The 66,037-nt window shown below is 37.3% G+C and overlaps 1 protein-coding gene across 2 annotated transcripts; it reads right to left on the bottom strand.

Annotated features, from left to right (window-relative positions):
• Positions 1 to 25,067: 25,067 nt before the first annotated feature.
• Positions 25,068 to 64,886, bottom strand: LOC139758963 (uncharacterized). Of its 2 annotated transcripts, none has more exons than XM_071680793.1 (11): positions 63,912 to 64,886; positions 62,430 to 62,495; positions 55,330 to 56,065; positions 54,088 to 54,258; positions 50,327 to 50,536; positions 47,266 to 47,414; positions 46,791 to 46,980; positions 46,054 to 46,235; positions 41,880 to 42,024; positions 40,803 to 40,923; positions 25,068 to 38,909 (listed from the first exon to the last, which is right to left on the bottom strand). In XM_071680793.1, the coding sequence occupies exons 3-11, from the start codon at positions 55,393 to 55,395 to the stop codon at positions 35,998 to 36,000; spliced, it is 4,146 nt and encodes a 1,381-aa protein (XP_071536894.1). In that variant the 5' UTR covers positions 55,396 to 56,065; positions 62,430 to 62,495; positions 63,912 to 64,886; the 3' UTR covers positions 25,068 to 35,997. The 2 variants fall into 2 exon arrangements, with proteins under 2 accessions (XP_071536894.1, XP_071536895.1); XM_071680794.1 differs by lacking the exon at positions 63,912 to 64,886 and adding an exon at positions 63,629 to 63,806.
• Between the last annotated feature and the right edge of the window lie 1,151 nt (positions 64,887 to 66,037).

Genomic DNA, 66,037 nt, shown 5'->3' with positions numbered 1-66,037 from the left:
TTTTACTTTGGGTATATTCATACACCATAACTTGGTGTATATGTTTCATATATCCTAGGGTATATATGACAAGACTATGTCACTATCCTCCCATTGAGTATCATAATTGGAAAAATGCAGTTTAAGTTTTAAAATGTTAGTCACAAATATACTTGGCATATATCAGAGAGTATATCGGGAATGAGGCATACTTGGAATATATGAGACAACGTTTATAATGATTATTTCCTCAGTGATTGGTACGTGCGAGGCAATCATGTTACACAGATTCTCGGTAATGAAGTATTTAGTGAAGACCTGTGTGTAGCCTGTCTTAATGATGTCTGAACAGGTCATTAGATCTACATATGGCAATCATTGTTAGTTTGTTTATGACTAACTAATGATGAGTAGCAGTCATGGTGAACATCTTTATCATCATGATGATAATCTCACCTGAACAATAAATCAATTATGTCATTAATTTTTCCTGTGTTAGCTCCTCTGACCAGACTACCTCCAGACCTCCTATGTTAACTACAACAAGAAATCTACCCCCTCCCCGACCTCCAATTAGTCTACCCAACAACCTTCTATGTTATCTATGATACCTAGTCTACCCCCATACCTCCTGTTTTAGCTATACGAGCTAAGTAACCAACATAGCCAGCTTACCATGCTATGATTTTAAGCGATATATCGTGAGCTGTGTTAAGTTAGCCGGGATGAATCAATGTAGCTAAGCTTTGAGAGGAATTTATTGGTGATTCTGATGTGTGTGTGTGTGTGTGTGTGTGTGTGTGTGTGTGTGTGTGTGTGTGTGTGTGTGTGTGTGTGTGTGTGTGTGTGTGTGTGTGTGTGTGTGTGTGTATGTGTGTGTGTGTGTGTGTGTATGTGTGTGTGTGTGTGTGTGTGTGTGTGTGTGTGTGTGTGTATGTGTGTGTGTATGTGTGTGTGTGTGTGTGTGTGTGTGTGTGTGTGTGTGTGTGTGTGTGTGTATGTGTGTGTGTGTGTGTGTGTGTGTGTGTGTGTGTGTATGTGTGTGTGTGTGTGTATGTGTGTGTGTGTGTGTGTGTGTGTGTGTGTGTGTGTGTGTATGTGTGTGTGTATGTGTGTGTGTGTGTGTGTGTATGTGTGTGTGTGTGTGTGTATGTGTGTGTGTGTGTGTGTGTATGTGTGTGTGTGTGTGTGTGTGTGTGTGTGTGTATGTGTGTGTGTGTGTGTGTGTGTGTGTGTGTGTGTGTGTGTGTGTGTATGTGTGTGTGTGTGTGTGTGTGTGTGTGTGTGTGTGTGTGTGTGTGTGTGTGTATGTGTGTGTGTGTGTGTGTGTGTGTATGTGTGTGTGTGTGTGTGTGTGTGTGTGTGTGTGTGTGTGTATGTGTGTGTGTGTGTGTGTGTGTGTGTGTGTGTGTGTGTGTGTGTGTGTGTGTATGTGTGTGTGTGTGTGTGTGTGTGTGTGTGTGTGTGTGTGTGTGTGTGTGTGTGTGTGTGTGTGTGTATGTGTGTGTGTGTGTGTGTGTGTGTGTGTGTGTGTGTGTATGTCTGTGTGTGTGTGTGTGTGTGTGTGTGTGTGTGTGTGTGTGTATGTGTGTGTTTTGGCGGTTACATATTTGACCAGTAACGGGAGGGAGTTTCACAGATGTGTGGTCTAATCTCTTAAACTTTTCTTACCTTCAGTCAACTTCTTAAACTCGTTTAGAAACTTTAAGGCTGTGATCAGGTCATCAGGTCATCGTCATCAGGTCATCAGGTCATCTTTTCTCCTTAACAGTGGGTAACTTAACTATTTCCAGCTTCTCTTTGCAGCTCATCTTCCATACATCAGGTATCATATTCATTGCTCTCCTTTGCACTCTGTGATTGGATCTTTGTTCTTCTTTAAGTGGGGTGACCAAATATGAGATGGATATTCTAGTTTTGGTCTGATGTATATTGTCAGTGGCTTGCCGGACATTTATTCATCCATTTATTTAACCACTTCTGTTCAAAATGGAGCTCACTCTCTCGTAGAAATCTAATTTGTTACATATGACCCCCTTTCCCTGAGCCCCTGTCATCGCTCGTTTCTGTAGTTTCATCGGCGTGATGGATCAACCATTTGCTATTTGATTGTCTTTTCCAATATTTCTCCGACCACACCCACCAAAGAGATGGTCTATGATTCAGTGCAATGTCTCAGTCTCCTTTGTTAAAGATAGGCACGACTTTTGCCCCCCCACCCCCTTTCCACCCCCTTGCCACTACTTGACCCAGCACAACATTGCGTGCTGCCTATCGAGTGTGCCAAAAGATTTCTTCAATACCTGTAGAAAGACGACATGGTGACCATGAGCCTTTTATGTTATTTTCCCACAAAGCTGAGATCGTGAACTGATAATATTATTCATCCAGTTTCACTCGTTTCCATCTCTCACTCACTGAATAAGAAACATGATTGGTGCAAATCACTGGTAATTCACGATGCCCGCTGTGCCTCTGTATATCTTGCCTTAGCTTATGTTATTTTGCCACTTGGTCTGTATGATATACACACAGCCATCCCCCTTATCATACACGTCTGCATACCTTACTAATCATACTTCTATGGTGGTTATCAAAGGCGTTACGGGGAGCAGGGGAGGGGGAAGCCCAGAACCCCTAATTACCCATTTTCCTTCTCCCTATTTTCAGATGATATGATGGAATGTGAACTATATATATTCATCTGTCTATATCAACTGTCATCTTCCCACTTATAAAGCAAAGACGTCATTGTAAGATCCTCTCCCAGACGCCATCATTACAAGTGTAAGACATGATAAACAAACTGAAGGATCAATACAGTTGTATACCACTAACATGGAAGACATTAATCTTCAGGATGTCTGGTGCAAGTTAGGAACACGTCTGACATGCCAGAAAATCCACCTTTTCCTCCCTTGAAAAAAGAAATAACATTAACCTCCCCGTCTCTCCATGTTCTTCCCAGGCTTCCCCCTCCACATTCCCGAAGTCTGAATCCTGTATCGAACATGGCGAGTGGGGTTTGAACCCTCGGTGTTTGATCAGAGATTCCATTATGCACCGGTGCGCCAACATGACCCATAAAAGTGAAGCAGTATTGATTAATGGAGCCACGCTGGCTCGATCCTTAATTACAAGGCTCTACGTGTAGCTTTGGCTGAGGTAGAGAGTACGTGGTCATTTCAACCTGGGAACACGAGTTCGAACCCTTGTCACTGTATGTATCCTTCCGACCCGTTGTTGAGGTGAAGCTATGAGAGATATTCAACACCAGATGCCATCATTTCTGACCACAGACGATGAAGAATTTCTAGATCTTAGGTTTGGCTAAGGTTCGTAGAGACAGGCTTCGGTCCGTAGAGAGAGACTTCGGTCCGTAGAGAGAGACTTCGGTCCGTAGAGAGAGGCTCCGGTCCGTAAAGAGAGGCTTCGGTCCGTAGAGAGAGGCTTCGGTCCGTAGAGAGAGACTTCGGTTCGTAGAGAGAGACTTCGGTCCGTAGAAAGAGACTTCGGTTCGTAGAGAGAGACTTCGGTCCGTAGAGAGAGACTTCGGTTCGTAGAGAGAGGCTTCGGTCCGTAGAGAGAGACTTCGGTCCGTAGAGAGAGACTTCGGTCCGTAGAGAGAGACTTCGGTTCGTAGAGAGAGACTTCGGTCCGTAGAGAGAGACTTCGGTTCGTAGAGAGAGACTTCGGTCCCCATGTTCGTGAAGGATGTTGTTAAAACTATCCTTCACATTTCATGTTACGTTATATGTTTACTTTCATATCATGACCTTTCGGTTGATATCTACCAGGTCAGTATATCTATATATAATTATTTTCTTTTGTCATGAGAATGTTCACTCCATCTTGAAGTTATCAATCGCCTGACACTTCTCTGTCACTCAGATGGATTGACTTGCAGATGATAACAACTTGTTATGCTATTTTACGTTCAAGTTTTTATTAACCAACTTTTATCGTTTAGTAAACTGTTCCTATCTACATAGAATAGGATATTAGGGTATTAGTACTGTCCTACAGTGCACATTGTTATTGACCATAAGCCCTTCTGTTAACTGCTCATCCCATGTACATTTGCTGATGGTCTGGTGTTTGTATTAGTTGTATGTTCATCATACCAGTCACTTCTGACTGGTGCATTCAGTTACAGGTCAATGGCCTCCAACATCCAGTCATTCTCTGCAACGCCTTCTGTTAACTGCTCATCCCATGTACATTTGCTGATGGTCTGGTGTTTGTATTAGTTGTATGTTCATCATACCAGTCACTTCTGACTGGTGCATCCAGTTACAGGTCAATGGCCTCTAACATCCAGTCATCCTCTGCAACGCCTCGAGTCTCATCTTCTCTGGGTAGCATGTGATTCGAAGCGCTTCAGTCATCAGTCATGAGTTTGCATCTGACACACACACACACACACACACACACACACACACCTCTCCTCCGCGCTCGATGGATAAATGTCATTCATGAGTGTGGACCAGAGATGTGAACAACCAGTTCTCTCTCCAGCTGGTTAAGAAATGAATACTTCAAAAATGTCTCGCTGAATTCCTGACTGGTTATCGCCAGTGTCGTCAGAGAAGACCGAGGCTTCGAACCCGGGTACTGAGACCACTGAAAACGAACCTACCGAAGCCTCGTTCACTCTGTTACTCGTTAATGGAATCCAATATGGAAAATCCTGGATGTCTCATCAGAGTTTCTGCACTAAACTTAGATGATCTAATCGTGTCAGAAGATGGCGGCTTCAGGTACAGGAGAAAGTTGAAACGGTAAAAGAAAAAAGAATCAAGTCGCAGAGAGAGAGAGAGAGAGAGAGAGAGAGAGAGAGAGAGAGAGAGAGAGCTGAGGAATTTATTACCAAACTGTGACTTCATGGAATGTTACCTCAGGCCTGACGGAACTTCCAGGAATTCCATGACTCCAGAGAGAGAGAGAGAGAAGGTCATGAGGTTGCCTGATGCTCCTCCCCGAGCATGACTAAACATGAGAGAGAGAGAGAGAGAGAGAGAGAGAGAGAGAGAGAGAGAGAGAGAGAGAGAGAGAGAGAGTGTTCATATGGTCGTCACGTGACACGTCAATTAATATCTGAAGCAGTGGAAGTCCTCCTCCTCCAGATATTCGCATCAATGGATCCTGAATGTTGAAAACTCTACCTTCGTCAGGGTAGGTGCGTGGAGTCGCCCTGTTGTGACGCACTCAGACAGGGTAGGTGCGTGGAGTCGCCCTGTTGTGACGCACTCAGACAGGGTAGGTGCGTGGAGTCGCCCTTTTGTGACGCACTCAGACAGGGTAGGTGCGTGGAGTCGCCCTTTTGTGACGCACTCAGACAGGGTAGGTGCGTGGAGTCGCCCTTTTGTGACGCACTCAGACAGGGTAGGTGCGTGGAGTCGCCCTGTTGTGACGCACTCAGACAGGGTAGGTGCGTGGAGTCGCCCTTTTGTGACGTACTCAGACAGGGTAGGTGCGTGGAGTCGCCCTTTTGTGACGCACTCAGACAGGGTAGGTGCGTGGAGTCGCCCTGTTGTGACGCACTCAGACAGGGTAGGTGCGTGGAGTCACCCTGTTGTGACGCACTCAGACAGGGTAGGTGCGTGGCGTCGTCCTGTTGTGACGCACTCAGACAGGGTAGGTGCGTGGAGTCGCCCTGTTGTGACACACTCAGACAGGGTAGGTGCGTGGAGTCACCCTGTTGTGACGCACTCAGACAGGGTAGGTGCGTGGCGTCGTCCTGTTGTGACGCACTCAGACAGGGTAGGTGCGTGGAGTCACCCTGTTGTGACGCACTCAGACAGGGTAGGTGCGTGGAGTCGCCCTGTTGTGACGCACTCAGACAGGGTAGGTGCGTGGAGTCACCCTTTTGTGACGCACTCAGATAATGCTATACGAAATATGAGTTATCAAGTTGCGTGAAGTCGATACAATGGTTACTCCAATCCCTCAGTACCTGTGTAGCGTAGCTCATAGGCTTCTGTCGCACGTCACCAGAACTGATGATAGTTGAAGGATTTGTCAACAACGGATTCTGTGTTTATGAAGTCTGGTCTTACTTTAATGTGCTTTATATACCATTCATGAACATCACTGGAATGCTATTTAAGAGTACTAATTGTCAAGAGAAAAAGTATTGCATTTCTTCCTCATGGAGTAATCTCTCAAAGTATAGATATTCAGAGTTTGTGTTTCGTGTAACCTTTATAGTTTTAATGTCACTTCCTCCTCCACCAGCGGATATATGAGGAAGTACTGATACCTAAACTAATTTGTATACTGGGCAACACGGTGACCATAGCTGCTCTTACTCATACGCTGCCACCTTGTCCAAAACGAAACATTATAGATGAGTTATGAAGACGAAATAAAACAATGTGCTTAAAAGATTTATTGTGGATGTTGATATATCATTACCGACTGTTGACTTATCTTTGATGAAAATATTGTAGCATCACTGGTTTTGAGCGTGGCTCGTTGCTTCAGTGTGGTCAATGGAAGTATGACAATAAGTGTGTATGTCTTTGCAAACGAACAATGTTGAGAATACGTAAAAGAGGCTGTTCTACACATGCGATAACTTAACTGAGCCTAGTTAGAGCCTGAGTTCTAGAATAACTCAGTTTCCGAGCAGCTCAAAGTATTCATTTCATCTCTATTCATTATTTTCATCTTGAGAATATCATCATCCAGCTACAATGCTGAACATCTGAATTATACAAGACGTTCCATACATGCTTGCTTGTAAGTGAGGTCTGTGTCAAACCTCGTCCCTCCTGGTGTAGGTTACTTATAAGCTCTTTAAAATGTAAGTGTCTTGACCCATTACCCTCTACACCACACCACTGATCTTGGTCTGCGTTCACAGCGGGATGAACGCTTCATTCTCTAGCTTCCGTGTCACAAGGTGGAGGCCTCAGATCACTGATCAATCACAGAATGTTTACCTTACTGACCAGGTGACATCGGTTGGTCTGTTGGTATATATAAGTCTCTTACGAGCGTCTGCTTCTGACAGGTCTTCCTGGGGTTCGTGACGCAATAGTGAGGCGTGTGTGTGTGTGTGTGTGTGTGTGTGTGTGTGTCCTGGTAGGAGAATCCGAAGCTTCGAACTTAAACTATCATTATATCACTATATTTTCATGTTAGTGTTAACATTATCTTATCAGTTGTATATCATATCTCGTATTGTATGTTTGTCCTGTGATGCTGGAGGTGAAGTCCCTTGTTAGTCTATAGTGTGAAGCAATATGTTCTTGGGTTCCGAACCAGCGATGGTTCGACTAGATTGTGTCGAGCAGGAAGGATGTGGTGGCGGTCTATGGTTCAGGCTGGGAGGTGGAGATCGACCTGTTGTTAAGTGTTTTCCCTCCTTATAGGTTTGGTAATAAACGCTTTGTTTAACATTTTAGTCTATATTTTCCAAACACGTTTTCTTCCCTATGTTCTTGTGTACATAATGTGTATTCTTGTATAGATAATGTATATAGTTTGTTTCAAGTTTTAGTGTTGGTTGGGTTATTGATATTAGAATATTTACTTTTTGTTTTATTTCAAGAATTCATTGTTTGATCTACTGTGGTGATTCATCCCCTTTAATGAAGCAGGTTAACAGTATATAATTATTTGATAGATCTGTGGGTTTTGTTGAAATTATCATTAGCCTCTGAAGTCGTAACATTGCCAAGTACTTCATCAATCTTATTTCCAATTTACCAGTCAGCTGGATTTATAGTTTCTGACTGGAGAACTTTTGCAATTAACAAATCTCATGCATAAATCGATTCTGAGAGAAAAAATGAATTAATTTTACGTTTGCAGTTCACTTGGGTCTCGTATGGCAGCTCCTGCCCGTCGCCATCTTGAAGTCTCGGGCAAAATGTTGGGTTAACAGTTGACTCGATCGATCTTCGCCAGCCTCTACCACACCTAGGAGGCCCTCACTCTCAGCCCTAGCCTGCCAGAATATAACCCAAGTATGGCATAAGGTAAGACAGACCAGCTGGCAAAGTGTTTGACATACCGGGGACTGACGAGTCGACAAAGTAACGTCTTATTTCAATTTATTTTCGCTTCTTAATCTCAAGGTTCATTCTAGGTACAATGATGGTATTGTATCCTCAATAAACGTCTGTCAACAGGTGATGCTGGTTGTGGGTTATGTCCCCCAGCATAATGAAGGACACCTGGTGGCACTGTATCCATACAGTCTCTCACATAACAACACTCAACTCACACAGCTCAGTCGTCGTAGCTCTAGATTTTCCTGCGGTGAGCACTATGCGCTAGTCTTACCTTTTAGCAAAATGGTAAAGCAATAGTTAGTAGTAGGTAGGAACATCATACAGGAGCGTGAGGTAGGAACATCATACAGGAGCGTGAGGTAGGAATATCAAGTAGTTGTAGCAGTAGGCAGGAATATCAGGTGGGTGTGTCAGATAGTAACACAGGAGTAGGTCTTAACATTACGCAGGAATATTAGGTAGACACATTAGGTAGGAGTAGTCAGTAGGGTAAATCAGGCAGGAGCATCTGCAACCATTGTGCTAGAGTTGTCCTCAGCCAGTGTCCTGTTAAGGGTGAGGAACTGAAGGATAAGGGGTGGCAGTGGAGTTTAACATATATGCAGACCCTTTTTGCCAGGGTCACCCAATGGAACAGGCGTCAGAGATATAGATAATACATACTCTAGTTATGGTACTATGTACAGAACTGTGTACAGAACTTTGTACAGCAGTGCACCTGCTGAAACGGTGCTAAATAATGTCGGGCGACATCACTGAGTTTAATGGGAAGTGAATGACATAAACACTCCTTACGCCCCCACCCGCCTAGTCCTGTCATTTGATGTTGCTTGGATTCGGAGCTTCCTTATCATACACTGTTGCCACAAGGTTCTGACGCACCGAATCACATGTATGTGTACGAATGATGGCCAGCACACATACTCCACTATGTAACAAGATACAGTAGACAAACATGTGTATAGTGTATTCTTATATATTGGATTATACTTTGATAAGCTTTGACGGCACTGTAGGTGAAATTTTCATGGGTTTTGAAATTTCTAGAGGTGCTTTTTATCTAAATAAACTCCACGATTTCCCTGATCTTCTTAGCCCTTACCACTATCGGTTTTATCCGGATGGTAAACTCTTCCGTTCCATAGGAGGTTCTGTTAGATTCCACAGTTAGAGAACAGAGCACCTGTCTATGTCTCTGACGCCCGTTCCCTCTGGGAGCTCCCATCATGGGGTGGCCACAGCAAAAGTCTCCACTTATCCCTGACCTTACATGCCTCCCTCACATATACCATTCCACGCATTCTTCCTCAATTTCTCTCCCTCCATCATTCTTCCACTGTTTCCTCATGTTACAGATGGTCCCCTCTTAATCCAACATCTTTAATTGTACTATCATACACTCTCCTTGTAAACTTCCAGTCCTGCATTCTTTCTACATTCCCAAACCACCTCAGAGTACTACATTTCACCCACTCTATTACCCAACAAGTCATTCACTTTGCATTCCCTGCCTTAGCACATGTACACCACTTCATTTCTCTCATTTCCTTCTAGTCATACCACATGCTCTTCTCAAATAGCTCATTTCCACAGCCTGGACTCTTGACCTATGTAACATCCCATCTTCAAGTTTCGGCTGCATAGGTCAGGTTGGGAGGACTATGCTGCTCCTTCATCCTCCCTTCATTTCCGTACTTACATCTCTACCCTTCATTATTCTATTAAGTGCCCCAATGACTCTTCTATCCTGTACTGCTGTCTCCCTTATCTCTCCCTCCATATCACCACACTTACCCGAGACTATTCCTAAACTGTTAATTTTCTCACCTCTTATTCTTTCTCCCTCTATATTCAGAACCATTTCCTACACCGTTTACTACCTTACTTTCACTTTCGTTTACCTTCAGTTGCCTCCACTCACACACATCATAGAACACACTTACAACCCTCTGCACTCCTCATCACTTTCGAAAAACACAGTACCATCCGCAAACAGGCTTGCCACTGGCAACTGTACTGAGCTCAACCCAACACTCCATCTCTGCATCATCTTTCCTAGTTTTGCATTTATTTCTCTTATCACACCATCCATGTATATGTTTATGTATTTTCGTCAATTCTTTCATAATTATCTGGTTAATGATAGGATGGGCTTTAAGATTCCCTGGGGACAAGCCAAAGTTCTTAGTATTAGCAATTGAGACAGATTCAATGACGTTACGTGTGGCATAATCAGCAGAGGGGTATAGAATAACGGGATTTTTAAGGTCAACAGACTGAGCTTTTCCATGACGGTGTTTAGCGACCGCATTTTTGTGGTACTGCAGAGATAACCAGATTTGTTTTCAGAATGAAAAATACTTCTTATAATGAGTCTTTAAAGGAAATATTTTTGAGACAAAAATGCCAAAAATTGAAGGTAATAGTTCAGAGTATTTGCTAGCTCAAAAAACTTTTCGTTTCAAAATAGAAAGATAAAGTATTCGAACACGTCTATACTTGAAATAATCATAGAAAATATATCATAATGCTCTCAGTTACCGATACATATCCAGTAAATACGATGCAAAGGAACAGAAAATATTTTGAAATTGGCTTTATTTAACACTTTAACTGAATGTCATAAGGACAACGAAGCGATATTTTAACACCAGATTTGAATTCAGCATGAAAAATACTTCTTATAATGAAAATTTAAAGGAAATCTATTCTACAGACAAAATTGTCAAAAATTGAAGGTAATAGTTCAGGGTATTTTTTACCTAAAAACCTTTTGTTTTCAAATTGAAAGATAACATATTCAAACACTTCTATACTTGAAATAATCATGGAAAACATATCATAATGCTCTTAGTCATCGATATTATATCCAGTGAATACAATGCAAGGGATCAAAACGTATTTAAAATTGAATTCATTTAACAGCTAAATTGAATGTCATAGAAATGACTAAACGATATCTTAACACCAGATTTTTATTCAGCATACAACATATTTCTCATAATCAGTTTTTAAAGGAAATCTATTTTTTTGAGAAAAATGCCAAAAAATTCAGGGTACTTTTGGCTCAAACCGCGTTTTGTTTCAAAATTGAATGACAAAATATTAATCACTTCTATACTTGACATAATCATGGAAAATATATCATAATGCACTCAGTTACCGATGCATATCCAGTAAATACGATGCATTTCGAGTCAAATGACTGGATTTCGCATTATTAATGCCTTTAATTACTCCCATATTAATTATAATTAAATTAGTATGCTAATAACTCGACTAATTGCACGAATTTTTGGGTTTTGACAACAGATTCGTATTCAGCATACCTAAAAGCATCTATCCTCAAATTCTCAAGAAAATCCATTTTTTTGCTCAGATTTTCAAGTTCTTCAGATTTTAATGATAATCTGGGTATAGATATTATTTTACATGCTGATTAGGTATTTCGAGTCAAATGACTGCATTTCGCAATATCAATGCCTTTAATTACCCCTCATATTAATCATAATAAAATTAGTATGCTAATTACTCGACTAATTGCACGAATTTTTGGGTTTTGACCACATATTCGTATTCAGGCATACCTAAAAGCATCCATCCTGAAATTTTCAAGAAAATCCATTCTTGAAAAAATCATGAAAAATCCAAGGATATAACCTGGCATTTTGCTCAGATTTTCAGCTTCTTCAGATTTTAATGATAATCAAGGGTATAGACGTTATTTTACATGCTGAGTAAGGATTTTGAGTCAAATGAGTGCATTTCGCAATATTAATGCCTTCAATTACCCCTTAGATTAATCGCAATAAAATTAGTATGCTAATTACTCGTGTAATTACCCGAATTTTTGAGTTTTGATCAAAAATTCTTATTTAGCATCCCTAAAAACATCTATCCTGAAATTCTCAGGTAAATCCATTATTTGAAAAAAAAAAAATCAAGAAAAACCTTGCATTTTGCTCAGATTTTCAACTTCTTCAGATTTTAATGATAATCTGGGTATAGATGTTATTTTACATGCTGATTGAGTATTTCGAGTCAAATGACTGCATTTCGCATTATTAATGCCTTTAATTACTCCTTATATTAATTATAATAGAATTAGTATGCTAATTACTCGACTAATTACACGAATTTTTGGGTTTTGACCACAGATTTGTATTCAGCATACCTAAAAACATCTATCCTGTAATTCTCAAGTAAATCCATTTTTTGAAAAAAATCAAGAAAAATCCAAGGCTATAGCCTTGCATTTTGCTCAGATTTTCATCTTCTTCAGATTTTAATGATAATCTGGGTATAGATGTTATTTTACATGCTGATTAAGGATTTCGTGTCAAATGAGTGCATTTCGCATTATTAATGCCTTTAATTACCCCTTATATTAATCATACTAAAATTAATATGCTAAATACTCGACTAATTACACGAATTTTCTGGTTTTGACAGTAGATTCTTATTCAACATACCAAAAAGCATCTATCCTGAGATTCTCAAGTAAATCCATTTTTGAAAAAAATCATGAAAAATCCCCAGGCTATAGCCTTGCATTTTGCTCAGATTTTCATCTTCTTCAGATTTTAATGATAATCTGGGTATAGATGTTATTTTACATGCTGATTAAGGATTTCGTGTCAAATGAGTGCATTTCGCATTATTAATGCTTTTAATTACCCCTTATATTAATCATACTAAAATTAATATGCTAAATACTCGACTAATTACACGAATTTTCTGGTTTTGACAGTAGATTCTTATTCAACATACCAAAAAGCATCTATCCTGAGATTCTCAAGTAAATCCATTTTTGAAAAAAATCATGAAAAATCCCCAGGCTATAGCCTTGCATTTTGCTCATATTTTCAACTTCTTCAGATTTTGATGAAAATCTGGATATAGATGTTATTTTACATGCTGAGTAAGGATTTTGAGTCAAATGAATGCATTTCGCAATATTAATGCCTTTAATTACACCTTAGATTAATCTTAATAAAATTAGTATGCTAATTACTCGAGTAATTACACGAATTTTTGGGTTTTGACCACAGATTTGTATTCAGCATACCTAAAAACACCTATCCTGTAATTCTCAAGTAAATCCATTTTTTGAAAAAAATCAAGAAAAATCCAAGGCTATAGCCTTGCATTTTGCTCAGATTTTCAACTTCTTCAGATTTTAATGATAATCTGGTATAGATGTTATTTTACATGCTGAGTAAGGATTTCGTGTCAAATGAGTGCATTTCGCATTATTAATGCCTTTAATTACCCCCTTAGATTAATCATTATAGAATTAGTATGCTAATTACTCGAGCTAGTTACACGAATTTTTGGGTTTTGACCACAGATTCGTATTCAGCATACCTATAAACATCTATCCTGTAATTCTCAAGTAAATCCATTTTTGAAAAAAATCAAGAAAAATCCCAGGCTATAGCCTTGCATTTTGCTCAGATTTTCAACTTCTTCAGATTTTAATGATAATCTGGGTATAGATCTTATTTTACATGCTGATTACGTATTTCGAGTCAAATGAAGGCATTTCTCATTATTAATGCCTTTAATTACCCCTTAGATTAATCATAATAAAATTAGTATGCTAATTACTCGAGTAATTACACGAATTTTCTGGTTTTGACAATAGATTCTTATTCAACATACCAAAAAGCATCTATCCTGAGATTCTCAAGTAAATCCATTTTTGAAAAAAATCATGAAAAATCCCAGCCTTGCATTTTGCTCAAATTTTCAACTTCTTCAGATTTTGATGAAAATCTGGATATAGATGTTATTTTACATGCTGAGTAAGGATTTTGAGTCAAATGAATGCATTTCGCAATATTAATGCCTTTAATTACACCTTAGATTAATCTTAATAAAATTAGTATGCTAATTACTCGAGTAATTACACGAATTTTTGGGTTTTGACCACAGATTTGTATTCAGCATACCTAAAAACACCTATCCTGTAATTCTCAAGTAAATCCATTTTTTGAAAAAAATCAAGAAAAATCCAAGGCTATAGCCTTGCATTTTGCTCAGATTTTCATCTTCTTCAGATTTTAATGATAATCTGGGTATAGATGTTATTTTACATGCTGATTAAGGATTTCGTGTCAAATGAATGCATTTCGCATTATTAATGCCTTTAATTACCCCTTATATTAATCATAATAAAATTAATATGCTAAATACTCGACTAATTACACGAATTTTCTGGTTTTGACAATAGATTCTTATTCAACATACCAAAAAGCATCTATCCTGAGATTCTCAAGAAAATCCATTTTTGAAAAAAATCAAGAAAAATCCTAGGCTATAGCCTTGCATTTTGCTCAGATTTTCATCTTCTTCAGATTTTGATGAAAATCTGGATATAGATGTTATTTTACATGCTGAGTAAGGATTTCGAGTCAAATGAATGCATTTCGCAATATTAATGCCTTTAATTACCCCTTAGATTAATCTTAATAAAATTAGTATGCTAATTACTGAAGTAATTACACGAATTTTTTGGTTTTGACCACAGATTTGTATTCAGCATACCTAAAAACATCTATCCTGTAATTCTCAAGTAAATCCATTATTGGAAAAAAAAATCAAGAAAAATCCCAAGGCTATAGCCTTGCATTTTGCTCAGATTTTCATCTTCTTCAGATTTTAATGATAATCTTGGTATAGATGTTATTTTACATGCTGAGTAAGGATTTCGAGTCAAATGAATGCATTTCGCAATATTAATGCCTTTAATTACACCTTAGATTAATCTTAATAAAATTAGTATGCTAATTACTCGAGTAATTACACGAATTTTTGGGTTTTGACCACAGATTTGTATTCAACATAACTAAAAACACCTATCTTGTAATTCTCAAGTAAATCCATTTTTTGAAAAAAATCAAGAAAAATCCAAGGCTATAGCCTTGCATTTTGCTCAGATTTTCATCTTCTTCAGATTTTAATGATAATCTGGGTATAGATGTTATTTTACATGCTGATTAAGGATTTCGTGTCAAATGAGTGCATTTCGCATTATTAATGCCTTTAATTACCCCTTATATTAATCATAATAAAATTAATATGCTAAATACTCGACTAATTACACGAATTTTCTGGTTTTGACAGTAGATTCTTATTCAACATACCAAAAAGCATCTATCCTGAGATTCTCAAGTAAATCCATTTTTGAAAAAAATCATGAAAAATCCCAGGCTATAGCCTTGCATTTTGCTCAGATTTTCAACTTCTTCAGATTTTGATGAAAATCTGGATATAGATGTTATTTTACATGCTGAGTAAGGATTTTGAGTCAAATGAATGCATTTCGCAATATTAATGCCTTTAATTACACCTTAGATTAATCTTAATAAAATTAGTATGCTAATTACTCGAGTAATTACACGAATTTTTGGGTTTTGACCACAGATTTGTATTCAGCATACCTAAAAACACCTATCCTGTAATTCTCAAGTAAATCCATTTTTTGAAAAAAATCAAGAAAAATCCAAGGCTATAGCCTTGCATTTTGCTCAGATTTTCATCTTCTTCAGATTTTAATGATAATCTGGGTATAGATGTTATTTTACATGCTGATTAAGGATTTCGTGTCAAATGAGTGCATTTCGCATTATTAATGCCTTTAATTACCCCTTATATTAATCATAATAAAATTAATATGCTAAATACTCGACTAATTACACGAATTTTCTGGTTTTGACAGTAGATTCTTATTCAACATACCAAAAAGCATCTATCCTGAGATTCTCAAGTAAATCCATTTTTGAAAAAAATCATGAAAAATCCCCAGGCTATAGCCTTGCATTTTGCTCAGATTTTCAACTTCTTCAGATTTTGATGAAAATCTGGATATAGATGTTATTTTACATGCTGAGTAAGGATTTTGAGTCAAATGAATGCATTTCGCAATATTAATGCCTTTAATTACACCTTAGATTAATCTTAATAAAATTAGTATGCTAATTACTCGAGTAATTACACGAATTTTTGGGTTTTGACCACAGATTTGTATTCAACATAACTAAAAACACCTATCCTGTAATTCTCAAGTAAATCCATTTTTTGAAAAAAATCAAGAAAAATCCAAGGCTATAGCCTTGCATTTTGCTCAGATTTTCATCTTCTTCAGATTTTAATGATAATCTGGGTATAGATGTTATTTTACATGCTGAGTAAGGATTTCGTGTCAAATGAGTGCATTTCGCATTATTAATAGCTTTAATTACCCCTTGATATTAATCATAATAAAATTAATATGCTAAATACTCGACTAATTACACGAATTTTCTGGTTTTGACAGTAGATTCTTATTCAACATACCTAAAAAGCATCTATCCTGAGATTCTCAAGTAAATCCATTTTTGAAAAAAATCATGAAAAATCCCAGGCTATAGCCTTGCATTTTGCTCAAATTTTCAACTTCTTCAGATTTTGATGAAAATCTGGATATAGATGTTATTTTACATGCTGAGTAAGGATTTTGAGTCAAATGAATGCATTTCGCAATATTAATGCCTTTAATTACACCTTAGATTAATCTTAATAAATTAGTATGCTAATTACTCGAGTAGTTACACGAATTTTTGGGTTTTGACCACAGATTCGTATTCAGCATACCTAAAAACACCTATCCTGTAATTCTCAAGTAAATCCATTTTTGAAAAAAATCAAGAAAAATCCCAGGCTATAGCCTTGCATTTTGCTCAGATTTTCATCTTCTTCAGATTTGATGATAATCTGGATATAGATGTTATTTTACATGCTGAGTAAGGATTTGAGTCAAATGAAGTGCATTTCGCAATATTAATGCCTTTAATTACACCTTAGATTAATCTTAATAAAATTAGTATGCTAATTACTCGAGTAATTACACGAATTTTTGGGTTTTGACCACAGATTTGTATTCAGCATACCTAAAAACACCTATCCTGTAATTCTCAAGTAAATCCATTTTTTGAAAAAAATCAAGAAAAATCCAAGGCTATAGCCTTGCATTTTGCTCAGATTTTCATCTTCTTCAGATTTTAATGATAATCTGGGTATAGATGTTATTTTACATGCTGATTAAGGATTTCGTGTCAAATGAGTGCATTTCGCATTATTAATGCCTTTAATTACCCCTTATATTAATCATAATAAAATTAATATGCTAAATACTCGACTAATTACACGAATTTTCTGGTTTTGACATAGATTCTTATTCAACATACCAAAAAGCATCTATCCTGAGATTCTCAAGTAAATCCATTTTTGAAAAAAATCATGAAAAATCCCCAGGCTATAGCCTTGCATTTTGCTCAGATTTTCATCTTCTTCAGATTTTAATGATAATCTGGGTATAGATCTTATTTTACATGGTGATTAAGGATTTCGTGTCAAATGAGTGCATTTCGCATTATTAATGCTTTTAATTACCCTTATATTAATCATAATAAATTAATATGCTAAATACTCGACTAATTACACGGATTTTCTGGTTTTGACAGTAGATTCTTATTCAACATACCAAAAAGCATCTATCCTGAGATTCTCAAGTAAATCCATTTTTGAAAAAAATCATGAAAAATCCCCAGGCATTTTTGCATTTTGCTCAAATTTTCAACTTCTTCAGATTTTGATGAAAATCTGGATATAGATGTTATTTTACATGCTGAGTAAGGATTTTGAGTCAAATGAATGCATTTCGCAATATTAATGCCTTTAATTACACCTTAGATTAATCTTAATAAAATTAGTATGCTAATTACTCGAGTAATTACACGAATTTTTGGGTTTTGACCACAGATTTGTATTCAGCATACCTAAAAACACCTATCCTGTAATTCTCAAGTAAATCCATTTTTTGAAAAAAATCAAGAAAAATCCAAGGCTATAGCCTTGCATTTTGCTCAGATTTTCATCTTCTTCAGATTTTAATGATAATCTGGGTATAGATGTTATTTTACATGCTGAGTAAGGATTTCGTGTCAAATGAGTGCATTTCGCATTATTAATGCTTTTAATTACCCCTTATATTAATCATACTAAAATTAATATGCTAAATACTCGACTAATTACACGAATTTTCTGGTTTTGACAGTAGATTCTTATTCAACATACCAAAAAGCATCTATCCTGAGATTCTCAAGTAAATCCATTTTTGAAAAAAATCATGAAAAATCCCCAGGCTATAGCCTTGCATTTTGCTCAGATTTTCAACTTCTTCAGATTTTGATGAAAATCTGGATATAGATGTTATTTTACATGCTGAGTAAGGATTTTGAGTCAAATGAATGCATTTCGCAATATTAATGCCTTTAATTACACTTTAGATTAATCTTAATAAAATTAGTATGCTAATTACTCGAGTACTTACACGAATTTTTGGGTTTTGACCACAGATTTGTATTCAGCATATCTAAAAACACCTATCCTGTAATTCTCAAGTAAATCCATTTTTGGAAAAAAATCAAGAAAAATCCTAGGCTACAACCTTGCATTTTGCTCAGATTTTCAACTTCTTCAGATTTTGATGAAAATCTGGATATCGATGTTATTTTACATGCTGAGTAAGGATTTTGAGTCAAATAAATGCATTTCGCAATAGTAATGCCTTTAATTACACCTTAGATTAATCTTAATAAAATTAGTATGCTAATTACTCGAGTACTTACACGAATTTTTGGGTTTTGACCACAGATTTGTATTCAGCAGGCCTAAAAACACGTATCCTGTAATTCTCAAGTAAATCCATTTCTTGAAATAAATCAAGAAAAATCCAAGGCTATGGCCTTGCATTTTGCTCAGATTTTCAACTTCTTCAGATTTTGATGAAAATCTGGATATCGATGTTATTTTACATGCTGAGTAAGGATTTTGAGTCAAATGAATGCATTTCGCAATATTAATGCCTTTAATTACACCTTAGATTAATCTTAATAAAATTAGTATGCTAATTACTCGAGTAATTACACGAATTTTTGGGTTTTGACCACAGATTTGTATTCAGCATACCTAAAAACACCTATCCTGTAATTCTCAAGTAAATCCATTTTTTGAAAAAAATCAAGAAAAATCCAAGGCTATAGCCTTGCATTTTGCTCAGATTTTCATCTTCTTCAGATTTTAATGATAATCTGGGTATAGATGTTATTTTACATGCTGATTAAGGATTTCGTGTCAAATGAGTGCATTTCGCATTATTAATGCCTTTAATTACCCCTTATATTAATCATAATAAATTAATATGCTAAATACTCGACTAATTACACGAATTTTCTGGTTTTGACAGTAGATTCTTATTCAACATACCAAAAAGCATCTATCCTGAGATTCTCAAGTAAATCCATTTTTGAAAAAAATCATGAAAAATCCCCAGGCTATAGCCTTGCATTTTGCTCAGATTTTCATCTTCTTCAGATTTTAATGATAATCTGGGTATTGATGTTATTTTACATGCTGATTAAGTATTTCGTGTCAAATGAGTGCATTTCGCATTATTAATGCTTTTAATTACCCCTTATATTAATCATAATAAATTAATATGCTAAATACTCGACTAATTACACGAATTTTCTGGTTTTGACAGTAGATTCTTATTCAACATACCAAAAAGCATCTATCCTGAGATTCTCAAGTAAATCCATTTTTGAAAAAAATCATGAAAAATCCCAGGCTATAGCTTGCATTTTGCTCAAATTTTCAACTTCTTCAGATTTTGATGAAAATCTGGATATAGATGTTATTTTACATGCTGAGTAAGGATTTTGAGTCAAATGAATGCATTTCGCAATATTAATGCCTTTAATTACACCTTAGATTAATCTTAATAAAATTAGTATGCTAATTACTCGAGTAATTACACGAATTTTTGGGTTTTGACCACAGATTTGTATTCAGCATACCTAAAAACACCTATCCTGTAATTCTCAAGTAAATCCATTTTTTGAAAAAAATCAAGAAAAATCCAAGGCTATAGCCTTGCATTTTGCTCAGATTTTCATCTTCTTCAGATTTTAATGATAATCTGGGTATAGATGTTATTTTACATGCTGATTAAGTGTTTCGAGTGAAATGACTGCATTTCGCATTACTAATGCCTTTAATTACCCCTTAGAGTAATTATGATAAAATTAGTATGCTAATTACTCGACTAATTACATGAATTTTTGGGTCTTGACCACAGATTCATATTCAGCATACTTTAAGCATCTATCCTGAAATTCTCAAGAAAATCCATTATTTGAAAAACTCAAGAAAATCCAAGGCTATAATTACATTTGCTCAGATTTTAAAGAAAATCTGGTCTTAAATATCATTATACAGCTGATTAAGTAATTCCAGTCAAATAACTGCATTTCGCATTATTAATGCCTTAAATTACTCCTTGGATTGATTATGATAATATTAATATGCTAATTACTCCACTACTTACACGAATTTTCAGGTTTTGACCACAGATGCGTATTCAGCATATCAAAAAGCACCTATCCTGAAATTCTCAAGAAAATCCATTTCTTGAAAAAATGCATTCTGCTCATATTTTTGACTATATCAGATTTTAATGAAAATCTGGGTATCTATGCTATTTTACATGCTAATTAATTATTTTGAGTTAAATGACTGCAGTTCGCATTATTAATGCCTGTAATCACCCCTTTGATTAATTATAATAAAATTAATATGCTAATTACTTGACTAATCACACGAATTTTTGGGTTTTGACCAGAGATTCGTATTCAGCATACCAAAAAGCATTTATCCTGAAATTCTGAAGAAAATCCATTTTTTGAAAAAATCAAGAAAATCCAAGGTTATATAGCCTTGCATTTTGCTCAGATTTTCAACTTCTTCAAATGCCAAAAATTCATAGTATTTTCTTAAAAAACTTTTTGTTTCAAAATTGAAAGATAAGATACTCAAACACTTCTTTACTTGAAATAATCATGAAAAATATATCATAATGCTCTCAGTTATTGATACATACTGAGTAAATACAATGCAAAGGAGCAGAAATATTTTGAAATTGACTTTATTTAACAGCTTAGTTAGGTGTCATTAAACAACTAAACGTTATTTTAACACCAGATTTGCATTCAGCATGAAAAATGCTTCTTGTAATGAGTTTCTAAAGGAAATCTTATTTTCTAAGAAAATACCAAAAATTGCAAGTAATGATTACAGTGGTGTATCTAGGGTATGGTAGGTACGGCAGGTGACCTGGGCGCCACTTGAAGGGGGGGGGGCACTCAATTGGTTTGGACCCTATTGACATTTCTAATGGTTTTGTTTTGCGAGATAAAAAAGAAACTCACCTACTTTTCAACCATAGTATCATTTTGCTATTATCAGTTGCATTACCGCTTCTACATTATAATTTTGATCAAATGAATCTTTAAGTCTTCAAGAGTTTATATAAATTTAAGTTTGGCCTCGCTCTTCAACACTATAATTGCACTGTATATATTTTTATATACACCCACTGTATGTACATTTTTAATCAAGCCAGGGTGCAATTTCAGTGCTTACCATAGGTGCTCTTTCCCCTAGATATGCCCCTAGTTGATATACTGGGAAGAGATGAAGCTAAGAAGCCATTGGTAAGCAAGTGTTACCGGATGGCGGTGGTAACGCTGGTTTACCAATGGCATCTCAGCTATGTCTCTTCCTGTATATCAACTGACTGTTCTGTCTTGTCTCATTCTTGTATCTCCCCTGACGATGTGGTCATCATACGAAAGTGCACTTGGGAACTTATTGTGTTCCATTTTCCACATGGTTATCAGCATATACATGCATATATACAAATACATACACATTTTTTTTTTTTTTTTTTTTTTTTTATACCTCGTCGCTGTCTCCCGCGGTTGCGAGGTAGCGCAAGGAAACAGACGAAAGAAATGGCCCAACCCCCCCCATACACATGTACATACACATGTCCACACACGCAAATATACATACCTACACAGCTTTCCATGGTTTACCCCGGACGCTTCACATGCCTTGATTCAATCCACTGACAGCACGTCAACCCCTGTATACCACATCGCTCCAATTCACTCTATTCCTTGCCCTCCTTTCACCCTCCTGCATGTTCAGGCCCCGATCACACAAAATCCTTTTCACTCCATCTTTCCACCTCCAATTTGGTCTCCCTCTTCTCCTCGTTCCCTCCACCTCCGACACATATATCCTCTTGGTCAATCTTTCCTCACTCATTCTCTCCATGTGCCCAAACCATTTCAAAACACCCTCTTCTGCTCTCTCAACCACGCTCTTTTTATTTCCACACATCTCTCTTACCCTTACGTTACTTACTCGATCAAACCACCTCACACCACACATTGTCCTCAAACATCTCATTTCCAGCACATCCATCCTCCTGCGCACAACTCTATCCATAGCCCACGCCTCGCAACCATGCAACATTGTTGGAACCACTATTCCTTCAAACATACCCATTTTTGCTTTCCGAGATAATGTTCTCGACTTCCACACACTTTTCAAGGCTCCCAAAATTTTCGCCCCCTCCCCCACCCTATGATCCACTTCCGCTTCCATGGTTCCATCCGCTGACAGATCCACTCCCAGATATCTAAAACACTTCACTTCCTCCAGTTTTTCTCCATTCAAACTCACCTCCCAATTGACTTGACCCTCAACCCTACTGTACCTAATAACCTTGCTCTTATTCACATTTACTCTTAACTTTCTTCTTCCACACACTTTACCAAACTCCGTCACCAGCTTCTGCAGTTTCTCACATGAATCCGCCACCAGCGCTGTATCATCAGCGAACAACAACTGACTCACTTCCCAAGCTCTCACATCCCCAACAGACTTCATACTTGCCCCTCTTTCCAAGACTCTTGCATTTACCTCCCTAACAACCCCATCCATAAACAAATTAAACAACCATGGAGACATCACACACCCCTGCCGCAAACCTACATTCACTGAGAACCAATCACTTTCCTCTCTTCCTACACGTACACATGCCTTACATCCTCGATAAAAACTTTTCACTGCTTCTAACAACTTGCCTCCCACACCATATATTCTTAATACCTTCCACAGAGCATCTCTATCAACTCTATCATATGCCTTCTCCAGATCCATAAATGCTACATACAAATCCATTTGCTTTTCTAAGTATTTCTCACATACATTCTTCAAAGCAAACACCTGATCCACACATCCTCTACCACTTCTGAAACCACACTGCTCTTCCCCAATCTGATGCTCTGTACCTGCCTTCACCCTCTCAATCAATACCCTCCCATATAAATTACCAGGAATACTCAACAAACTTATACCTCTGTAATTTGAGCACTCACTCTTATCCCCTTTGCCTTTGTACAATGGCACTATGCATGCATTCCGCCAATCCTCAGGCACCTCACCATGAGTCATACATACATTAAATAACCTTACCAACCAGTCAACAATACAGTCACCCCCTTTTTTAATAAATTCCACTGCAATACCATCCAAACCTGCTGCCTTGCCGGCTTTCATCTTTCATACACATACATACACAAATATATGCATATAGCCACATGCACATGTTCATACTTGCTTGCCTTTATCCATTCCTGGCACCACCCTGCCCACAGGAAACGGCATTACCTCCTCTTGCATCAGCATGGTAGCACCAGGAACATAAGAGAAAGACATTTGCTCACATCCATTCTCTCGCTGTCAGGTGTAATGCCTGAAACCACAGTGACATCATACAACCCTGCCTCATATCCACATGTATGTCGAAACTTTCACTCAGCTCCCCATCCACTCTTATGCATGCAATTGCTCCTCTATAGAAGGCTTTCAAACTATCCAATGGTTGTACCCCTACTCTATATATGCTTAGAACATTCCATAAACCATTCCACACGACTCTTGTTGTACGCTTCCTCTAGATCCATAAAAGCTACATACAACTTCTTACCTTTTGCTAAACACTTTTCCACAGTCCTCTTCACCAGAAAAATCTGATCCACACATCTATCTTTCCTCAAAGCCCCCTTGCTTCTCACATATTCTGCATTCAGTTTCAATACTCTAATCAGTTTTGCATACTTTTCTTTGTATACTTAACAGGCTTATCCCCTTATAATTGTTACATACATCCTTGGCACCTTTTCCTTTGAATAAATGAACACTGAATAGCTTTCACTAAGTCCTCATACATGACCTGTTTCCATGCTAAATTGCATATTGGATGCATCCACTTCATCACACTTTCTCCTTCATATTTCACCATTTCAGTCATAATTCCATACCCTCCAGGTGCCTTTCCTACCTTCAGCCTCATTATTACCTTTTTTATCTCCATTTTTTGTTAAAGGCCCTTGCACTTGTACCCTCATCTTTCCATCCTCCATACCCATGCATGTAACAACTGCTGCTTCGCCTTCTTCCACATTCAACAGTTCTTCAAAATACTCTCAATCTTCCTTTCTCCTTTTGAATTTCTTGCTTCCCCAACTTTTCATTCTACTTTCTTCCAAAATCTTCATCTACTCTCTCTTTGCTCTCCTCTATCAGCTTAACATTTCAATTACACATATAATATTCTTCCCTCCTCCTTTGCTGAACTTCCACTGGTACATTCCCTTTACACAATCTAACATATGCCCTTTTCTTCTCTGCCACAGCATTTCAAATCGTGTCTGCATACCATGCATTTCCTTTTTATTCCCATATTTCACGACTTTGTATCCAACTACTAATTCCACAACCTTTGTCATTTTCTAAATATTTTAAATGCCTCATTCACACATGCCTGCATCCCAACATTCATTACACTTCCATTCAAGCTTTCAGTTACCTTCCCTTTTTACTCCTCCTGACATCTTCTTCGATTCATCTTGTTACTTTCCAACACTTTTACCTCTCCATTCTTCCCCACAAGAAACTGCAAAATGGTCAGAGCCTCCAACCCCGGTTACATGTCCCCTTTTTTTAACATTTTCGAAGCCTGTTCTTCCTTAATACTTTTCTGGCTTCTTCCTGAATACTTTTTTTCAGATAAAGGAAAAGGTTCATTACAAAATGAAACAAATATTCAGTAAATTCTGTATTTATTTACTTTTTGAATCCGATAAACTCAAAACATTCCCTTCACATATGAGTTACAAAACTGCTTCTTAATATCTATAAAGCAGCTTAAATAAAGCCTGAGAGAATTAGAGTATAACAATAGAAAATTATCTGGTGCTTCTAACACAGTCACTGGTCAACCAACAAAATATAATGCCATTAATAACAAAAATTGGCAAAAAAATAAATATTTTGAACATACACAAGTAGCTAGCTGCTATCTCTTGGGTAAAACACAAGGCCCATTGATAGTGGTCTGTAAGTACTACAAGACTGAATTTGAGAATAAGGAGGACTAAAGGAAGACTATTTATAGAACTTGTTGGATGACTTCTCTATAATGAGCATTTTATTTAAAGTAGGATGCCTTGGGGGAAAAAATAATGCCCATCAGAAATATCACTGATATTTGAAAAACATTTGTATTCATTATGTGGACATTTGCACTCTTCTATCAACAAATATAAAAAAGAAATTGTACAGATGATATAAAGTCACTTAAATTATTCCTAGTTATCATTTGCATTAACTACATTAACAAAATACCAATTAAGTTCTGAACAATCCCATTACATTGGCAAGAATCATTCCACCTTTGATCTGAAATAATTCTGAGCAGTGTTACTCCTTGGTTAAAATAACTTTTGTTCCAGAACTTGTTCTATGATGGTCAGCACAGTAAAAAATAAATCTGACTTTCTTGGTCTAATGTAAAAGATGGAGATGACTGATAGTATGGTGGAGGGGATGATTTGTGCTCATATGGGTAAAATATAAGCAATTCCTAAAAGCATTGCTTAAAGGTTCTTGTGCAACCCTCCTTAGGACATGCTAAATAGCAATATACAGAATCAGGTAGCAAGGTCTAAGATATGTCTTCAGGTACTATTTTATCAGTTCTACACTGCATGCTTCTCCTCTCATCCATAAAATGGTACAAGCATTAATTTTAGACATTTCAACTAGCTTCCCATTATACAGCTTTCATGTCAAGTACACAAAAGAATGTTACATAAATATGCTAAGAAATCTGCGAATTGGTTTGACTACACATTACAGATGTCACTTGACTTAGTAACATGAAAAGAATCAAGGTTTTCCAAGATGTAAATACACACAAAAGTAGAAGCTGGGAAGATTATAAAGATGAAAGTGTATAAAGTGGTAACTGGCAAAAATACTGAAGGGTTTGAAAAAGTGTTAAACACTACCATGGACGGTTTTATCAGATAAGCATTGAAAGCAGGAAATACCAACAGTTTCTTTTGTTTTGGTCAAATGTTTGATAGGGAGCTGATAGCAAAAAGAATAATGTTCTTATTTTTGGCAGATATGGACAGTTTGTGTCATGTTAACTCGTATGCTGAATTATGGTATAGATAGATAGATTCATTGTACAGTTCCAGTGTAATATTAATTTGTGTGATAAACTATGATAAGGGATAAACAGTTTAATGTAATGTTAACCTCTAATGCTGAATAATGGTGGAGATAGATAGTTTGTTTAATGTCATTTAGTAAACCAAACTATGATAAAGCTGGACATTTACAGGATAATGTTAGCTAATATGTTGAACTTAGGTGAAGATGGACAGTTCCATTGTAATGTTAACTTGTATATTCAACCATGGTGGAGATGGATGTGATCAGTGTAATGTTAACTTGTATGCTGACCTAATGTAGAGATGGACAGTTCCAGTGTAATGTTAACTTGTATTTTCAACTAAGGTGGAGATGGACACTTCCAATGCGATAGCAACTTGTCAACTAAGGAGATGGACTCTTCCAATGTGATATCAACTTGTATGTTCAAACAGACTTGAGTGAGATTAGCTATTTTGGAAATATGTTTAAAAGAATATTAATGGAAAGCAAAAAGAAAGTATCCAATGCTCTTAAGAGCCTTTTGTAAATAGTATAACAGTGAAACTCATTCAGAGGGGAATTTAATATCCCTATAGCCATAAAATTTCCTGATCAAAGACTTTGTATTGGTGATCTTGAATAGGCATAAAAAGTAGATAGTAGAGTTTGATCAGTTGTTCAGTGATGTGCGAATAAGGACCATCTAAATTTGAGTAAATGAAGAAACTGTGTTTGTAAGGAAATCCTTAAAAGTTATATGAATGCCTTTTGTGATGACAGGACCAAGTATTGTAGAGTGGTTGGTAAAGATTTATAACAGTATGGTTGAGAGTACAGCAAAAAAGAGGTACATTGTGTCTGAATAGGGTGTTGTTGGTGAATTAAGTGCTTGAAGCCACATGTATTCCAGGAAAGCATTCACGGGCTACCCAGGGTCAAGCACATAGGTTCAAATCCTGCTTGCGGCAGTTGGTCCACAGTCAACCCAGCTGTTAATCTACCCCTTGGGGTTAGTCGATAAAACGGGTACCTGGCTCAGGCTAGGGTACACACACATATATATATATATATATATATATATATATATATATATATATATATATCAGGCTAGGGTACACACATATATATATATATATATATATATATATGTATATATATATATATATATATATATATATATATATACATATATATATATATATATATATATATATATTATCCCTGGGGATAGGGGATTAAGAATACTTCCCACGTATTCCCTGCGTGTCGTAGAAGGCGACTAAAAGGGGAGGGAGCGGGGGGCTGGAAATCCTCCCCTCTCGGTTTTTTTTTAATTTTCCAAAAGAAGGAACAGAGGGGGCCAGGTGAGGATATTCCAAAAAAGGCCCAGTCCTCTGTTCTTAACGCTACCTCGCTAACGCGGGAAATGGCGAATAGTTTGAAAAAAAAAAATATATATATATATATATATATATATATATATATTTCATTTTATTTATATTTATTTTGCTTTGTCGCTGTCTCCCGCGTTTGCAAGGTAGCGCAAGGAAACAGACGAAAGAAATGGCCCAACCCACCCCCATACACATGTATATACATACATGTCCACACACGCAAATATACATACCTATACATCTCAACGTATACATATATATACACACACAGACATATACATATATACACATGTACATAATTCATACTGTCTGCCTTTATTCATTCCCATCGCCACCTCACCACACATGAAATAACAACCCCCTCCTCCCTCATGTGTGCGAGGTAGCGCTAGGAAAAGACAACAAAGGCCACATTCGTTCACTCAGTATCTAGCTGCCATGTAATAATGCACCAAAACCACAGCTCCCTTTCCACACCCAGGCCCCACAGAACTTTCCATGGTTTACCCCAGACACTCCACATGCCCTGGTTCAATCCAATGACAGCACGTTGACCCCGGTATACCACATCGTTCCAATTCACTCTATTCCTTGCATGCCTTTAACCCTCCTGCATGTTCAGGCCCCAATCACTCAAAATCTTTTTCACTTCATCTTTCCACCTCCAATTTGGTCTCCCACTTCTTGTTCCCTTCACCTCTGACACATATATCCTATTGTATGTTCAGACCTTGATCACTCAAAATCTCTTTCACTCCATCCTTCCACTCGTTTCCTGCATCAATGAGGTAGTGTCATGAAACAGATGAAGAATGGCCCATCTACTCAGATAAAGGTATATATACATTAATGCCCATATACATATCAACATATACATATGCATACACAGACATATACATATATACACATATACATATTCATGCTTGCCTTCATCTATTCTTGTCGCTACACTACCCCACGGGAAACAACATCGCTTCCCCCACTTCAAAAAGGTAGCACTAGGAAAACAGACAATGAAGGCCACATTCTTTCACACTGTCTCTAGCTGTCATGTGTAATGCACCAAAACCACAGCTCCCTATCCAAGTCCAGCCCCCACAGGCCTTTCCATGGTTTACCCCAGTCGCTTCACATGCCTTGGTTCAGTCCATTGACAACACATCGACCACAGTATTATTTTCATTATCATTATTATTATACTTTGTTGCTGTCTCCCGCATTAGCGAGGTAGTGCAAGGAAACAGATGAAAGAATGGCCCAACCCACCCACATATGCGTCCACACGCACATATACACACCTATACATTTCAACATATACATATATATACACACGCGGACATATACATTTATACACATGTACATAATTCATACTTGCTGCCTTTATTCATTCTCATCGCCACCCCACCACACATGAAATGACAACCCCCCCCCCCGCGTGTGTGCGATAGGTATATATAATGCGCTCTAACAAGAGGATGAGTGTGGGTTAGGTAGGAGCAAGGAGGTACCTCCTTCCCGTGAAAACTGTGAAATAAATTAGGGAGAGATATGCAAAACATTTTTTTAGGGGTGTACTTTATGTATTTTTTACATGACTGTAAATAATGAGAGCATATTTGAAATCTCAGTTTTCAAATATCAGGAAACATTCTTTATTCTCCCCCCTCAAAAAAAGTTCGACGTTATTTGATTAGATTAGAATGATGTGATGTTTATGAAATTTCTTTCTTGTTCTCCATAATTCAAAGCATATTTCAATTAGTTTAAAAGGATGCCATCCCCTTATTTAGATATCCTGGGGATAATAATTTGGAGTTTACAAGGGGATGCTATCATCCCTCACTTATTTATTATACTTTGTCGCTGTCTCCCGCGTTAGCGAGGTAGCGCAAGGAAACAGACAAAAGAATGGCCCAACCCACCCACATACACATGTACATACATACACGTCCACACATGCACATACACATACCTATATATCTCAACGTATACATATATATACATTTACAGACATATACATATATACACATGTACATAATTCATACTGTCTGCCCTTATTTATTCCCGTCCTCACCCTGCCACACATGAAATGACAACCCCCTCCCCCCGCATGTGCGAGAGGTAGTGCTAGGAAAAGACAACAAAGGCCAAATTCGTTCACACTCAGTCTCTAGCTGTCATGTATAATACACCGAAACCACAGCTCCCCTTCCACATCCAGGCCCCACAAAACTTTCCATGGTTTACCCTGGTTCAATCCATTGACAGCACATCGATCCCGGTATACCACATCGTTCCAATTCACTCTATTCCTTGCATGCCTTTCATCCTCCTGCATGTTCAGGCCCCGATCACTCAAAATCTTTTTCACTCCATCTTTCCACCTCCAATTTGGTCTCCCATTTCTTGTTCCCTCCACCTCTGAGACATATATCCTCTTTGTCAATCTTTCCTCACTCATTCTCTCCATGTGACCAAACCATTTCAAAACACCCTCTTCTGCTCTCTCAACCACACTCTTTTTATTACCACACATCTCTCTTACCCTTTCATTACTTACTCGATCAAACCACCTCACACCACATATTGTCCTCAAACATCTCACTTCCAGCACATCCACCCTCCTCTGCAAAACTCTATCTATAGCCCTTGCCTCACAACCATATAACATTGTTGGAACCACTATTCCTTCAAACATACCCATTTTTGCTTTCCAAGATAACGTTCTTGACTTCCACACATTTTCAACACTCCCAGAACTTTCACCCCCTCCCCCACCCTATGATTCACTTCCGCTTCCATGGTTCCATCCGCTGCCAAATCCACACACAGATATCTAAATCACTTCACTTCCTCCAGTTTTTCTCCATTCAAACTTACCTCCCAGTTGACTTGTCCCTCAACCCTACTGTACCTAATAACCTTGCTCTTATTCACATTCACTCTCAGCTTTCTTCTTTCATACACTTTACCAAACTCAGTCACCAGCTTCTGCAGTTTCTCACCTGAATCAGCCACCAGTGCAGTATCATCAGTGAACAACAACTGACTCACTTCCCAAGCTCTCTTATCCACAACAGACTGCATACTTGCCCCTCTTTCCAAAACTCTTGCATTCACCTCCCTAACATCCCCATCCATAAACAAATTAAACAACCATGGAGACATCATGCACCCCTGCCACAAACCAACATTCACTGAGAACCAGTCACTTTCCTCTCTTCCTACTCGTACACATGCCTTACATCCTCGATAAAAACTTTTCACTGCTTCTAACAACTTGCCTCCCACACCATATTTTCTTAATACCTTCCACAAAGCATCTCTGTCAACTCTATCGTATCTTCTCCAGATCCATAAATGCTACATACAAATCCATTTGCTTTTCTAAGGACTTCTCACATACATTCTTCAAAGCAAACACCTGATCCACACATCCTGTACCACTGCTCTTCCCCAATCTGATGCTCTGTACATGCCTTCACCCTCTCAATCAATACCCTCCCATATAATTTCCCAGGAATACTCAACAAACTTATACCTCTGTAATTTGAGCACTCACTTTTATCCCCTTTGCCTTTGTACAATGGCACTATGCAAGCATTCTGCCAATCCTCAGGCACCTCACCATGAGTCATACATATATCAAATAACCTTACCAACCAGTCAACAATACAGTCATCCCCCTTTTTTAATAAATTCCACTGCAATACCATCCAAACCCACTGCCTTGCCGGCTTTCATATTCCGCAAAGCTTTTACTACCTCTTCTCTGTTTACCAAATCATTCTCCCGAACCCTCTCACTTTGCACACCACCTCGACCAAAACACCCTATATCTGCCACTCTGTCATCAAACACACGCCTCTCACCCTCCTGTATGTTCAGGCCCCGATCACTCAAAATCTTTCTCACTCCATCCTTCCACCTCAAATTTGGTCTCCCACTTCTCCTTGTTCCCTCCACCTCTGACACATATATCCTCTTTGTCAATGTTTCCTCACTCAATTCTCTCATGCCCATGCTGTCTCAGCTAACATAAAAAAAATACAGTATAAACTCTTGTCTATTAATTCTGGATCAAATCATGATGGATTAGCCTATGCAGGTGGAAGACATTACTCATTCGACACTGAACGCAAAACAAGTAGGGAATACATATTGATGTTCCATATGGCCAAGGTGTATTCATCCCATGTATTTTGGATGGTCACAGATAGACAGAACAGTGATGAGAAAACCAAAGGTAGAGGATATGCTGTGTATTTTGTTGTCATGGAAGTACTAACTTGAAAAAAAAATCTATTCTTTGGCTACACTCAATATATCCTCTTTCTTAGTTTACCATAAATTTTCAAATTAAACTATCCTTCAAGTATTATTATTCTACATTTTGATATCCACTACTATTTCCTCCTCCTGCATTTGCCTGTGTTCTTATTCCTAGTTTCTTTTTGTACTGACAATACTAAGAAAATCATCATTCTTTTCATGTTAAGGTTAGTACTACTAAGTCTTAACTGGTTTACTATTTGGAAGCCAAACAGGCTGAACCTTTCTAAAAATGTTTCGGTTATTGCCGGGTCTTACAATTCATGTGGAACGGGTTAGTGACAAAGCTATTTTTAAGATTCTACACATAATTCCTTTTGAAAGAAGTTAAAGTCAATGTGAAAGATAATCAAGATGTTAGTTATCTAAGCATAGTTCATCGGTGATTACAAAGCTTGCCTTTGAGGTGAGATGTAGGTCAGGGGGACTTAATAATTAGATGTATACTGATGCATTTATAATATGCAACTGCACATGAAGTTACATGGCTGTAGATCTACTAGTGGCTGAGGACTAAACTTTGATGTAAAACTTAACCCTGGCTGTGTCTGCAGAGGACAGTTGAATACTAATTCCTTTATTTTGTACTGGCAAACTGAAAACGAAGACTGACCAGTGCATTACAAATTTTAAGGTAACTATATATCATAGGGCTGAAAAGTAGTAGCAAAACCTTTGAAATTTTACCTGAAAAATTCAAGTCCTGGACAAGACTATTCTACTTCTCCTAGAAAGACACCCTAATCTGCAGTGCAATAAAAGACATCTTAATATCTTATTGATACACCTAATCACAGTATGTAATTTACATTAATTATATACACATATGCATAAAATCTGTTAACTCTAAATGCATTCTGGGCTAGGCACTTTTATGTATGTTTTTTTTTCGTTTACAATCAAATCATTTAGAATCTTTGATATCCTTTACAATTATTTTGCTTCATCGGTATAATTTAACAAACTTTATGCTTTCTTGTTGTTTTTGTACAAAGTCAGTTTTGTAAAACAATAAAAACTGAAATCTCACCAAATAAGAGGATTTGAATATTCAAAATTGTCAAAATGAGAGGATATTTCAGACCGCATAAGAATCTGTGAACCATCAGTTGCATTTGGGCAAAATGCCAAATCTTTTCCAATTCATGAAATTAATATACAAAGTATGTCTTCATTATATTCATAAAAGCAGTACCTTAACAAAAAAATATTTTTCATTTGTATGTTACACAAAACCTGCATATACTCTAAAGCTAGAAAAATAGATATGGAAAGACAGTGGAGGTCTTGTATCTTAATTGCATATCAAACAAAATTACCAGAATAGAGAAGATTCCACATATGCTACCAGGCTTTGACATCACTGAAACCAACATTGTAGAAAAATATGTCTTGGCTGAAGCTGCTTGATTTATCACAATTATACATAGAAGAAATATGGACAGTAAGATCGTCTTTCAAATAAATATATAAATAAACAACAAGTACCTAACCACATTCTGGCTACATTAATGAGCCATCAACAGGTCAAGCTACACAATGGATGGCTGACTACTCATCTGCTCTCAACAAAAAGGTAGTGCCAATGAAAAGAGCCATTTTTGTGAGAAAAAAATTACAGTTTTATACCATGTATTGCACCAATGCTTAGCACCTTAACCAAATTCATTGGTGTTACACTTGTCATAAAATTTGGTTAATATTTCTGCACTTTCTCAAAAAGTTCAATATTTCTGTTAACTCTTTATGATTATTTTGAATACCTATACAGAGGAGTGCAGAGTGCAATTACAATGAGGAGCTTCCTAATTTGATGTACTTTGTGTTACTATCAGTCTACAAAAATATACCTTGAATATTAGGAAACCATAAACAATCTTGAAAACTTCAATGGTAAATATACATACATTGTGTGTGTATATATATATATATATATCTTTCACTTAACTGCCATCTCCCGCGTTAGCGAGGTAGAGCAAGGAAGCAGACGAGGAATGGCCCAACCCACCCACATACACATGTATATACATAAATGCCTACACACGCACATATACATTTCAATGTATACATATATATACCTACACAGACATATACATATATACACATGTTCATATCCATACTTGCTGACTTCATAAAATAGCCAAAATAGACAAAAAAAGGCCACATTTCTTCAAACTCAGTCTCTAGCTGTCATGTGTAATGCATCAAAACCACAGCTCCCTTTCCACATCCAGGCCCCACAAAACTTTCCATGGTTTACCCCAGACTTTTCACATGCCCTGGTTCAATCCATTGACAGCAATTCAACCCCGATATACCACATTGTTCCAATTCATCCTATTCCTTGCACACCTTTCCCCCTCCTGTATGTTCAGGCCCCGATCACTCAAAATTTGTCAAGCATGATGCCTAATATAGTTGAAAGTTAGTTGAGTGAGTGTGGTTGTATTAATATTTGTCTGGGGTTAAAAGGGAGATGATAGGTTCTGTAGAGATAGAGATATTCTAATTCTGAATATGCCACTGTTCTAGTTGAGTGATGAGGTGTTGCATGTTTGTTCTTTCTTGGGTAATGTTACAGTGCCATAATGCGATTATGAGGTCCCCTATATAAAGCAGGCCTTTCACACTGTGATGTGTAAGAGGTGACGTAAGGTCACATAGAAAGACACTGAAGTGGGACTGAAAAAGAACTATTCCTTGGGAACCCCACTGTAAAGCCCTAGGCTTTCATACAATTCCAGAACCCCTTTTATGGGGGCTGCTGTTGGTTTGAGGCTTCACTCCATGCAAGAGGAGAGAGATGATGGGCTTCACTGGGTGTGAGTTTACCATATGAACAAAAAGCTAATGAGCACTACAAAAAGGTGAAATGTGAGTTATCAGTAATGCCCTGAACTTCATGCCCTAACATGTAACCAAACTTCAGACGTGATATATGGAACTATGAACTGAAGTGATGTTTGATGGAGTAGAGGAATAGCAATGAAGGCTTTGCAACTGGAAAACTGGAACGAGAAAATAAGAAAAACAACAAATGACAAAAGATGCAATCAAGGGATTTGAAAAAAAAAAGGAAGATATATGAAAATGAAAATGATGAGGTCAGAAAGAGAAAATAGAAACCAGAGACATGAGTAAAACTAAAGGTAAGGTACAAGCACAAAGGTACTGAAAGAAAGGGAGAGAGAGCAAAGAATAAACTTCACAAGTCTAAATTTCCCTTTTTCATGACAAAAGCCAATTGGAATAACAAATAGGAATGACAAAATGGAAATGAAAAGAATTGATGCATTAAAGAAAACTGGTTGAGATATGCCTAAATTTGGATTTGGTGAGGATAATGAACATGAGTGCAAAGTGATGTAAGTGGAAAAGAGCCATTCCTTTTCACAAGTAAACCAATAATTCTGATCAATTGCATCTTTTAACTCTTTGATATATAAAACATACCAGAAAAACTCCTTTTTACATACATTAGGTTGATGAAGTTTTCAATCACAATTTGTCAAGCATAGGCCAGATATTTAATTGTTATAAAAGACAGTCATAATGATGATAACACTTACCATAGATAGATATCTACTACTGACAGTCGAAGTGATGATAGCACACTTACTGTAGATAGAAACCTACTATTCTTTAAAATATAAGCACAGTTATGTCAAAATATATACAACGCTGACTGCATCAGTTAGTAGTATTGCATTACAGGTGAGTTATCCATGCATTTCCTGAAAATCATTGATAATCTACAACATTTGCACACTCACTAATAAGCTGCCACATGTGAATAATTACCTCTACTTACAAGTCCTTTCCTCAACACCACCATCAGCAGGTACAAATGATTTGTAAGATACACTAACTGAGGGTGAAGAGAAACACTTTGTTGATCTTTCTACAAAAGGGTAAATAGGTCGAGAAAGAACTGCCTGGCTGATACGCCATACATGAGAAACCTCTTTTGCCTTAATTGAAGGCATGGATTTCCTGTCTAGGTTGATAATATCTTTATTGGGGCTTGATTGATTACTTAAGTCTGCTGGTGCAATTTCATCAGATCTTACAGTCACTGAGTGGGCCTTTTTCTGATCACCAAGAATATTACCTAAGCATTCATCTAAATTAACATTTTTTTGTACATAATCTTCGTTAAATTCCAGATGCCTCTTTTTGTCCTGACAATGACTCACACTATCATCTTCTTGCAATACCTGAGAAACTATGCCTTTCTGGGCATTGGGCAAGACTACAGTTTCATCTTGCCCTTCACAATCATTTTTTGTACAGCTTGTCAGGTTATTCTTAACTTCACAGCCACTCCTACAGAACAACTCCTCATACTTCCCCTCTGAATCAGAGCTGTTATCATAAACATCATCCTCATGAACACTCTTTCTTATAGAGTTATCTTTACGGTGCATCCCACAACTGTCACTATCAACTTCTTGAGCTCTTTCCTCAAATTCATCATTCCTTAAAGAGGTTATGACATTTTTTCCCTTTTGGTTTCTTGAGGAAGAGCAGTCTTTATCAGTACTAAAAGAAGACCTTTCCATTTTACCCGTTTTGCTTAAGTCCATCTTCCGGATCAAATGCAATTTTAATGGGATGATTTTGGGATGTACCTCATGTCTCTCGATGTCACTTGAAATTTTTAGGTGATTAGATGTTTTTCTTGATGAGCCACGTTTGGGGTATTTCTTATGGACATCAGCAATATTTACCCCTGTGTGGCTGGGCATGGCTGAATCAGATGCTTCCTGATGATGCTTCTTTTGCATTCCAGTGCGGCTTAGATCAAGACAAATATCAGTACTCTCTATACAAGACTTACTATTTAGGTAATCTTTAGATATGCCAAGAGTCACTTTCTCTGAACATGAAATCTTGTCTAATTCACAGAAGTAATTCTGAGGCTGTAAATCAGCCTTTTGAGTAGAATCCGGTACGGACCCATTTCTACAACATGCTCCAGAGGACCTGCCATGTAGGAGGCTGGGTGATTCTGATGAAATTATTTTCTCATTCATATTAACATTAGGATTAGTAACAAGAGTCTCGGTATTAGCCTCTGTCAGAATAATACTATGAGAATCATTCAAATGAGTTTCTCCTTTATATACAGAGTTAACAGTACCAGATTCAACTGGTAAAATACTAGACACAGAGGTAATAAATTTCTGATCACATAATCTAGTCATTTCAGAACCACTAAAACTAGCATTCAAACTTTTATCAACAGTGAAACTAATATTTCTGGAAGAAGTAAAGACTGGACTTTGAGACATACTAATGCTTTTAGTAGACTTACTAATATCCACATCAACATTATCAGTATCACTGTCTGATAACCTAACTGGATTCCTGATATTTGAGTTACGGTGAATCCTGAGATCAAGACCAACATCCCCAGCACCATTCTCTGGTAGATCTTCATTGCTCACATCATCATTCATAATGACCTGGAGACATTGCTCTACTAACTGATCTCCAAGAGTTGGTTTGGGTGTAGCAACCTCTGATTGCCTACAGTGAGATTCCATGATGTGCTGCAACAGCCGAGTCAGTACAACAACTGGCTCTTCATGTATTCCACTAGGCACACTAACAACAAGGTTGTTATCACCCTTTGACATTTCATTACACTTTTGCTTTTTCACAGGAACATCTTCAATGTTACCCTGTTGTCTTTTTACCTTTTTGTCCTCCCTTGCCTTATTGTGCATATCCTTCTCTAAACCACTTTGTATTCTTTCTGCATCTTCTGCCTTCCTTTTATTACTGATTTTTCCACAACTATTAGTACATTCTTTCTGAAAGGTTTCACCATATCTGATACCAATATCTTTTAAGTTATTACCTTCATCTTCTGACTCTGGAAGGTCCACATATTTTGTTTTACGAGGCAGTACCTCCACTGTAATGTATGGTGTAATTCCTTCAATTAGTATCTTTTTCTTCTTCTCTTCTTTCTTAAATCTTTTATTTAGCTGTTCATTGGTTCTATCATTCAAAGTATCAATGACAACAATTGGTTCATATGCAGGACCCATCCTTTCTGTAAACTTATTGAAATACTGGATGCTATCTTTTCTCCCTTTTTCCTTGTTTGATCTTGAGCTAAAAAAATCCTTTGCTTGAGAAGCCTCACCATATACCTTCTGTGGTTTTATATCCACATCTGTATATTCAAATTCAGTATTTTCACTGTCTCTATTCATTTCATTCTTGCATATCATATCTATCTTCTCTGTGAGATCATAGTTTTGATTAACCATAATAAAGCCACTTCTTTCTCTTTCATCTATATCCATGTGATCCGTTTTTCTTGACCGATGATGTTCACTATTCTGTACTGTAGTATATGCCAAATTGTGCAAAGCTTTGAGAGCCAGCTGGGGACAATTTTCTGCATGAGAAACAATCCCCATGCTGAGCAATACTTGGACAAGTGCCTGCTGATGAGTCTCCACATGTTTTTTTAGGGCATAGGAGTTCGTCGTTGGTTTGGTGCAGAGAGGACAGTGCAGAAGACCTTCACCAGTATGTTTTCGCATGTGATAGTTGAGTTTCTGCCTTTTAGAAAAAGATGCACCACACAGGTGACATTTGCAACGTTCAGCACCTGTGTGGACACGAATGTGACTGTTACATGCCGACTTGTCTCCAAAACGTTTATTGCAGAAGGTACACTTGTATGGTTTTTCACCTGTAAAGAAAAGTACACTTACCAAAAGAATATTATGAACCTAAGAAAAAATCATACCTAATTATATCTCATGTGTTGAAATATATGAGTCCTTGGCACATTATCTACAACAGCATAGCAATTTCTAAACAACAATGAAGTAATGTAATACCACATTCACATACATCAGTAAATATGAGAAATTCACCAAGTATATTCCCCACAACTATCATTAAACTATAATCTTTCCATCATATGGGTTAGCTATCACCTAATATAAAAAACACTATCTATCTATTTATATCTCTGATGCCCATTCCCACCTGGAACTCTCTCGAGGAGGTGGCCACTGCAACTTATCTCCATAACTAGTGAACTCCAGAGATGCCTCTATAAAAAACACACCTAGATGAATTTTGTTACATGCTTTTAAATTTCACTGTACACTTCAAACTTGGCTGTCATTATATTTCCTTGACTTTCATGATTTCCCTAACTTCTACATAAATGTTCATTCATGTTTCTTTACCAACACTTCCCTTGTGCACACTTGCTGAGCTATCCCTTTCCTTTCATACAAATTTCATTTTCTTGATACAAACACTATGCACATGCTTCACTTGTGGGGCAAGATAATATGGACATCATGAATAAAAATCCCATTTTGTTTCTATGTGGAAAATTTCAGTAAATACATCTACCCACACTATTCACCTTGCAAAAAAAAGAATGGTTAGTAAAAATGCTGAAAAGTAGCTATGTTTGAGACTGCAAAAAGTAATACTTGCTAAGCAACCCTGATCCAAAAATCCCAAATTCGAAATGCTCTAAAATCCTACACTTTTTGAGTGGCGACATGATGTTACATGTGGAAAATTCCACACCTAACCTCACTTGCCCATGCTGGGCTCTGACACTGTTTGTGCCAGTATGTTTCAAACTATTGTCAATGCCAGACCTACATGCATTACTCATTGCGTTTTTTGCTTATTCTCTGCTCTGTGGTACGAAGATGTTGTTGAAAATGTCAAAAAGGCCTGCAGATACCCCTATGGCTAACAGTGTTAAGAAAAACAGGAAGCACTTATGTTTATCTAAAGCACAGACAGTCAAGCTGTTGGAAAAATTGGACAGAGGTGTAAAAGTGAAATGTCTCATAGAAGAGAATGGTGTTGGAATGACCACCTATGCTTTCTGATGGTTAGTGTTACATAAACTTTGTTTCATGTGCAAAATTATAAAAAAATACTGTATAAATTACCTTCAGGTTATAATCATAGGTGTTTATAAAACATAAATGTATTTTGTGTTTAGACTAGGGTCCTATTCCCAAGATATCTCATTATGTATATGCAAATATTCCAAAATCCAAAACACTTCTGGTCCCAGGCATTTTGGATAAGGGATACTTAACCTGTACTAACAGAGGGAAATATTAAGTCTGAAAAGTGCTGCAAAAGAAAATGGAACATAAAGGGAAACCAAAAAGTTATGACACATGGGTTTGGGTAAAGAAAATGTCAAAAATAAAAAGAAAGGCTGAAATGAAAGTAGGTACTTCTAGTGAATGTTCATGTAAGTGCTATTGTAATATGATAAAAATGAATCACATGATAAACTTTGGGAGAGACTTGAAACTGTTCTGGGAATCTCCAATAAAGAAAGATTGCCATCCTGAACAGATGGAATGGATACAGAAGGAATCAACATATCTTGAGTTATGAGAGGATTGTCAAGCAAGGAGAGATAAAGTAAAAGAGACTGTGTACAAAATTGGAACTGAAATTTGCATTAAGAAAATCCAGTGTAACTGGATACTTTGTCAAACATGCAAGTGACACTCTTGGCATGGACAAACAACAGTTACAACATTAGTAATAAGTTTACATTCTAATATATCATTATGATCCTAACCTGTGTGGATGCGGATATGCCTCTTGAGATTTGAGCTCTGTGTGAAGCTTTTAGAGCAGTATGGACAAGGAAGTTTTGGCCCGTTGTGTATCAGGAGATGTTCTCGCAATGAGTCACGTCGCTGAGGTAGAAGACATGAGTTTATGATTCCCCATTCTAGTGATAAATACCAGTATATACATTCAAATAACTCAACCTTTCTGTCTTTTAACTCTTTAACTGCAACTGGAACATTTGTGCCCTTTAATATTTTTTCTGTTCAATGCAGATAAGGATAAACATTATTAATTCTTTAAACTGCCACCTCTGCCTTGAGGCAAAATCTATAGCTTATAATGCTTGCAGTAGTATCCTAAGCACAGCTACCAGATGCAACAACCTGACTTCTTTCTGTACACAGGTTAATCTATGTGGAGATGTCACGGAAGCCTATACAAAATATGCATCCTCATGTTATGTAATAATGTGTGGAGCTGTGATGCTCTTACAATAGATATTAGTGATGCAAAACCTTGGTAATATGTTTGTGACGAAAATACTTCCAAACATACCATACAACTCACTATATGTCTGGATGTAATCTAGCATTTCTCATATGCCTCCCTAACAATGAAACACCATAAGTTAAAGGGCAAAGAGACAAAAAATACTTTACAATATTGAGCTGTGCATCATTTTATTTAATAATTTGTGTTTTAGTTAACCATAATAACAAAATCATCGAGATACTATCTAGGATAACTGAAAGTATCAAACACACGAGTGCACAATGGACATTTGGACTACCACAGTTAAAGCATTAATTCAAACTTCTAATTTTCCTTAACAGTAGTCTCTCAGTTACTTTAATCATCAAAAAACTATAGCTATTATAAACAACAACAATCTTTACTGACACAAAATTTCATCATTCATTTTGTTAAACTGAAAGACTAAGAGTTTCTGAGCCAAGATGTAAAGTAGAGATGCAACTGCAATGATGTCTCCTCCAAACATCATTTTGGAGTAAAATCATATGGTAAGGCCTCTGCCTTTCATCAAGGTACAGATCACCATTATACCAGAGGCTCCACTTACTAGGAATGTTTTGTCACACACAGCACAGTTCATTTTGTGTTCCTGTCTGTGCACATTCAGTTCCTCTACCGTATCAAAGCATTTTGTACATTCACTGCAGTGAGGCCTTGTCTTATCACGGTGTACTTTTCGGTAATGGCGAACCCTGAAAAGTAAGTTAGAACTAAAGAATCTTTAGAAAAAAAATTGTAAAAAAATTGTATCACAAATATTATATATTTGAAAACATAACTTCATGGACCTCCTAGTCTGTTTACAAAAAAAGAATCAAATAAACCATACTATTGCAGATAACTCATATGAAACTGTTTCAAACACTTTGTAAGACATATACACAGCATAGGTAAACCCTGTTCACTCAGGTATACATTTTTTTTTTTTTTTTTTTTTTTTTTATACTTTGTCGCTGTCTCCCGCGTTTGCGAGGTAGCGCAAGGAAACAGACGAAAGAAATGGCCCAACCCCCCACCCCCATACACATGTACATACACTCGTCCACACACGCAAATATACATACCTACACAGCTTTCCATGGTTTACCCCAGACGCTTCACATGCCTTGCTTCAATCCACTGACAGCACGTCAACCCCTGTATACCACATGACTCCAATTCACTCTATTTCTTGCCCTCCTTTCACCCTCCTGCATGTTCAGGCCCCGATCACACAAAATCTTTTTCACTCCATCTTTCCACCTCCAATTTGGTCTCCCTCTTCTCCTCGTTCCCTCCACCTCCGACACATATATCCTCTTGGTCAATCTCTCCTCACTCATTCTCTCCATGTGCCCAAACCATTTCAAAACACCCTCTTCTGCTCTCTCAACCACGCTCTTTTTATTTCCACACATCTCTCTCACCATTACGTTACTTACTCGATCAAACCACCTCACACCACACATTGTCCTCAAACATCTCATTTCCAGCACATCCATCCTCCTGCGCACATCTCTATCCATAGCCCACGCCTCGCAACCATACAACATTGTTGGAACCACTATTCCCTCAAACATACCCATTTTTGCTTTCCGAGATAATGTTCTCGACTTCCACACATTTTTCAAGGCTCCCAAAATTTTCGCCCCCTCCCCCACCCTATGATCCACTTCCGCTTCCATGGTTCCATCCGCTGACAGATCCACTCCCAGATATCTAAAACACTTCACTTCCTCCAGTTTTTCTCCATTCAAACTCACCTCCCAATTGACTTGACCCTCACCCCTACTGTACCTAATAACCTTGCTCTTATTCACATTTACTCTCAACTTTCTTCTTCCACACACTTTACCAAACTCAGTCACCAGCTTCTGCAGTTTCTCACATGAATCAGCCACCAGCGCTGTATCATCAGCGAACAACAACTGACTCACTTCCCAAGCTCTCTCATCCCCAACAGACTTCATACTTGCCCCTCTTTCCAGGACTCTTGCATTTACCTCCCTTACAACCCCATCCATAAACAAATTAAACAACCATGGAGACATCACACATCCCTGCCGCAAACCTACATTCACTGAGAACCAATCACTTTCCTCTCTTCCTACACGTACACATGCCTTACATCCTCGATAAAAACTTTTCACTGCTTCTAACAACTTGCCTCCCACACCATATATTCTTAATACCTTCCACAGAGCATCTCTATCAACTCTATCATATGCCTTCTCCAGATCCATAAATGCTACATACAAATCCATATAAGGTATACATATAAGTCGAAAATTAATTTTCATCACAGAAACCTTTTATGAGTCAAAAAAAAGTAAACTGATAATATAAAGCACTGATGTCTTCCTTTGGTATCATTGCAGACATGAAATTCAATAAACAAAAGTACACTGTTCCCCAAACTATAGCAAATGAACTAACTAATGCTGAGTGTGTGGAATGATACTGCATATTTTAAGGCCGTTCTGTCTACATCAAGGAAAGTTTTTCTTATACTACAATTTATTTTCTGAGCCTGATGGGAATGTGAGTTACTAAGAACTTGACATAAATCAATCAAACATATCAGGGTTACACCTCTCACTTGTTTTCTAACAGGCCTTCTGGTTCCTAAGCCATCACAGAATATCAAACTGAAGATGTAAGGTTTGTGAAAGGGAATAAAAAATTCTCAGACACCAAAAATCTCAAGAAAATACTAGATGTGATGAATTTCCTTTATATTTCTGGTGAGTAAGGAAAATTATTGAAGAGAGAGTGGATAACATGTAATGATAGTCCTTTTTCTTTCCAAAGAAACTTAGTATTAATACAAACACCAAAAAAAAGGAAGAGAATAGATTCATCAATGCCCACTGTCTCCACTTTAGACAATATCCAATGTTATAGCTGAATAACCAAGAAAAGGACACAAGAAGTGAGGAAACAAACAACTATCCCCTTATGGAAAAACCTAAAATCAGATACAATCCTCCTAAATATAAACGAGGACAACTTTATAAACTCCATTCTGTTACCCAATATCACTGTCACAAGGATTTTCTATTCACACCCTTGTAGGTGTTATATCTATCTTTTGATAATTCTCCATCTAATGCCACTCTAAATGCAAACTAAAGCACTCTAGAAATGCTAAATGAAATAACCTGGAGGATATCTTTTTCAATTTTCTTTGGAATATTTATTGCTTCCCTAAATATACAATGCAATCCAAAGGTCAATGTTCCGTCTTCTCACTCTATGGTATCATCACTTGCATTGAGTTCACATGGATCAGGGACCCTGACTGCAAACAAAGAAACGATCCCATCAACCTGTCTCTTTGGCTTGTTTTGAAATACAAAAAGTTCATTAATTCATTAAGTAAAAATGGAGGATGATACATTTAATCTCAGAAAAAGTGAATAATATAAAAACAGCCTCACTATAGAAGAAAAAAAATGATAAATTTGTCAAGAGATAACTATATTCAAACACTTACTGGATACCTAACTATCCTAAAAATGTAAATCATGGTCAGTGAATGAGACTGATCAACTTTGTCCACTATGGCATGTCTAAAAATATTTATTTTTCTTCGATGCCATTCATAACTCAAAGCGACAGCATCTAAAAACCCAGCCTTCAAGGAAAAATCCCACCACTTCTTTGTCTACTTATGAAAAAAAAAGTGTAGGAGGAAGAATTTCATTTATATCCCTACATTTTGTGAGAAAAATGAAAAAAAGATCATAGCAATCACCATTATCAATCCCTAATCTTATTTCCAGGAGGAGGATTAAGTACAAAAACTCTCACTTTGTATCTGACAATATTCAACAGGTTATCAAATCACTAATACCCTACTGTTCCTTTATAAATGGTTAGTATCATGCTTGACAGCTTGGACAAGCATTTCCTTACATCTCTATACCCATTTTTTCTCCTTGGAAACTGAAAAAAGTAATGACCCTCAACAGCTTTAAAAATTGTCACCTATTTCTTATTTCACATTCATTGCAGAAACTGAAAATGTAATATCAGATGACAATATTCATTTCTGCCTTAAAGTTATTACTTCTCATATACAAATGCTTTTCCCACTTTGACAAGGTAGCATCAGGAACATACAAACAATGGCCTCAGTGGCAAAGATCCATTCTCTAAGTGTCATATATACTGGGCTGAAACCAAAGCCTGTCATGTTAATTCTTTTAATAATTCTGATACTTTGCAAAATATATCCCTCAAATAGATGTGGCAAGAGTGGCAGGTGATGCTCTACAAAGGGCTATTCAGACCTTCACAAAATTTATGAACTCCTGATGCAAGTGTTGCCAAACAATAAGCAACAAAGTTTGGTAAAAATATGAGGTCTGAGCAATGGTTTCTGGGTTTGAAAGATTCTTTTTTCTTCATAATTATCAGTCTCTCCCACCTTAGCAAATTAATCTAATGAACATACAAAAATGGCCTCATTTGCACACATCTAGTCTGTAGCTGTCTTGTATGTATTATGCACTAAAGCTAAAGCCTACCATCCATATCCAAGCCTCACAGATTACTCCAGGGTTTACCTTGACTGCTTCACATGCTCTGGCTCAGACTAAAGACATGTTATCCCATGCACCACATCAATCCAATTCATTGTATCCACAGCATGCCTTTCATCCTCCTGAATGTTCAGGTCCTGAAACCCCAGAGCCTCCTTCAATTGGACTTAGGAAAATACCATGTATAAAACATACCTATTATTATTTGACTGGAAGGTAACGTTGCAGATGGTACAGCGAAAGACTCGAGTCTCTGGATGTGCATGTACATGATTTATATGTTTCTCCAAACGAGTCTTGACACGGTACTCCCTTCCACAGTCTGCACATTTATAACGATGTTTTGGTGCTGGTCTATGGCGCTGTTCATGGGCTGCCTACAAGTATTCAGAAACAAAGAAAAGTATGGTGACAGATTCAAATGCTAAAATGAAATACAAAAGCTGCTGGAGCACTAAGTACAAAGGAAAACAATGTTGTCTTATAGGTGTAGAAAGACATGGTGCAAGGAGAGCAGAACTTATATCTGTGTATAAAACAAACAAAAGAAGTTTCTAAACGAGACAAAATTTCTAAAGACAGCTATAGAGTATGACAGCAAAACAACTAAGGATCCTCCAGCATGAGTCACAGGGCTCACACTGCTTCTACAATATCATTTTTCTCAATGTGCTATATTTCTCAGTTGTGTTTTTTGTATTACTCAAGTGGTGACCACACCATTTCAATGCTCATTTGATTTCAAACCTTTGAATTCTTATTAACTCTGATCTCTTCATGCAGTGGTCATTACTAAGTTTATGTTTAAAACAATAACTCTAAATATATAAAGTGTGATTATATATGGATACAATATATACAAAAATAAATACTGTACCTAAATATGTACAATTCAATGGGAATAAGACGTACTAAATCCTCAAACAACTAACCTTAGTGTGACGAGTCAAGAGGTAGGAATATTTGAAAGTGGCAGTGCACATCTGGCATTTATGCAGAAGAGATTCTGGGTGGTTGGCCTTGAGGTGGACCCTGAGTGCTGTACGTGACCTGAATTCAATGTTACACACTGAGCATTGCTCAATCTCCTGACCTGGGGGCTTAACTCCTGGATGGCTCCGACTGCATATGAATAATACATACTGTAAATCATCATAAACAAATACGTGCAAAAATTAAAAGATAAGAACAAACTAGCAAATAACTGTTAAAAAAAGACTCAGTGAACATGAAGAAACACATACAAGATAAAATGAAAGTCAGCAAACATAAGTGAATAAATGTGAACAAATACATGACAGAGTACCTGAAGTACAAATATTCAATGTATTTCTAACTTGAACCAAAAACTTATAAAATACAACTATCATATCATCAATTTTCTGCTTCAAACAAGCAGAAACTTACGTGAAGTGCCTTAGCAAAGATGGTCTACTTCTGATTAATGCTGGGCAGACTGGACAGCGGTGATATTGGTGAAGCTCTTCCTCATGGGCTAAAGAGATGTGGTTGTACAGAGCCGCTTGAGACGTTAGTCCTTCTCCACAATGACGACACTGATGACAGTATATCATGAAAGGATCTTAATACCAAAATACCTGTACATGGTTCTGTATATCCCATCCTCTTCTCAACTGAGTTAAAGACAACATGATGCTGACTAACAGACTAGATTCATCTACTTTTTAGTTTGATAATGGCATACTTGAATATAGGACAGGCAAAATCCAGTAAAATGTTGCATACAGGGACTACAGAAGATCCTGCACTTCTAGCTCATTATCAGTAAATCTAAAAAACCTGTGAAAAGCTGTCACTGGAGCAAAATGAGGTGTGAGGAAATGCTGACTATACTGCCTACCTCAGTTACAGAACGAACCACACTACTGATAAATATAATAGATGAAAAACATAAAACATCACATTTAGAGTTAAACTCCACATTCACCTTCACTTGTCACAATCATATGAGTTTTTCCTGAATACCACAGCATGAAAAAATGTAGGGCTGAAATACACAAAACAAAAATGCCCTTATACATTTCATGATTAAAAATACATGGAAAACCAGCTGATTCTTTGTTAAATAAAATGGAATGGTGCTAATGTTTGATAAATACAAAAGTCTCTTGTCAACAGTACTCGTATTGATATCCTCTAAACCTAAACCCACAAAGTGTAAAGCAGAGTAAATATCTATCTATATCTCTGATGGATGTTCCCTGTTCTACCCAACATTCCAACCCATTACTTCTACATAATACTCCCACCTAATGTTCCTACTAACTAATTCTACCTAATGCTCCTGTCTAATGTTCCTACCTACTAACTTCTATCTATTACTCCTACCTTCTTGCCAAAAGGACAAGCTTGTGCATAGCACTCACCACAGGAAAAATCCAGTTATGAAAAATGAGTTGAGACGTAACTGTTGTCAAGTGTCATGGGAGACAAGAAAATGTATGTTTGAGGACAAAATGCCAAAAGTGGTTGAGGTAGAAAGAAGAGACAGCTCCCTGGGTGCAACTAGACAACTACTGGGTGCTGGCTCACTTTTTAGCCTTTACTAACCTTCCCAATACCCAGACACATAGTACTAGTAACATAACACCCTGGTTGGAGGCAGCCTACCTGTAAATATCTAGAAGGGTAGAATTTTTGTGTAATGCTGTCAATTTTGTGTGCAGACTAAATTTACAATTTGACAAAATGGGACTTTCTGGGTGATAGCAACATGTTTCTGCTCACTCAAGGCAGCAGAACTCTGATACACAAAGCCTACATACTCGAACAAACTAACCAAAACTTTCCAAAACTTTTCTCTACAGTCTACCTGATCTCAATCACCAAAAATGAAACAACTGCCATGTCATTACCCCCAACTGTGGTCATTATGAATACCAAATGAACATTAGCTAAATACCTGACATATGATGGGCATAAGAAAGATAGCACCACACAACAGGGTAAGTGGGTGACAAGAGCATGCATTTTTTAAACCTCCTCTCTCAAAATGTAAAAATCAGGCTCTCAATTTAAAATCATATTTCATGCACTTGACATCCATTGATGGACAAGTAATAATTAAGAGAAAGACAGCTGTTTACAAGGAGATGCAGATAATAACACTCCAATCTAAAGAATTTATCCAAGTGAAGCCAATAATCTGTACACTAGATTCTTGTTCAACCCTAGTTTTCTTAAAAGACAAAAAACTCTGAACTAGAAAAATATAGCCCAGAATAGGACCAAATAACACTTAAGTTTGAATCTGGGAAAAGGTAATTTTTGCCTTATACTTTTCAAGATCTGAAAATGCATATGGCTGAAATAGTGCCAACGGTTGTCCTCTCTGCACAGCACATATTTTCATAAAAGTACAAAACTAACAAACTACCACTATCGTTCATCTGTAATAAACAAATTCACTGGTTTATATAAAAATCCTAATAATCATTGGTATTATCAGACATTGCATGCATGAGGTTAGCCTGTGAACAGAATGTCATTTTGGCTGAGGTGGCATCAATGTTTGAAAAGGAGAGCAATCTCATCAAAAAACTTGTTATTTCAAAGAAGTTCACCAATTCCCTGTGAATGACTTTAGTACAGCTTTGAAGCTATAGGAGCCCCAGAAAATAGTCTTGTGTTTATAGAATAATATAACAATAATAATGCATATTTTCTGTCTCTCACTGTACACAGGGTCACACTGCAAGCAAATTAGGAATTTTATGAGAGAAACTTTATCCAAGCAACCTTAGTATTTTGCAAATGTGCTAGCAGTACACGCAAAGCTCGCATAATTGATTTTCAGAAGTTTGTACATCTCAAGAATTCATACTGTTCAATATTCAAAGCACGTTGCTATTACTGTACAATCATGCCAAAAAACACAATATTAGGAAAATCAAACAAGTGTGTTCCAGCACATGAACTTGAACAACATAATTTTGGAAAGAGGAATGATTCTATGCTGATGATAATACAAACATGGCATGGCCAAACACACATCACAGCAAACAGTAAGACTAGCACAGCCTAACAAATTGGTGCACGAAGCACTGCAGAAATGAAGGCGTGCCTATTTGTGGCTCCCTTTTGTGTAAAATGGCCTGACATTTTCACCGATCAAAAGCATAATATTTTCAGGAATCTGCAGGCTGCTTGATCCCAAGGGATTCAGAAATCTGGGCACTAACTATAAATATATACAAAGCACAACAGTGTTTAATTTAAATCAGATGAAATTGTTGAAAATAATGTCAGACTAGATAATGAAAATTGCTAGATTAATTTCTGTATTAGTGGCCCTTTATGCAATTTCAATAAAAATTCTAGCATGTATGCTCCAGAATAGACAAGGCAGACCAAAAATACCAAGTGCTGGCTGATAACCAATAATGAAGAAAAAAATCATGTAATATTCAAATAAACATTCATCATATAACAGCAATGCACATCTCACCTTCCTCAGAAGTTCTGGTCGTATGATACTCTGCTCACCATGGGTCCTTATGAGGTGCCGTTTCAGGGTTGCTTTTGACTGGCCAATAGCACCACACAGATGACATGTGTAACATGGTCCCAGGGCAATCCTATGTTTCTTGCTAAGATGAGCTCGGAGTGAAGCAGCGGTTGAATACTCTTTACTGCACATGGGACACTCTAGTATGTCCTGTTGCACATCAAGATTTCTATAACTATAAGATCAGCAAATATCCTGTAAAAAATCATTTCAAATCTGTCCAAATACACCTGCATAAAGTACACCTAACAAAGGATGGTTAAAAATCAAATCTAACAGAGTATAATTTTCATAAAGATAAAAGGAATAAAAATATATGAAGCTGGTTAGAGAACCTGATTTGAAGCAAAAATTTTCCTTCAGTCTGATGCGAAAGGCACTTCCATGACTAACCAGTCCTACCAACAGCATTTCTTGAATTAAATCTTATGAACTTAAATTAAAGGAAGCTGGAACACCAGTGTATGCATTCTTACTGGAGAAGACATGGGAAACCATCTCCTTTCCCTCAGTGCAACAGAAGCTTCATCACACCATCTAATGAAAATACATACAGCAATATCCACTTTCAGTGAGGATCTCATCACCAAATCCTAGGACTGACAAAAAAGCTGGATGATGAGGTGCCCATAAAGTGAAACCTTAACATGGTTCCTTTTTGAATCATCTGATATGATCTTTTTAGCCCACCCAAGGGACATAACAATGAGACATCAACCTCAGCTCCCAAAAATACGGATTGTAATCTAACAGCATAAGCTTATTTAATTCAGAAACCACACTAGATAAGAACCCTTGAAAGCTCTAACATGAAACTGCAGAATTAGTTATGACTATCGAATTTCAAAATAGATATACAGTACACATGAAAATAAAAGGATGCATTTGATTTTTTTGGCTTCATCAAGGATCTAAGAAAGCACTTGTGTATTTATCAACTCTATAAGGCCCCACAGGGCATGTAAAGCGTCTGGGGTAAACCATGGAAAGTTCTGTAGGGCCTGGATGTGGAAAGGGAGCTGTGGTTTCGGTGCATTATTACATGACAGGCAGAGACTGAGTGTAAACGAATGGGGCCTTTGTTGTCTTTTCCTAGCACTACCTCGCACACATGAGGGGGGGAGGGGGTTGTTATTCCATGTGTGGCAAGGTGGCGATGGGAACAAATAAAGGCAGACAGTATGAATTGTGTACATGTGTATATATGTATATGTCTGTGTGTGTATATATATGTGTACAGTGAGATGTATAGGTATGTATATTTGCGTGTGTGGACGTGTATGTATATACATGTGTATGTGGGTGGGTTGGGCCATTCTTTCGTCTGTTTCCTTGCGCTACCTCGCTAATGTGGGAGACAGCGACAAAGCAAAATAAATAGAATACATAGGGTTGAGGGTCAAGTCAATTGGGAGGTAAGTTTGAATGGAGAAAAACTGGAGGAAGTAAAGTGTTTTAGATATCTGGGAGTGGATCCGGCAGCGGATGGAACCATGGAAGCGGAAGTGGATCATAGGGTGGGGGAGGGGGCGAAAATTCTGGGAGCCTTGAAGAATGTGTGGAAGTCGAGAACATTATCTCGGAAAGCAAAAATGGGTATGTTTGAAGGAATAGTGGTTCCAACAATGTTGTATGGTTGCGAGGCGTGGGCTATGGATAGAGTTGTGCGCAGGAGGATGGATGTGCTGGAAATGAGATGTTTGAGGACAATGTGTGGTGTGAGGTGGTTTGATCGAGTAAGTAACGTAAGGGTAAGAGAGATGTGTGGAAATAAAAAGAGCGTGGTTGAGAGAGCAGAAGAGGGTGTTTTGAAATGGTTTGGGCACATGGAGAGAATGAGTGAGGAAAGATTGACCAAGAGGATATATGTGTCGGAGGTGGAGGGAACGAGGAGAAGTGGGAGACCAAATTGGAGGTGGAAAGATGGAGTGAAAAAGATTTTGTGTGATTGGGGCCTGAACATGCAGGAGGGTGAAAGGAGGGCAAGGAATAGAGTGAATTGGATCGATGTGGTATACCGGGGTTGACGTGCTGTCAGTGGATTGAATCAGGGCATGTGAAGCGTCTGGGGTAAACCATGGAAAGCTGTGTAGGTATGTATATTTGCATGTGTGGACGTATGTATATGCATGTGGTATGGGGGTGGGTTGGGCCATTTCTTTCGTCTGTTTCCTTGCGCTACCTCGCAAACGCGGGAGACAGCGACAAAAAAAAAAAAAAAAAAAAAAAAAAAAAAAAAAAATAAATAAATAAATAAAAATAAATAAAATAGTTTTTCAAAGATTTCATTAAAGAATTACATAATAATGGTTTTATTTTGTATTTCCTTAACCCTCTAACCTCTTAATAGAGTATGTTGTCCATTCCTGTATGACTCATTCTTTTTTCCTGTTTGTATAAAAACATCACCTCTACAGAATGTGTGACTTAAACCATTACAAAAGATTTTTTTTTTCTTTTTTTTTTTTTTTTTGTCGCTGTCTCCTGCGTTTGCGAGGTAGCGCAAGGAAACAGACGAAAGAAATGGCCCAACCCATCCCCATACACATGCCTTGATTCAATCCACTGACAGCACGTCAACCCCGGTATTCCACATCGCTCCAATTCACTCTATTCTTTGCCCTCCTTTCACCCTCCTGCATGTTCAGGCCCCGATCACACAAAATCTTTTTCACTCCATCTTTCCACCTCCAATTTGGTCTCCCTCTTCTCCTCGTTCCTTCCACCTCCGACACATATATCCTCTTGGTCAATCTTTCCTCACTCATTCTCTCCATGTGACCAAACCATTTCAAAACACCCTCTTCTGCTCTCTCAACCACGCTCTTTTTATTTCCACACATCTCTCTTACCCTTACGTTACTTACTCGATCAAACCATCTCACACCACATATTGTCCTCAAACATCTCATTTCCAGCACATCCATCCTCCTGCGCACAACTCTATCCATAGTCCACGCCTCGCAACCATACAACATTGTTGGAACCACTATTCCTTCAAACATACCCATTTTTGCTTTCCGAGATAATGTTCTCGACTTCCACACATTTTCAAGGCTCCCAGAATTTTCGCCCCCTCCCCCACCCTATGATCCACTTCCGCTTCCATGGTTCCATCCGCTGCCAGATCCACTCCCAGATATCTAAAACACTTCACTTCCTCCAGTTTTTCTCCATTCAAACTCACCTCCCAACTGACTTGACCCTCAACCCTACTGTACCTAATAACCTTGCTCTTATTCACATTTACTCTTAACTTTCTTCTTTCACACACTTTACCAAACTCAGTCACCAGCTTCTGCAGTTTCTCACATGAATCAGCCACCAGTGCTGTATCATCAGCGAACAACAACTGACTCACTTCCCAAGCTCTCTCATCCCCAACAGACTTCATACTTGCCCCTCTTTCCAAAACTCTTGCATTCACCTCCCTAACAACCCCATCCATAAACAAATTAAACAACCATGGAGACATCACACACCCCTGCCGCAAACCTACATTCACTGAGAACCAATCACTTTCCTCTCTTCCTACATGTACACATGCCTTACATCCTCGATAAAAACTTTTCACTGCTTCTAACAACTTGCCTCCCACACCATATATTCTTAATACCTTCCACAGAGCATCTCTATCAACTCTATCATATGCCTTCTCCAGATCCATAAATGCTACATACAAAAGATATAATCATCATTACCAGTTTTTCATTTTCATCATCGGAGGATGTATCCTCTCCTTCATAATCATCGCCTACAACGAATTCATGTCCATCAGTCTCTATGTGCAGACCTCGCTTCTGCACACACTGGCTGTTGTCATCAGATATCAATGTTGAACAGGATCTGTTGTTTTCCTCCTTTGATTCAACCTGCCATTGCAATATAGCATAATTCATAACTAAGCAACAAGCATGGTTAAGAATATACAGCACATCTGTAACTCTGGCATATTGCTAGAAAAGGGATAAACTCAACACCAGCTTGATCAATTAACCTTGTACAAAAACGACTATCATGGCTCTAATTTTGTGTCTCATACTGACACAACCGAATATTCTTTTTATTACATTTACTCACTGCATTGCAATTTACAAATACTATTTTTTGTATTAGTATACAACATCCTGGAAACCAAACAATCATCAAACTTATTCTGTATCTTCCTTTAGTATTACTTATTGTTATAATTCTGCTTTTTCCATGAAGTTCCTCTAGTTTTCTTTTGATTGCTGCCTTACCTACCAGGGTTCAGTTTCCAAATCCTACTGTAACAAGCAACCCTTGTGTACTATGTCTTCATTGCCCTAAGAAGCTCTAGTGCATTCTTTCAGTCTTCTGATCTAATCAATAGTACTGCCATCTTCCCTACTAGAACATATCTACTATGAATTCCAGCATATACCTATAAACAATAAATTATGACTTATTCCTCAAATGAAAAATATCTATGTGCTTAAACCAAAAAACCTACTCTCCTGAACTCTCCTGAGGACAATATGAAGATGACATTAGTCTATAAATCATCTCAAAACCCAAGACCTAATCAATTTCTCTTTATGACCATATATGTTAGAGCAATGTTAGTGCAGCAATCATTTGTTCATAAAACAACCACTCTTATAATTTTCCATGAAGGCTAAGCCTTAAATAAGATGTAACACTGTGTATTACTTCTCCCCACATGTTCTACTTATCACTAATTACACATTGATCCACCATTTTCAAAATGTCTTAACACATCTTAAACGTAAAACTATTAAATCCTCAACTTTGACATCTTAAATTTAAAACTATGAAATCCCAACTTTGACAGTTACTCTTTCATTACATTACACATTTTTTTTCCAATGTATGTCATCCTAAAAACTTTACCTACAATTGAGCTAGGTCATCCTATGATCTTCGACAACAAACTTTACAAATAACAAAGTTGTACCAACCTCCAAATCCTCCTGAGGTTCTTCTTTGATATATATTTCATGAGCCGGCAGAACTTCCTCCATCATACCCCGTTCAATAGTCCTTACTGACTGAGAGTGTGACCACACCTCAAATTTCACTGTAGTGGTCTATATCATTCAAGGCCTTAGTTCTTTACCAATGAATATTTTTGATCATTAAAGGCTGAGATGTGGCACATCTCAATTTCATTAGCTTGGTTTCTTTACAGGCAATCTCTAGTTTAAATGTATAAACCATGACTCAAATTGCACTCTCCGACCATTTTCATTTAAGCCCTTGTATTTTGTTAGAAAAGATGATGAGGTATTCAGATGAGGTGTAATACTTCATAATATACACAAGGCAAACCGGTGATGAAACTGCACAAACAGAGAACTCCTCTCAACATATTATCAAGTATATTTAGGGCATTCTACTTTGCTGTTTGATTAAATCTTATAATGTGCATCTTTAGGCCTTACATATTTCCATTTATGAGGTCAATGAAAATGTTCTAAAGAATGAAGCTTTTAAAATGTGATGAACATGAATTCCAAAGTCTAGTTTCATGTTAAATAATAGATATTCTCTGGTACCTCTGAATACCAGACTTACATTAGACCCTTAAAACACTAGTACTTCACAACCTAATTTTGCATTGACAAGCATCTATTCCCAAGGCTTTTATAAAACTGTCTTTTGGTCTTCACAGAGCATCTTGGGTTGTCACAATGCCTGAAAAAGGAAAAATTAGAATGTCTTACCATACTACACAATATTAAACATTAACAGCAACCCAATGACTCTCTACAGATTAGAAAAATAATCCTTACAAAATATGATAGAAAAGCTTCAAATTTGCTAAACTAGATTTACTGGTAAACATATCACATGTTACTCAATGTGCTGCAAACCTTTAGTAATGCCATAAAACACCTCTTCTGACTTATATGAACACAGCTACTCTGGTTAATATTTCCCTTAACCCATATAGTTATGAAAAAACTTTGTTGTATAAACTTTTCTTTGACTTATATGAATATCAGCATTAGAGGTAAATCTTTCCTCTGATATATGGAATTATGAAAAATGGTATATTGGCAGATAACAAAGAATACAAAAACAATAATAAATAAGAGGCAAAACCGACATGGCTGTCTCAAATAAAAAAAGTGTAAGATATCATTACTTCACTAGGAAAGCTTATACAACAGTCTACAAAGAACAGCTTACAAAGATAAGAACAATGACAAAAACAGCAGCATAATAAACAAGCTACAAGCATTTTACACCACAAGCATTTGTCAAGCATTATACGAAAACTATAATGATACAAAATCACCTAAATGTTCCTTAATCACACTATTCTGTGGATAAAAAACAAATAACTGACTCTGGTGTCTGATATATAAATACTTTAGTTTATACAAGAATAGTGACAAAATCTACAGGTAAAGTGTAGGACCTCTATATCTAATTTAGTGCTGTGAGCTTCGTTTAAAAAATCTAACCAAACATTTTCAGTAACAACTCCGATATACCTGATGCAAATATGTACACTGTGTGCTTCACTTACAAAGGCAGGGACTTTGCAAACAATCAATGGACAACAAATATAAAACTTTCCATCACATGGTTTAAGTGACTTTAAAAAAAATAAATCATGTGGTACTAACATTGCATAATGGCTTCCCATGAGTTGAATATAAGGAAAACTAATAAATTCATCAATGCGAAAAAATTTATATCCTGATAACTGCCTCTGCCTTATACATTTGTCATATATATGAACTTCCCAACACTAATCCCTTATAAGTTACAGCACTTGCAAAATGTACTATTCTTGGTTAACATGCTAACAAGAACATGTCCAGAGTCACACAGACAGACAAAAGGGGTGACAAAAATATATCTTGCATGAATTAGATGAGATGGCTAGATAAAAAACAATACAAAATAAGGCACCTTGCTATATCATTTGGGGTTGGGGAAGAAAGGGTCATGTCTCCCGATCTAATTCCAACATCCTTGCACATTTCAAAAGTTTCAGAAAACAGGTGCAAGCTTTCTCCATCAAAGAAAGATACAACTTTTTCTTTTATGTATAAGGTTCCAGTCATACTCAAAACTCCACATTAAGGCCAGGCCTTCATTGAAATATAAAGAGAATAATGAAAGGGACAAAGAAAAGAAAAGGGAAAGTTATGAATTTTGGAGGAAGTGAAAACCATGTCATTTAAAATGTGCCACATCACAGTTACTGGGAAACATGAGAAGGTAGAGAGTTCCAAAGCTTTGAGGTGTAGGAAAAGAGGCAGTTGTCAAAATGGCCCACTCTTGAACTGAAGGCCACACAATAATCATGTGATGCAGCAGCTTGCTGAGTATTGCGTGGTCTACCAAGTGGTTGAGGCATACAAGCAGCCAGCTCAAAAGAAAAAAAAAACATGCATAAAAGACTATCCAGCATACCATTAAGAGCCTTACAAGAGAAACTGATATACTGCACATAATTCTTTAAACTGAAGAACACATACTCAATGTATTCTGAGTACTTCCCTACACCTACCCATTCAACTCTATATATTATCATTTTCTTTTCCAATAATACGCTAACTGTACATTATCAACATTTTTCCATGCTATATGAGAAGGATCAAATTTTCAAAGCAGATTCAAGCACATAATCCGAATCCAAAAACTTATGTAAAAATAGCAATGGATTTTCCACTGAGGCCCTTACTGCCAAATATAACAACGCTCATCAACAAAAACATGCAAAATTCAAGTGGTATGTTTCTACTGTCTCATTTCCAAAGCATTCTCAGATAACTAATAAAAAAAAAATGAGACAGCAAATGTAAAAAGATAAAAGTAGACCTACAAATAACCTAAATGTCATACCTTGCACATAAAACCAGTTCCTACAAAATAAGTAAAACATGAATAAATCTTGATAAGTATCTTAAAAGACAAAATATCTTCTTCAAAGGGATCCATGCTCATGAACTTCCTATGACAGCAAAGATACTGAGGTTTCCAAGATTAAATGTACATTCAACAACAACCATCTTGTACTTCTGTAAATGTACCTTTTTGAAGCTTAACTTGAATGCAAAGATAGCAGTAAATAATTTGAATGTTAATATCAAATCTCAGCATGAAAAAATATAGATACTTTTCTTTGAAAATATCTACAAGACTAACAAAATGATGCAAAGTGAAGACATTCTTATTCCAAAGAAGAACTCCCATGTCTAATAATCAATAACATGCATTATGAGCACAAATAATAGACAAACACATGTAATGCATATTCTAAGATAAACCATAAGAGCCCATGCAAGTACAGCAATGAAATACAGAACTGATTTTACTAGAGTATCATCATTATGGTTCCTACATGTTATATTTCTTTGCATAATATATAAGAATATGAACAGCAACAAAAAAAGGTTCTCTAGAAGCTGTCTGTGATAGTGGAAGACATCAGAAACATCATGAGTGATGTGGAAAGAGCAGAAAATAGACATGTAAATCACCATTCACTCGCAATGGAGTGACAATGAAAAAACATGTAATTGAATTGAAACTACAACATCCCATGGTCTACAAATAATTTGTGATGTGGCTATGTAATATGATAAACAGATGAGATCACTCAAGAAATCAAAGAATTCCAATCTAAATACCCTTAATTACTTATATGTAACATCATTATACTATCTATTGAATAAGTGTAGAAAGACTAACTGCAATATAAATACTGTCATCCACTAAATAGTTAAAAAAAATAGGAAAGCAAATTTTGCTTAATTTGTCAAGTGTTTGATTTTCATGTCACGTCCAGCTGTCTTGATGTCTGACAGCACTATTGCTTCTTTTTCCCATGATGAAGTGCTTTGGAAGAACGAGGCAAAATAATACCCAATGTGAAAGATAATGTATCCCAGTCTAAATCAACATAATTTACTTCTCACATAGAAGTTGTCCACTACTGCTTAAGTTTTAAACATCAGCATAATGCATCTTCAAAATATAAAAGTATGAATGCTTAATCTGTAAAAATGATAACAACAGATCTATAACAGTGTTACTTCAAAAGAGGATGTGTCAGAAAAATAGATCTTTATTGGTAAACTCCACCTTAAGAGATATGCAGGCAAATGAAGGGTATTTCTGTGGCTATCTCAAAAGACATTCTCTGCAAGAAATATGCATTCTCAAAAGAAAATGAGCACATTATATGCTGCACTTAGTACTAAGCAAAAGCAAACCTATTTTTCGACAAGAGGTGACAAATACCCTAATACAAAAGTTGAGTGTCTTATCAACAGTAATGTGGGTTATGGTAGTTACAGTAGGGAAAAATAAACATGCCCTCTCAGTGTGGAAGACCCCATAAGTCACCATGCTGTTATAAAGAGGCATCCTTTACAGGAAACTCACACATATACCCATGAAAAAATATCAAAAGGATATTCTGAAATATAATTTACTATCCTTAATTCCTCCATACACTAATTCAGTCTATGCCCCACAAAAAAAGACTAAAAGCCTTATCACCAACACCAACCTACCTCCTCCACCCAATCTACAGTGAAGCAGAAGGCCTTACCTCATAATGATCTTCAACCACCTCTTCCTCAACCTCCATCTTGATTTCATCTTGACTGAGCAGCATATCGAGGGGAGAAGCTACCATGGAGAGGGTAGGGGGGGATGCGAATGGCTGAGAGGCTAAGTCACTATGTGAGGTGACGACATCTCTGACATTTTCCGCAGTTTCACATCTCCCAGGTTTCTTTAACAATTGATCAGAGATTAAGTTAATTTTAGCCTTGGAATCAACTGGAATAACCACCATAGGCTGAGCTCCCTTGGCATTACCTACAAAAATCTTACTCTGCACTATTCCTAACTTGTTTTGAACAGTCTGACTCCCTTGTGGAGACTTAATGGGAGGGACTGACAATGACGAATCACTTTGTTTTGCAACTGGACTAACAGGGGAAGCAGACCCTACTGTATGAACATCATTAGATTCATGTGACTCATAGCCAAAGTCATCATCCAGAAGATCTCGAAAAGTCTGTGAAGTACAATTTACTCCACCCATTCCCATATTCTCATATAATGGTACTTTGTTCTGATAAGAACAAAGTGGGTTATTTTCCTTGGCCTGTGGAAGAACAGACTGTAGTTTACTAATAAGGTTTCGATTGATTGTATACCTATTGTTGTTTGTCTCTCGACAACCAAAGGAAGATGATTCGTACTTCAGTCTGAGTAATCTCTGAGGCGGGTGAGAGATAGGCTCAAGGGAAACACTTGTTATAGTCAGACAGTCCTGGATGTGGTCCATGTAGTCCTCCATATCATCACAGATAACATTGCAACGCCCACACACAAAGTCACCATCATCGTGTTTTTTTATTCTTAGCGTTGGCATCCATGATATACTAACATTTGGATTTTTCTTCAACTGAGCAATTTTCTCCCTAATAACCTGAATTTTGTTTAACTCTGTTTCAGGTACTTTTGTTTCTTCAACTAACTGCTTGGCCTGCTGAATGTTGCTAGTTTCTATAACCTGAATACTACCACACTCTTTATTGTCGGGTCCAACGGAAGGCACTTTTAAAGTATAAGCTGTTGCGATGGACGGTATAACATAAGTCTCTTCTTCACAATTTCTTTGTCCCTCTCCATTAACCTGCTGGGCATGACTGTGTCCTTCATTGCTACCTATGTTATCTTCACTAGAAAGGGCTGGTGTAACACATGTGGTCACCAGAGGTCCAGTTACATTTTCTGGGAATTCGTTCTTAACAACACAATTGTCAACTCCAACAGTTATTATGGGAGCAGCATTCTCAATTCTTTGTGGTGGTGGTGGTGGTGGTGGTGGTGAATGCGTCTGAGTTTTTTCAAGAGAAGAATTTTTGCCTCTCTTCTTAGTTTTTGGCTGAATTTGTACAAACTTGTTCATGGCCTTTGCTACCTCTGGTTTCAACATTGGATTATTAAATACCTTTTTCCTTACTCTCTTCACCTTTTTTGTTCCCTTGTTACACTTGTGATTTGTGAACTGAAAAAGTGTGTAAAAAGTACTATTACACTCAGAGCAAATGTAAGCATGAACTTCCTTAACATGTGCTTTCACCTCATCTGGAGTTTTAAATGATATGCAGCAAACTGGGCATTTTGGGTCTACTTCACCTTTCTCACTGAGAGGCAAAACTGGCTCATCCTTTTCCTGATCCACTGTAATAGGCTGAATATTAAGGTTTGGAAGTGTTTGTGTTCCTGCATTTTCAACAGTGGTCTTCCGTTTACGACCATCCCGTCCTCTTCGTGCCTTGTGTGTACCAAGATAGTGTGTCTGCATATCTTCTAGGGAAGGGAAACTCTTATCACAAAGAACACACTTGACTGGTTTACCAGAACTGTTAACATCTCCCTTGTCCAAGTGGTCAGGTACCTCTAAGCCTCCTATGCTTCCCACAACAGATTGGATAACAGGATCACCTGACGGTTCACTTGCACTAACTTTAATCTGTTTTCCTTCTGGAACACTGCTTGCAAGAGAGACACTCTTTGTCATCACCGGGATGCTATCTGTAGCCAAAGTACTGCTAGTAAGTGGAATGCTCTTTGGAACTAAAATGCTTTTCATAACAGATATATTTTTTGTCACAGGATTGCTATTAGCAACTTGAATGCTGTTTGTAACAGGAACATTTGCAGTAACTGGTGCACTTTTGGCTCGAGAAATATCTAGCACAAGCACTGGCACCCACTGCTGAGTGGCCTGCGAGACAACAGGCTGCGGAGTGGGAGTGGGAGTGGGAGAGTCTACAGCTGCAAGAGGTTTTCCTTTCTTTGAGTTAGTTTTCCTTCGACTTGACCTCAAAATTCTAATCTTATCCATGATGGAAGTCTTCAATGGTGTCTTCATTGGTGTAAGACTTGTACCAAACTATATAAAACTACAAATAATAAAAATGGGGCAGAAACTTATAAGGGTTCATGCAAAGCAAAAGGCAAACTTTTCAAACAAGCAATCCTAGTCAAACATAAGAAACACAAGCCTTACTTTCCATATGTTCTGTGAGAAGCTTGTGCTCACTTGGGCCACTAAGGGAAGGCCTATAGTCTCTATCTGAAAAGAAAAAAAGAAACAACTTATAAATTCATAATAGCATATAAGGTAACATAAAATTGTTTCATAATTGATCATTAACTCATTTCACATGGCACTGACAAACCAATATTCTTGGCATTCCCTACTTAACAGATAAAAGAGGCGAATCCTAGGAAGACTTTAATCTTACGGAAAAAACATATGCAACAGGTTGGTGCTCTTTTTTTTTTTTATTTCAAATGAAAAATGTTCTGTGTATATCACTGCAAATATGTAACTCAAGTCTAGATTCTTTTTCATTATGCTGTCCCTCACCCTTTCACCTATAAATCTTATAAATGAGGGATAAAAACTATGAGTCATTCCTGACACAACCAACCAAACCAATGAGTTACTCAGAGGGTATCTGTAGCCCTAATAAGATATTCAAAACAAATTTTCGTACTTGGTTCGACAGGGGATCAAACTTGGCCCTTACTTTTAGCTTCCTGACTGTTGCACTACAAAAAAACCCGCCAAAAACAGCTATCCTCATGACTCACTAACATCTTTTTTTTTTTGAAAAATCAAGTAATCTCTTCTAATCATAACTCACTCTTGACTTTTTGTGTGAAATTTTTGAAATTTCAGTAAAAATCGTTTCTGTTTGTTGGTAAATGGAACAATTCTTTTTTTTTTATAAGTCATTCATGGATTAATAATGTGGAGCAAGGAAATATACTATCACTAAAATCAAAACTTAAAAAGGTGGATAGGTAAAAGATCGAAAGAGCTGATAAGCACACAATAAAGTAACTTCTCTGAACATGAATGACATGAAACTAATAGGTCCAAGAATAATCTAATCTACATAACCGGTAAAATATACGATATGAGTCGAGAAAGAATGACAGAAATGGAGCAGTACAGTGGAATAAAGAAGCAGAAGCAATCGCCTTAAAGTAGAATAAAGACATTAACGAGATCACATCACGCTATAACAGATGAAGGGATTGAAAGTTATGAAAAGTATTAGTTACAGGAAGCCAAAAATCAAATTAATTTCCATGTTGACAGTACATAAGAAAAAATTAGCATTCATTTTCGTTTGATATTCTTTCCTGCATCATGAGTTTCTCAAATGTTCAATGTAACTTGGAGCTAATACATACCTGAAATAATTCCAGTTTTAATATTGACAACAGAAATAGTAGAAACAATGAGTTTTATTGTAATTTTAAGATCCATTCCATAATCAGCTGAGCTAATGACATCAATACACTTCTCTATCACCCATGATGTCCTGAGTTCTTCGCCCATCGTGTGAATTTTCAACATCGGAACTAAAACACAATTACATATTAATGACCTGCGGACCTATTAGAGCATAAATGACCTGCCCCTCGTCAAGCCTAGAGCCTGAAATACAGTCAAGAGGTCGAGAATTAGGCTCACCTTCAAGGTTGTTTACATCAGGACGGCGTCAGACAACAGACCAGCCCACTAAATGGCTGCGTCACAGTTCTGCTAAGATAACTTTAAGTCTATTGACACTTTCCTCTTTTCTCTGCGCGTTTACCTTTGCTTGCATTTCCTTATCAATTTCAGATACCTAAACGTTTAATTGGACATTACAAGGAAACTTGATTCCTTTCCGTTTTCTAGTGATTTAATAACTAAGGGTTATAGGATCATGTCTTGTTAGTGAAGATTTCTATGAAGATGTCTTGGTTGTAATTGTAGAGATCCAGCGCAGACTGCGCTCATTGGTGCGTTCCGGGTGCAGTTCACCACCTGCTGGCACGTTCAACTTCCTACCCTACACTCCGTTATTTTCTGACTAAGTCATCATTATCCTCAATATCCACTCCACTCACTTAATGACCATGGACCATGTGGTACAGCCTCACTTCCCTTTTCAGTGGTCACTACATTTCCCCACTACTTATGAACCGATATTTCTTACTCGAGCAAGAACTGGTGGAAGTTCCAGACATGACTTCATTGTAAATCGTGATTATACTACCCAGTGGTAGGCTAATGTTGCATTATACAACAGGTCACCACTTGAGTTGTGGACTACAGTGGACTATCTCATACCTTTCACTGAATCCCACAGGTCGTCTACACACATACACTATCACAAATCACCGGATAAACTTCCTCTTTAGGTTCCACCATACGACTTTCCTTCTCTCCCACCACCACTCAAACCAAGCAATACTTGGCCACCTCTTCAAGGTGTTGCTTGTGCGTGTGTGGTATGTCTGAGGGCAAGGTGGAGGGCGAGAGAGCTGGTTGGAGGAGGACGTGAGGGGTGTGTGGGCTGAACTCCCATGGTGGGACCTTCGGCTGGTGATTGCCTCAGGTGCATGGCGTACCTGTCCACATTTCAAATATTCTCCCGTATTCTGCCATCATGGAGTGCTCATTTCCTCTCTTCCTATTTCCACTGGAGTTATGCAGTATTATAGCTTCAGTGGGGTATAAAAGAGATACATGAATCTTTTGAAAAAGGGGAAAATAAATGTTATAATGTAATAAGAGCGGGCAACACCAGCGGGGAAGAAGTCAACCTGTCTCTCAGTAGGTACGGCGCCTCCCCTCCCCCCACCCCAAACCCACTACTCATTCCCGCCTTGAATAACATGTATCGTCCTCCCAGAAGAAGTAATAATCAAATTTTCAATGCACCGAATTACCTCTGGTGCATAATTAATGAGCAGGTAAACCACATGGCCTGTCATTCATGCCTAAAATTCAGATGAACCTGTCGACCATCTCCCCCTGGTTACCGTCTTCTGTTGAGACAGAGTTCCACTACGTCACAATATATGTATTTTTCAATATCGCTCTTAGAAAACATCTATGCACATTTGAAAACATTGTAAGTACTTCACTCTAGCTTGTAATTATTTCTTCAGTAAAATGGTGGGATAACATTTATTCTTTACGGTTAAATAAAGTATAGCTTTAATGGTCAATAGGTTGGTAAGGTGTGTGTGTGTGTGTAGCGCGTGCCCGCGGGCGTCCATGACGTCACAGGTCCCTCACCACTCACCTTCCTCCTGCCATTGTTCCTCCATCCTACGTCGCCGCCTCCAATAATTAACCCTACATCTTGTGATATTCAACAAGCTGCAGCCTCTGAGAACCATATCGTGGAGGCAAATTATCATTTGATATCAATAATCGGGCACAACGGAGAGGGTTATGAGAGGGTGCATGGATATGTTGATGTCATATACTGCATATCTATGTTTTAAACTGCGCATAATATACCATACAGGTTTATGAAAATGCTAAGCTCATATTTACATAGAAATCCAATTCAGTTAGGAAGACTAAACTATATATATATATATATATATATATATATATGTAAAGTACACATGATGATCCTCCCAAGTAACGAGAGTCTATCTCTTAAACACAACAATAAGACGTAAACAAACACCTGCCCTTTGACCTGACCGTACGAATCAGGTTAAAGGACAAGCTGTTAAATGCAAGGCTCATACTGTATTGCACAAGACACTCGTCGTGCAGAGGGGTCGTACCGTCGTGCAGAAGGGTCGTAC

Source organism: Panulirus ornatus, chromosome 32, assembly GCF_036320965.1.
Source record: "Panulirus ornatus isolate Po-2019 chromosome 32, ASM3632096v1, whole genome shotgun sequence".
NCBI lineage: Eukaryota > Metazoa > Arthropoda > Malacostraca > Decapoda > Palinuridae > Panulirus > Panulirus ornatus.
This window is presented reverse-complemented; position numbering and strand designations above follow the sequence as displayed.

Excerpts from the sequence above, each read along its gene's own strand:
- LOC139758963 (XM_071680793.1), bottom strand. The coding sequence starts at position 55,395 with ATGATGGAGGAAGTTCTGCCGGCTCATGAAATATATATCAAAGAAGAA. Across the intron at positions 47,415-50,326 it reads GACCAGAACTTCTGAGGAAG|TGTCGTCATTGTGGAGAAGG; the intron begins GTGAGATGTGCA and ends TACTGTCATCAG. Across the intron at positions 46,236-46,790 it reads TCTTGACTCGTCACACTAAG|GCAGCCCATGAACAGCGCCA; the intron begins GTTAGTTGTTTG and ends GAATACTTGTAG.